A 72,089-nucleotide genomic window follows, 5' to 3' on the forward strand; every position below is an offset into this window, starting at 1 on the left:
GTGGAGGGTTCGGACTATCCAAACAAGTTAGTTTAGCGGCCAGTTGTTGACCGGCCACGGTTTCGGGACGTGCACGGTGTCTACAGGGACTCAAAACTTTTTCCTATTTGTTGCATAAATATTCTTGATGGGTCTCTAGCCGATCAGCCGACGGTGGCGCAGTTTGGGCTGTGTTCGGGAGCATCTGCATCAATGGCGCTGTTTGTGCGATAAATTCAAGCCATAATGGAGCACACAATGGATGTTGCATAAAAATGGTGCTGGCGTGTTGCAATAAACCAACAAGTAGCACAAAACCGATACAAAAATAGACTTGGTGAAGCTGTTTCATGTGCATGTAGCATTGCAGAAGTGTTTGTGTATTGTAAATACTGCGATTTTGGGCTGCAAATAGTAGGTTTTGGCTGTATGTTATCAGAATGTCAATGAAACCAATCGTTATTTGCTTGAAAAGCCATCACTTACATAGAATAAAAGCAAACAATTATGCTTTTGTTCAATATAATGAGGAGAAGTACAAGAATGGAATGTAAGTTCGTTTGACCATAGAAATCCGTTGATAGTTGAATGCTTAAGTAAAACTGGTTGGACAAGATTCTCATTCTACAGCATTCTCTTGAATGTATTGTTGTCTATGATTGATGAGTTTAGAAGGCTTTTGTCAAAAACTAACGACAACATTGAAGTTACGAAATAGGCCTGCTTCAAGATAAAACGTCCGATATTCCTGGGCGATTGGTTTCGTAACCGAGATAATTGCGAAATCCGTCAGACAGTCTCTTGACAGCGTTGATGTAGTCAAGTCAGAGATCAAGCTTGACGAGACTGTTGCGTAAACAGTTTCCATGTACCGTCCTTAGTCCTAAGAAGTATGCGTCCATCAACAGGCCTGTGTGTCATGAGTCGATCAGCGATATTAAATCGTCTTGTGGTAATCCTCTGTGCGACCTCAGAACACTAAGCGGTACAAGTGAAGGCACGTGGAGCATTTGTGCTACGGTTTGAAGCTTTAAAATTCGAAGCGATTCAGTCTGTTTGTGACAGGACATGTCATGTGACTTGATGGCAGGCTTTTTATTATTCTGTTCGCTTCTCAGAACATGTCCGAATGTAATTTACATGAAAAACCATTTTCAATGCCATCCGAATGGCAACAAGTCAGCAGATTCCCATTACCGTCACACAAATAGCCATGAAATCGTTTATTAATTTTCTGAAAAGCATACAATTCTGAGCTGAAAGACCGATCCGGTGACTTCCCATTCGCAACGGGTTCTGGTTGCCTTATTTACTACAAACTTTCCCACGACATGTCAACGGTCAAAGTTTGGGGCTGATTTATTGATTAAATTAGTGACCTGTTAACGCAATCAAACCTTCCCACGGTGCAAAGGAGGATATTCCATCGTTCAGCTCCCGATTCGTTTGGTTCCTTACCTTCGTTAATCTGGATTTATTTTTTCGTACGGGAGCGTATCGTTTTTCTGTGTCGCTTAGATTTACGGCCAAAGTTGGCCCAGGCCCAAGCCGAGGTGTTTCGAAAGTTCTCAAACCAGTTGGCATGCGGGTTTGTGTGGTCTGAGGTCCCGATACATTATTTTCCTGAGCGTTTGCAATCCAACCACCGTCTTGCTTCTGATCGCCGCCCAACACAACACTGAGAAACTCCAATGATGCGATTTGTATCGCTTCTCGGAACTGCTTGGGGTGGATAATGTGACCGATGGAATGCAAAGACAAGGCGTTCGTTAGGAAATGTCAGGAAGTTGTGATGATGGAGCTGATGACTGGCCGGGTAGAAGATGGAGGAGATAGGGAAATACACGACCAGACAACAAACCACGGAACGAATAATTGGATGTAATGATGACTGGTGTGTTTTTATGCGAGTTGGAAAGCATCGAGCGCGGTCAATTGAATAGGAACCGATGGGACAGTTTCGTAGCCCCATCAACTTTGATATTGGTTAATGGAAGGAAACTGAAAGCAAGCCACAGCGCACCAAATTGTTGTGGGAAACTTTGAGATTGTTGTTTATTCACACAATGCCGAAACGAAAGCCTTCAGTATCGAAAAGCAGAAGAAAGTTTTCCAGGAACACTGGAGAGGTCTGCCACGGAGCATTCAGACTATATACTCCTTGTTTGGATTTCTAGTTTAACATTCATTCGATTTCTTAACCATTTGTATTTGGACTCGACGTCATCTGTTGGCCAATCCGAGGAGAAAAATCCAACTTATACCAGCCAATGGATGAGATAAATCCTTCGAATTATAAGCAGTAGACGCAGTCAAACATAAACTCGAGCGATCTGGCACCAACCACTCGTTCCTGGACTCGCATGTTCTTCTTCTGCATGCTCGTGTAACGTCTCACAGCCTCCGTGCTATCTGGCGTCCCACAAGTACAGACACAAGCTATGAGGATAGCTGTTATTAATTTTCATTTGCAGTTTCATGTGTGTATGTTGTGTAGCGACGATGCGAAGTCTCTGGTCCCGAACTGCGCCCATGCAGAAAACAGAGGATGTACAACAGTTGCAACTTCGTGGGCATGGAGGCTTTCAGCAAATGAAAGTCTTCCCGTTCGAGTACGGCAACACCACGGTCTCGGTGGTCGTGTGGTGAGGCGGATATTTGCGAGACACTTGAAATAGCGGCGCTGGTTGCATCCTTTTTGATAGACGATGGCAACAGACCACAGAAAGGCAAGAAGGAGCTGCTGAGGGTGAGGTGGCTTAAATAGAAATTAATGGGATGGAACTACATGATGGTACAATTTATTGCATAACTTTAATTTAATTAGAGCTAGATTAGCTCTCGAGCAGCATTTCATGTATAAAGATGTCGGATACAGAAAAAAAGAGCGATATAAAATGCTATTTTAGTTGGGATACATATTTTGTGTTCATCTTTTACTGAGAAGATAATCATTCAAACATCCACGACGCAATCAATCGTTGTTGGATTTGCGTCAAATTACTCATTAAGTCAATCATCAACCATCTTGAAGTCAATAATACATTTTACCTTCGCAGAAGATTCACTGCTTCGTTTTGAACTCCCCTTGAACTCTTGACACGTTCCTCAATATCTCCTACAAATTATAACATTGCAGCGTTAATACTGATGCTCAAAATATTGCTCGTGATTCATGAGTTATGTTGACTTTTGCTGCATCGCACCGAGTTATGGCAGAGTCGTATCATACTTATATTCATTCTCTGCAACGCAATCACTGCAGGCACACGTAGATCATTGTGTACCGAGCGGTCAAAGGGCCCTGAGAAAATGAGGCTATGTGCATCACACGGTGCCTCGAATATTGTCTGAGTCTGAGCGTCCGTTGGATGTCCGAGGTCTCCCTGTCTGCATCGGTCCACGGATACATTTTGGGCGTCCGCTCTTCCTTGGCGGTGGTCTCCTCTTGCATCAGAGAGTAAACCTCCGGCGTGTTTGTAACCGAATGCCCTTTCTGCTCCACGGCAGCTCCTTTCTAGCGAATGCGGTTGAGACGGAGCACGAAAGACGATAAAACTTTATCCATTATGTACAACTTGCATGCGGCTGAGGATGAACGGTTCGGAAGCAGAACCAATGTTCACATCGGCCACCTATGCGAGATTCCTGCCACGGGTAAACAGAGGAAGCTGATTCGGGAAGGTTCAGTCGGCGGCAGAAATTCAAAACAAAAGCCCCGAGTGTGTGGGATAGCCGGGAAAAGTCCCGAGAAATAAAGAGCCACATGTTCGTGGTCCGTGGTCTCTATCCGCAGGGCATTTCGGCTAGCCTAAGTGCTTTCACCGCCAGAAGAAAGCTGCGTCCGAAGAAAGGATGTGGGATGCGTCCATGTAAGTGAGTGTGTGTGTGTGTGAAGGGACGGACTGAGCTAGCAAGTAAGAAGAGCGAAGGACCGGCGTGAGGGTCTCAGAATTTTCAATGAAAATAGTTTGTTTAGCACTTACTTGGTCGTTGCAAGAAAAGTATTTATTTATGGGATAATTATCATGGTGATGTTGGTCTTGATGAACGGAGCTTCATCTTTGGGCTGCAAAGGAGGAAGAAGAACTCCATGGAATCTTCCTTCAAATCCCGGCATTATGTGAGGGATATCGTATGACACGTTGTTTCTTGTGCCTAGAAGCTCTGATGTCCGTCCGATGCTCCAAAAGTGTTGTTAATTATGTGAAAATAGAAGAAAAAACGGTTTGATGGAGCGTATCAACTGGATTATGTCATCTGTCATTGTGTGAAATATTGTAAATGATCCTAGTTCATACGGTGTTGAAAGATTTAGCAAAACATATCAAACTTGGGATTATGTTTGACGGACAAATGATATCGAAATGGAATCCTTTCTTTCGTTTCTTACAGGAGCTTGAACCTTATGGACTTCGATTGGAAGAACTCAACTGCTGTGAGTGATGGTGATGCACAAGTGTTTTTAATTGCTTTTTGGTCGAGTGCCTGACAGTTTAATTGGCAAGTCACAGCTCATGCACCTTGTGCGACGTATCTGAAGTAAAATCGAGCATTTGTAATATATTTAAAATATACAAATTAAAGCTTAGAGACTGTTTTTATTTTTATAATTTCCCTGTGTCCCTTTTTCAACTGTTGACTATTAAAAAGTCTTCAAATGGTGGGCCAAACAACAGAAGGTTGCTCAAGAACATACATTACCGCTGTTATGCCGCGTGTATGGGGGACAATACTAACATTCCGGGTTTCGGCTACAACCTCGGCTTCAAGTGTACGTCGAAGGCAATTTGCTGCTCCTCCTCACATTCTCTCAATCATACTCCCACACAGCCACACAGAACTCGGCAAGTGTTGGCCTCTTTGAAAATTGGTACGCCATGCTGTGCCTTCCGGTACTGGGCCGGAATAATATCGCGCCCGAACAGGACGACGCCGCTGGTGGTATCATTTAAAATCTCCTATCGCGTTGACTTTGCCCAACATGCCGTCGGTCCCTCGGCATTCTTGAACCGGCGTTATGCTCCGTGGAGGTGTTGTACGATGTTGTGTGGTGCGGGCTTGTTGGTAGTTGTGTTGCAATGGCACTATCGCTCAGCGGGTTATCTTTCATCCAGCATGTTCTGTGTGGCAAAATGATTCTGTAACGTGTTTCACGAAGCGGGGGTGTTTAAAAACATGAAGAAATTCTGTTAAATGAGAAATATGTTCCACACTGATGTGCATATAATCACGTGATTGACACGCAAACAGAAGATCTGCTCAGGTGGCACAACAAGCTGGACGACCGATGGTCCAATGATACGTTTTGATGCAACAATAAGTTCACAATCGATGCACGAGTTTTGTGGGTCGAATATCCCAAAATGCAACCAATTTATCACAGGATGTGCTCCGGCGCTGCTGGCAACGGAAATAGCCAACAATTGGATGGATATTGTTTGAAGAGCTGTGCCGTTCGAGCTGCGTCATGAAAATGGGAGCCACCCAAACGTTCTAGGAATACACAATCAGACCGGTCTGTTTGCATGGAAATTTACGCGCAGCAATTAACTGACCTTCTGATCCGTCCCGAGAGAAGAGGAGCTATGGGTGGTGGATTGGAGTCCACGCTTAGCCAGAGAACCGGAAATTGAAACAAATGTACCAGCAACAGCAGCCAAACAGGAACATGGACAGCATCATGCTCGGCAAGTCTGACTGCCTGACTGACACGACATGGGCACAAACAAATATCGCTGCGGCATCATCAACCGGATGTAAAACATGGGACGCAGAGGCCATCGTCGGGTGGAAGGTGATACATCCTGCTCGAGTGACCTACCGACGGACCTCACTACAGCGGAACGAAGGTGATGAGTCTCTTTCCATGGTGATTCCAGCCTTCATTGCTGCTTCTCATCGTGTAAAATAATTGCGGTTCGGTCTGAGGTTACCTGATGACCTGATGGTGTTGCTGACGGGCTTTTGACTTAATTTTATATTGAACTTTTCATATGAAGTTTCAAAAGGGACCATATTACAATTATATTAAAAACTGAATTTTTGCCATTGAAAGTCTGAGCATCAAAAGAACCCCAGTTTTCGCTTTATCCCAACTCAAAAAGCACATTTTGAATAGTGGTCGCAGCATTATCTTTGAATTTATGGTACAATAAAGAACCCACAATTGTTCTTCATAGCTATCTCTTCCAAATGTAAACAAAAGACAGGCTTCCGAATGAATGATGATCAAAGGTAAAAACGAGCTTCTTTCGCCCATACAACACCTGAGAAGCTCTCACCGCCTGAGATTACTGTTTATTTGTAAAACACCTTTAACTCAGAATGGTGATGTAATTTAAACCCAAAACGAGACAAAAAGAGACCGCCACTGCAAACGATGGGGTTGTGTCTCCAGCCTCCCAAGAGTCCCTCATCTTCCGTGGGTGTTCATGCAAGAGGATTCGTTGAATAACAGCAGCGCTTTCACGGTTGAACGGCAAATGCTATTTCGTCCATGTATCCCATTAAACTTAACGTAATTACGGCGATAATTGATGTAACACAAAGTTTCGTCAATTGCTTCGAAGGAATGTGCCATACATTAGCACGTCATGTGTGTGTGTGTGTGTGTGTCGGAGCGAATAAATAAACTTTTACGTGACATGCGAGCAGTCGGGCTGTCGTGCGGAATAAGCAGCTCAGCATCGACCGAGAATGGATAAGACAAACGTTGGAAATTTGGAACAAGAGGACAAGAGATACAAGTGGGTGTGATCTGGGTTATTTAACGTTCTAGAGGTGTTGTTCAATGAGGAAAGGATGTTGACGAAATTTGTAGAACGAAAATCCTGGTGTTTCAACTAGGCGATGGTAAATTATTGGTCGAAGAAAGAACATATAAAGACCGAATTTAATTGATAATTAATATTCTTGCACTAGAAACGGTTCTGAAATGTATAAATATGCTTTTATTGTAAATGTTCTTCAAATACCATACCAACAGCTCCAAGTATCGGTTAGCTTTTGTACAAGGAAATCTTTGAACTCGTTTCCCTTTGAGCTTTGCAGATGAACTCTCTCCTTAAAGCTTCTCCTAGAGCGTGCTTCGTAGAGAAAATAGATACAATCCTTAGGTATTTTCGTGAGAGTATCCTTGAATCGAATTCTATTGTCTTCGGGAGAATCTTCTTAAATCAGCTGATCGGCTGTGGCTTGCTCGAGAATCGGGCACCCGTGACAATCGCTTGTCGACACACCGCAGTCAACCCACAAGAAATGGAGATTTTGTCGTCGCTCACGATGTGTCAGCAATAATTCATCGAGGAAAACACAAAGAACACGGCCACTGTCCACTGCAAGCGCCGAGTCAATGTCAAATGGACCACATTGACCTTAAATTCCGTAATAGGTTTAGGTCAGGTCAGACAATCTTGCTGTGAGTGTGACTAAGCCAAGCCGGGCGTTGGTTTTCTTGCAGGGATTGGGGCTGGTAGGCAAGGATCAGGTTTTATCTTGAGGATAAATAATTCATGATCCATGGGATGGATCGGTCAGAGGGATCCAGTTTCGTAAATGATTTATATCCAGAGCGTCTTGCCTTTAGGAACGGTTTTATCTCTTATTCCAACATATGAGATTCCATGGTCATTTAATGAATTGATCTATCTTGGGCGAATGATATTATTTCGTTTGGCTTTTTATTTTAAATCATAAGAAAATAAAGAAGTTGGTAGCTTAAAGGAAAATCACCGGGCTCATGTCTTGAAATATGTCTGTCAACAAGTAAACTATATCTTTAATAGAAGAATTATTTTTAAGATCTATCGACAAGTTTTTGTGTTTGACAATTTGAAGTCCCAGTGAAACACATGAATCAATTTTTCATTCATTTCCATTCTTTTCATACTTTCCATAATATTGCTTCAGAGAGGATTGCCTACGACATGATCGTGAGTTGGGTTACGGTTGCCAGATATTGGAAGGCAAATTGATTGAATTACGTTCGTCGGTATTGGAAAATTCGGTTCTGTTTTCATCACTTCAGTAGCCTTCTCAGAAATGTCTTCAGGGAGCTTTCATAGTTTAAGCTATCAATATTGTTTCTTCCATCGATTTGTGAGTAGTTTTAACCCGAAATATCGAGACTGGTCAAACTAAATATGTTGTAGGTTGTTTCATTCTTTGAATGGTATATGATTTATTGGAAAATTGTCGAGACGGTTAAAGTGATGCTGATTTTCACGCCATTCAACGCTAGAGATTCTCAAATCGTTCAATACCGCAAGAACTTTGGCGTCGAAGGAATGAACTGATATTTACGAAACTTTTCATCGAAGCCAAACCATCGGCAGCGGGCGTTTATCGCATCCAGCCTCATCCATCAAACAAGCCCGGGGCCAAAGGTTAAGCAAATGACTGACTTGTGACAGACCTGTGCCACAAAACCGCCGACGGTCGCAGATGCGAAGCGACACTGACACATGATGCGGATGATGGATTATTGCCTTTGCGATGAATTTGAGTGGTGTGGTCGACGGTTTCGTAGGTAGGAAAATAATTGGCCCAGCCGGAAGATGAGCCAGAACACGAAGGTAGATGGTAGACGATGATGACAGTTTAGCTCGATATGGAAAGTGATTGGTGACTCTGGTCAAGGAGTTAGGATTGCCACGATAAATAGTAATGAGTTACACGATTTCTGGACTGCTTGTTGTTAGAAAGGCCGTTTCTCGATTGAATGTATTTATTTGAATAACTTTCCATGAATATTTCATAATAAGAATTTGATTGAAATGGGAAATATCAAAAAACAAGGGCGAAAAATAGTATTTTATTTATATTTCTTGAAACCACAGCTCTACCTGACAAATCATGCCAATTCTTCCATCCAAGGCCTGCGACAACACGCCCAACACAACACTTTGCGCTTCAAACAAAGGAATGGCCTTTTGCATAAGCAAAGTTTACGAAATTGAATTTCTCACGCCAATTTCAGAGGACAGAAGCCACCAGCAATCAGATTCTTAATTGTGCCGAATCCAGATCGCACAGATTGCGGAAGAAAAACTCGGTCGAGCCATCCACCGGCCGATGTTGACTGCTCTGCAATGCTGATTCGTTTGTCTCGCTTCCTTTGTGACCCGCCAGTGCTAGCTTATCGAGATGCTGTACGAGAATGAGAAAAGTTAAGGAAAATTGAATTAATTTTAGACGATTTCCATCAAACTTTACGTTGTATCGGCAAAGACGGAACGGTGCAATGGGGAGAATTGAAGAGAAATTTGACAGTACGAGAAGTTACATAAGGAAATACACGTTTGACACTGAATTCCGCGAGAGTTGTTTGAGATTTGTTGAATTAGAACATCGGGAATGAAATGACATGTCACAAATGTGGGGAAGAATATTGCTTAAATGTTCCAAACAAAAGGATGAAGGTTGTGGGATGATAAATCTGAGGGCCCAAGTAATATCGTTCAACAATATGGATTGTTCGTATATCGCTCGTCATTGAATCTTACATATTTGTATCCTTTGACATGGGTTTAAGGATGGTTCAACTTAATTGGTTTGATTCTTCGCTGGTCTTTAGAAGAATAAAGGGAAGAACAAGACTTATGTCGTATCATTCCTGGGATACAATGTTTTGGGTTTTCTTTACACTTGGGTTGCTCATCACACAGGGTTTGAGTGCCTTGACACTATACTCATGTGTTGTAATATTGTGCTTGAAATCGACTTGAAAAGACCAGGCTAGGAATAGAAACAGAACATTACAAGAGAACTTGAGTCGGACTTTCGTTTGGATGTATTGAACTTGAACATTGGTCATAATGAAATGTTGTTTTGTTCCGATGGGTTAATCAATTATCATAAATGAGTTTCTTCATAAAAAGGATTATGCCGCACGTGATCATCGTTCGTTGTTAATGCCTACCTTTCAGAAGCCATCGTTCTGTACAGTGAGCTGCATACAGAATCAGCTTCATTCCTTCAGATAGAAGATATCGAACTATCTCTTGGACTGCTTGAAGGAAACAATCAGTAAGCCTCTAACTCTTCAAACTCATCTAATGCGTGGAAAACATCCAATGCGTTGATGAGATTGCAAATGTTCGGATCAAATTGTGATGAAATGCTTTAAAATGCAGAATAAAAATCGTTGAAAAGATGAGTTATACATAAACAAAGATCACTTCCAATCGCTGATTGATGAAAGCTAAATGGTTCTGATGAAAGCTCTGCATTTTTTTTTTTCAGGATAATATTCTTGGAACAGAAATGACACTTGTTGGCTGAATGCAGTTCGCAAACATATATTTTTCAAATTTATCACCATATTCATGATAAAAGTTCTTTTTCTTTTCAAAATGTAGCGAACCATGCGAGCTTTATGTTGTATGCCATAATCTTAACACCTCTCCACAACATAAACCAGAACCTGCGATTCCTTTGAATCAATACCCTGAACTTCGTTGCAATAAATCAAAACAAACTATCCCAGCTCCTTCTCTTCCTTCCATCATCCAACGCTGTAACAATGAAGAAAACGAGAAGTTCATCATTTTTGCACCATATCACGCAACCTTTCAGACGACGATGCTTCCAGCGTTAAGGTGTTCCTTGAGTTGATTTAGGGCAAGTATCGAAATAGAATACTGTAACGAACATTACTCATCGCGAGTCGGACAATCTTTAAGCACTAAACATGATTCATATCCGGGCGAACAATACCCATAAGAAGATTTATAAACAGCGCTTTTTCCACGGATAATTACTCCAAACATCAACTTGTTACAACACTCCAACTTGTGGACCAACGATGTCCTCCTGCTTTGCTCTCAAACAAACAGACCTCGGATACCATCAGAACTGTCCTGCTTGAATAAAACTCGGTTAGTATTGTTTTTCCACTCTTCACAACATAAACACATTCCAATGCTTTCCCTTCCGACCATTCGAGCTCAATTTCATGGCCGGCCTCTAGGGTGTTGTGCGTTGTATCCTCAAATTATCATATAAATTACATCCCACATGAAGTTCGTGCTTCGTAGTCAGTAGTCAAGTATGTGAACCCTTGCCAGTGTTTATGCTTCAGCAGCATCAAGAGCAATCACAAACGCCATCAAACATCGACAGCCTGTAGGAATAATGTTTCGAGTCGAGAATCAATATCGACCGTGCAAGATGAAATGTTCCAATCGAACGCTTCTCATTGAGTCATTTAAGGCAATCATCGTCGGTCTTTACAACATGCAATCCGACAATCGAACTGGAGGAGGCGAAAGGTATTTCTTTTGATTTGAAACCATAACCAGGATCATAAAAGCGATATGAGTACTTGGTTCTATTAATATTCATCGGTGCAACATCAAACTCCCGATAACCGACGGTCAATATGATGTGCCTTATGGAAGACAATATGAGCAATTAGTATGCTGGTTATAGCAGGAAAGAGGTCATGTACATCCAATAAGGTCAATGAAATGTAGAGCAATATAACATAGCAGTAAGAGTTTCATTACTGGTTATAATTTACTTCCGGAACTTTGGGTTCTTTTGCAAAGAACAGCCTTGTTTCTCCCAAACATAAAGGCTCACAAAATAGTTGAGAACAATCACCAACACCATAGATCGCTACAAAGGCTGGAAAACCTTCCATCGATTGCATATTGCACGTTCAATGGGAGCAGCTTTGGTTAATATCGCTTCAAGATCGATTCCAATAAGCATTTCATGATGTGGTGTCACCTTATTGCACAATAGAGTTCCATGCGTCGAACAGTCCTGCTGAAATAGGTCCGACGAGTTGGGGACGCCAATTTAATTGATCCATATGAAGCAGTTTCAGAGATATCTCTAGCCAAGGGAAGGTCCACCATAAAAAGCCTTGGTCTGTCTAGTCAGTGTCACAATATCGTTTTCCGTGCCAGAGGTGTTTGGAGCTGAACTTGTTTTGGAAGTAATTGAAAGTCACCTCGCTGAAATAGGAACACGCACATATGGCCAATCAAATATTGAAGTTCGTTTGATGCAGACGATGCCGTAGTCCGAAAGGCTTTGCATTACAATCAACCGGAACTCACTATATTCATTGTGACGGTTTCTCTATTGAAAAAAGGTGTTCGCAATGCAGTAGAACATAAAATATGGGATTGTATTAAGTAAAAATTGTGTATTATCGATCTCGTTCAAACAAGTAGCTGTTTGATGGTATAAGGAAGGAAAAGCCTGAAATGTGTCCAATCAATTCAAAGGGGTGATATACAGCGTAGATCCGCTACGTGATACAACTGTCAATTTACTCCCTGCAGGTCCAGGTCTTTAAGAATCTGATGCTTCGGATGTCTTCAAACATTTCATTTAAACCTCTTTTATTATTTTAGTTTTCCATCTGTTGGTTTCGATGTTTGGAAAGCTTTATCGTTGATATCATTGACATCACAGTGGAAAGTGAACTCCAATAGCAAAACTGCTTCAAAACTGAGGCCGGCTTACTTCTCTCTCATAAATGACAAAACGTTGTACAATCACCACATTTAACTTCTCGGCGGCGGTAAAGCAATCACTCCACCAAACGAAACGAAAAGCCAGGAAATAGTTATTTGGATTACATTTCGAGCCTCATTTCCAAACCAGCTCACTGCAGCGCTCGGGAAAGCGATTTCCCGGCACAAAGGACGCCGAAAAGGGAAACAAAAGTCGCTCAAGTGGTTTGATTCGCTTTGAAACTAACTTCAGTGTATTTGATTTGTTGTCGTAGTAGCTTTTGTCATGCTCGCGGAATCTCCTGTCCGAGCGTTTGTGCACCCTCAACATCCGCCACGACCAACGCTGCCAGGCATTTGACCACAGAAGTGACAAAAAAGATAAAACGGAAGTCTTCCTCGTGCGTTGGGGTTGCCTCTCCTAATGCTTCTGGAGTACAATCGGTTGCTGGTGACAGTTTTCCGCAAAGCAAAGCGCTCAAACGAAAAATATGCTTTTGAAGTGGCGATTCCCGGTTCTCTCTTTCGGTGGTCGTATTCGTCGAGTAGTTATTCTCACCTTTAACGACTGCTTTACAGAGGAGTTTCACCAGGAACTGTTACGAGATGCGAGTGTGATGTGGACCGTTTGCCATATCTTACCGGAATGGATTTTAATGTTCAAACAGGACACACTTGCTTTACACCATGCCGAAAAACAATGGAGAATCTGCTCGTTTTGAAGAGTGGCGGTTGGAAATATGTGAACACTTCAAGGGAAATGAGGATGTTTTTGTAAACCGTGAGAGTGTCTCTGTTTTCAGCATTTCAAAACTTCACAAACCAATACAAATCTGCTTGAATATGGCTACGATTCCTTCCAACCTTTAATCGGAAAATGTAAAATTCTGAATCTTAAGCACAAGCAGATGAACTGAACGAGCTTCTCCCGTCCAGTTGTCAAAGCTAGCTCGCCACTCCTGAAACATTATGGTGAATTGCACCATACTCCATTAGCTTTTCCGAATGCGTTTCCAGCTAATAGCTCGAGCTGAACATCATCATCATCAAAAATTGCTCGGAGGTCACTGCTCAGAAGGGAGCGAGACAGTGAGAGAGACAACATGAAGGTAGTTGTATCGCACCAGCAATGGACAAGGAATGTTCTGACGCCATTTTCGGTCCGTTGGAAGGGACAGACGGACGGAATTGATATTGGTATTCGGACAGAATTCCGGTTGAATTTCCTTTCGCAGCGAACGTGAGGGCGAAACTTTCCCTCAAAACGTCTTGCTCCAAGTGTACAGAAGGTTTGGAAACATTTTTGCCCAATCGTGTTTCTTTTCCTTCAGTTCCTCGCCTGGACCTTCGAATCGAGGAGGGAGACTCCGGGTCGTGTTTGCAGAACACAAGTTCGCCTTAATCTACGATCTTCGAATCGGCCATGTCGGAGAGAGGAGAGAGACTTGCAACGAAGAAATGCGGGCGAAATAGGAAATGGATAAAAGCGATACGCTAGAAAAAAGGAAACTTAAAAACCCCCAAAAAGGACGGATACAGATAATTTGGCGTAAGAAGTCTTCGCAAGGCAGAAAGGCCAAATGGCACCACCGCCATAGACAAGACGAACAAATTGCGGAAAAGCGGTTAATACGACAACGTGATGATTTGAAAGTCATTTTCGGATGCCATTCGTCGGCAGGTCGGATTGTCTGTGCTGGGGGACTCTGGGAGGCACACCAGGTAACAAATCACCATAAAAAGAATTGATGTGCTGACGAGCGATCTGAAATGGAACCGCAATCAAGCCTGAACTTCCGATACCGAAGCAATTTCCGTTTGGCTGCTCAAGGTGTTGTACGGGGGCTGTAAAACTCTCCATTTGCTTCGTGTGTTTTATGCAACAGAACTATGCAGGGATATGTTACATGTGGAAAGCCAACACTTTTATTTCATGTCCAGACAATAAAAGAGCTCTGTTGGAAGCATCCTTGAAGTGCGCTCTAATGTGGACTATCGTCTATCCTATTCGCTCAACTATATCTAGCGTTAAGGCTTAAGGACTCGCTGGGCTTGGTTACAATTATCCACCACGGAAGAGTGTCGCTTCTGCAGCTCTGGCGAGATTATTGCTTGTTGCTCCACGAATTTATTGAGTATGCAATGCGGGCTTTCGGCAACGAACGACAAGCGGTTGATATTTTCGGTGCTGTTAAAGTTGGATGAGGGCATTCTTGGTCCGGTTGTTTGGAGAGAAAATAGAGCACACCTGCAGTAATTAAGAAATGCAGCCTCGGAGAACAATTCAACGTAATAAGAAAAGGATTTTAGCACTCAAAGGTGATGCAATAGCTTAATGTATGCAGCTTTTTATCTATTTACTTGAAGTGTTTAATTAGTGTTTAGAGTTTTGTATGTGAACTTGCATTTAGAAACTTTAAGTTTAACCTGATTAACAAATCTCTTTGTCAACGCTCTAATTTCAAAATTTTTGCAATAAATGTTTGCATTTAATGCTCTTCAACTTTTAGCAATTACATCAAGCATTATTAATTATTTGTATTAACATTCATTGGAATCCATGACGAGGACGATCATTCCATTAGTCCCTTCTCGTTGGAAAGGACTTTCAGAAGCAATGTCTGCAGTATTTAAATTTGTAGCCATACGCATTACTGAAGTAAATGAGACTTAACGCATTAATTCATTTACCGCTTTAATGCTCTCCCGTCCATGCAGTTATTGAGCATTTCTCATCTAAATCCAGTTAGCGGTCGGTAATTTATTTATGGCGGTTTAATTAAGATTTGTTGATATCCCAGCTGGATCGAATTAACATAACGTGTGGGAACACATCGATTTACTAGCCTTCTTTTCAATGCTCTGTTGATCTTTTGTTCAATTATGTTTCTTACGTTTTACCCTTAAGTTGTTATAATATTAGTTGTATGCGGCATTATTGGAATAACTCCAAAGCTCTGCGTTTGCATACTATTTACTCGAAGGTTTGGTTTGTTCTGCTCACTCGATTAGATTCATCTTCCCACGCTGGCTGCATTGTGCGGCCGAAATTAAAAAACTTTCCTTGCCATCATTTATTCCGCCACGACACAATCATTTGCATTTTCGTTTCCAGTGACCGGGAATGCCGGGAAATTGATTCCGCCACGGTGCTGCTCCTGTGGGGGGATGAGGCTTCACCTTCATTAAGTAGCTTATCCTCCCCTGTTTGGCTCGTTTTGTTTTCCAGGTCACGGTGGATGGTCCGCTGCTACCTCAAGATCGAAGTAATTAAATCGTTTTTGTTGGAGTTTTGGAAGTTGGGACTCCTTGTTAGCCGCATACCATCGCAGGACGGAAGCTGTAATCGAAGAGAAATGTGAGTACCAAAGGATCTACCTGAGCAATTTGGTGGAGTAAGATATATTCCTGGGAGAGCTTTTTTATTCCAAAGGAATACTAAATTGCATACGAACCTGGAAGCACAAATTCAGTATCACCAGAAAAAGAGCCGACAATTTAGCACTCGATAAAGGACGACAAATTAAACCAACCGGAGCATGTGCTAATTTTTATGACCAAACTTTCACAGTCCCCAGAGCCCCAGAGCCCCGGAATGAGCGTTCAATATGGTTGGTGTTTTTCTGAGCGCAAATAGCCATCTAACCTGTGACAATTTTCACCACCTTGCTAATTGAGTGCCATGGAAAAGTGTGCTGATGAAACTGGCCTTCCGTGCTCCGTGCCATCAATCAAGAAAGGTGCGGCCGTACAATTCAATGGTCCAAAGCATTCGAGGTTATGATTATAGCAGTCCGAGTAAGAAATTAACGCTACAAATTGACAGGCTGCTTGTATCTTTTAGTGGATAATTTGCATGACAAACGTTAACGGCCAGAGACGCTCAAAACTGTGCTGGGCCTCCGGTAAATGATTAGTGCTTTGGTGCTTTCAGAAGTATAACCCCGGGTCCGGAGGCATAATTTATTGAACGCAACGAGCACGGACGACCAGCTGGTGCCTTGATCGTTAAATTTTATAAGCGATTATTACTGGCTCAAATTTATAATGATATCTTGTGATTTGAAGCAACGGTGAGAATGTTCAGCGATTGACGGAAGACTCAAATGTTGTGATCTATTCTCATCAATAACTGAGCTTGGAGAACCTTATGCCAATGATATTTTATAGATATATGGTGAAGTTCACGTTTAAAAATGATTCTTTTATGAATTTGATCAAAAATGATTGGAAAACGAAGCTACCAGAAGCAAATATTTTATCCGATTCAGACAGAAGTTTAACCGCAGTTTATCATGAGCTGTTTAACAGCTTTGAAAAAGATGTGGAATTAGATCATCTTTAAAAAATCCAGCAATTTGTTGAAAAAACACCTCAATTCGGGTGCACAATAACTCACCAAATTTTAAGCAAGAAACAGTGCAGTGATTCTTTCAGTGAGGAAATTAAAAATATAGCTGGAAGAGCTCCAACTCTTTTGAAATCAACGCTCTTTGTCTGAACAGCTTCACTCACTGCATGTACAGTGTATCAAATGGTGCATGACCCAAATAGACTCAGGAACAGAAATGAATTCATTCACCGTAACAACGCCATTGATCCGAGCATGTGAAAAAGAGTACTAATAGACAATCTATTCGAAGCTTTTCAACCCGAATGGAGATGAACTGTAGCAGAACATATAAAAGGCGCATTCAAGCCATAGTTGTGTTTCTGTTTTCATTTGAGCCTCGCCAACATCATCACAGGGCTTTGATTAATTTCACTCAACAGCCAGTCTGCTGCTTTAGGGCAATTTTCAGTCTTTTTTTGGGTGAATTTCGAGAAATGTTTAAGCAGCACGTAACTTTCGTTTAATAAATCGAAACATTTTATTGCGAAAAATGTTGGATTTTCAAACATTCTCTCCCTTTCTATCGGATCGCCATGTGATAAGGGGCTGTCGGAATTACATTGCAGCACACCCTTACTCGCTATGTGGTTGTTTTCGTACGGCTATTAACAGCACGTGCATGTGTCCTGATCGCTATCTATGGCTCACCTTGCACCGTCGTATGCGACACAGGACGTGTGTAGTTCCGGCATCCGAGGCGTGATTTTGTGAGCTGCATCCTGCGGGATTGCAACAGCAGCAGTAGGACACGAAGAAATGTTGTGGACGTGACCAACTTTAATATGAGTGTTGTGGAATAAACCACAGAGTAGTAAGCTTTAGCTTTAAGGTTTACTCGAACTAAGCTTAAACTATATCGCAAATTTCTATTTTATGGTAGAAAACTATTACATTTTCGGACTTATTGTTTGAATATTTGCTGGTTCCATCTCCCTTTATTTGATCTTTAGAGCGACAATTCAGCTAGTTGGTGATTCTAGTACGCATGGATAGAAAGACCAACCACTCAGACACCTCATAGTTACCCTCGAGTCGTAATTTTACGGACACTGATGTCATCCGATGATGATATCACAGCCCATCACACCGAGGGAGGCATTTGAGGACGGAGACTAGCATAATTATCATATAGATTGCATTTTTCTGATATGATGCCACTGATGCTTCTGAACATTTCTACTATTGATTTATTCTGGCTTCCTACAAACAACTGTCAGAGGCTTCGTAGCGCCATGAGTGAAATGTTACGATACGCTGGTTTTACTATTTCGCTTAATACTATCGTGTCTGTCGTTTAATCGCTGTGATTTATTTTAAAGATACTTGCTGAACGATCGGCCGTTGAGCCTGCTTTAAAAGTGCAACACAATAAGCCTTTGCCCGCGCTCCGTGTCACAGTTCTTTTAAGCCCCAGCCGCCTGTTCATTTGCATCCAATCGGTCAACATCGATGAAAACAAACGACAAAATTGAAGCGTAAATATCCATCAGTGTATGATAGCAAATAATGCGCTCATTAAATGGGCCCGGGCTGGGAACAATGGCAGCTGCATTTAATCATCAGGATTTACAATCAACCTCATGAATATTTTTCCACCGATTGACACGCCAGAGTTGAGCGCCGTTGAACGCGAACTCAGTCATTTGCGAAATTTAAGCTCCACGACCGATGAAAACATATGGTAATCAATGCAGTGCCGGACAGTGGCATGGGAGCGGGTGAAATGATAAAATATTCTGGTAACTTTTAAAGAGTGCTCGGACCATACGGCTTGTTTGGCTCTTGTGGTTGAAAACAGTCGCTTGTGATGCCGAAAAGAGCGTTACTTGTGTATTTTACTGGAACGCACTGACGATACCACAATCATTCGTGGCTCGATGGTGAAAAACAAGCTTGGAGATACCAGCATGCCGTCGTAATCCACTGTCAAAACAGCGATTGTGTCCCATCAGATTTGTCCTAAGCCATCCTTCAACCATTCGCACCTACAGCAATCTGACAGTCCCTTTCGGATGGCGTCCGTCGACAAGCTGACCAAACAGAGGCAACCAGCGGGATGAATACCCTTGTCAAATCATTTGAAAGTAAAACTGGGACACAAATCCGACGTGTCAACAAATGAGCCTATCACTCAAATCCACCAGGAACTCATGGAGCCCAGGGTTTCAGGAGGATTGATTTCAAAATTGCATATATGTTTTGAAAATATTCCATATGTTTTGGTCCATCTTCGCCTATCTTTTATAACATCTATACAAACAACACTAGCCGAATCTCCTACTCTAGCCGGCTATTGATGCATGAGATTCGTTTTTGTAAATAGCTTCCGGGATTGATTTTCAACCATTTCCGATCGTTAATTATCGGCTGGAAACGTGATTGATAGCCTGGCTGCTGTTTGTCACCATACACTCAGACCATTGAATGGATGTTCAACACCTCGGAAAAGGTGCACAATCGTGAGGACTTCCGATTGGTGGCAATATGCAATTTCGACTGTTCGTGCTCTGGAGCGACACGTTGGATCAGATGCGTCCGCCATTCACATGTGGGCAATCACGGATCTCACCTCGAAACAGTCACCAAGCAGAAACACATCGCTGGAAAACTCTGCACAGTACCTTCCGTTTGGATGTCCTCCATTGCACTTCCGGTTCAAATTCAATTTCATCCGTTAAAGGCCATAAATTATTTCAGGGCTCAGTTCTCCTCTGTGTGTTGTGGGCATTCGAATGGCATATGACTTCACCGAGGAAGCTGTCGATTGTTTTCTGCTAACAAGAGAATGTTGGGAGGAGACAAGGACTTCAAAACAAACACAAAATGACCAACAATATGGGCAAATCGATAAAAGCGATTCGATTTTGTATGAGAAGTGTCGTGGCGGATAAGATGTGGTATTGCGATGATTAATCTTTATAAAGGAGTTTGAAGCAAGGGAGGATGAGCAAAGGGTTTATATTTATTTTAAAGTTTTTCAAATCCTGAGTCAAAAAAAAAAGAAATGTGGTCTTAAATGTTAAAAGAGGTCTCTGGTTCGCAGCAATAGGGAATCGCCTTTGTGTGAATATTTAAAGCAGGCATACGTAAAACAATATTGCATCTATTGCACTTTTTCTCACAATCAAGTTTGACCACAGTTGAACCCAAGAAAGGGGAATAAAATGAAACAAAACTTTGCTCCACAACAATCAACCACAGGAATAAAAATTTCCACCGTTCGTCTCTTGGTGGCTGAAAGGTGGCTGAAAGCGAATAAAAAATGGCCAGGAGCGTTCGGCTGGGGCTGGCCTGATCATCCCCAGACGATGCTATATGCCATAGGGTTTCATGGTTCTGGCGTGCGTTGTAAAAGGAACGGTAGTGGAAAAGTTTTTCGTTTTGAACCTCTCTTATGCAAGTTTCTATATTTTGCTAGTTCTGCATTGTTTGATACGCTCTGCTGATCGTCAACCTTGTGCCTTCACTGGAATGCGTTGAATTGCGTTCTCTAGAGTATTGTGTTTGGCTACGTGAAAACTTCACCTGAGCTAACTGCTATTCTGTTTGCCTAAATATAAACCTATACTGGTTCAACTGTTGGCAAATTTGTCTGCAGGACAATTCAAGCTTTTTTACAAGAAAATGTTTACAAAACATAAAAAAATATTCGTTTATCTCCATGACTGAAATATTTCAACCAATATTAAAGTGTACCTCGAATTTTGAAGTAAATTTTCTTAATCCTTTCCATTGCTTTCCTCCCGCTAACGCTTTCAATGCAGCTATCGTAAAACATTTTGGTAGTCCGAGCAACTTTGCAAGTTAAAAACACCTTCCAAGGATCTCTGGAACGAAATTGAAAAGTTTGCCGAAATGTCGCATTGCATAAATGAATGCTAACAAGATGGTGCCGCGGTGCAGTGTCACTTTCGTATTTCTTGAGGGAAGCATGGAAAAGGTGCGACTTTCTGGTGTGATCGAATAAAATCAGCGTTTCTTCCTTTACACTCATTAATTTTTGAATACTTAATCATGCAACTGAACTTGTGTGAAATGTTTGGATTTTTCATACAAGTTAGGCCAAGTTTAACAAAGTTTAGTGAAATTACTAAAAATGATCCTTAATACATTTATATGTTGAATCCTTGAGAAACCTTTTCAAAGGCATGTTGCTGGATTTTTAAACCAGTTTTTCTCTTGCTTCGTCTCTCAACTAAACGCCACTACATCTACTCCACCTGATGAACTCTCCTGAAACACCTGCAAAATATGATTGAGTTGTAAAAAGCTCATCACCGATCACAGCGATGTGGAACGCTGACCAGGCGTGACTGTTGATGTGACTAACATGTAAAAATGGAGCCAATGAACGAAGAGTTTTCACGAGCCAAAGTAGAGGACATCGCTCACGTTTCGCCTGGTGAGAAATGATATCCTCGGAAGTAAAAATGTTGCTTCTGATGAAGATGGAGCGGTAAAGGACAGGTTTTATTTCCTCACCAACAGGAAAATGCCGAATGAAAAATGATATGAATGCTTAAATAGAGGAAATGAGAATATTTCGTCACGTTTCCATAATCAGTCGATTGGGACGGAACAGTCTACATTGAAGAGATGGCTCTCGAAGGGAATCGCGCTTTGTTTTCTTAGTGTTTGAATGTTTACAAAGCGAAGGGTGTGCTGTTTAGAATGAAAAGGACACTTCGAATATTCAAACACATTATACAATGGGCCTGCATGCATATGTGCATTATACAAGCATGGAACATTTTGAAGCAATCCACTTTTGTTTTATTCAAAAAGCTTGATTTAAAACTTTTCTTTAATTTCTTAGTAATTGTGGCAACAACAAGCAGATATAGGACGAATAGCAGTGGCTTCTGAAAAAGTCAAACGATATTTCAAAAACAGTTAATTTTGAACGGCATTTCATCATGGTAGATATTCGGTTTCAAATCCTGGAAGAGTTGATAGTGAGAATATTATTCATGACAGATTGATAAGAACCCTACACTTTTTGAAAGCTTGGTTTTGCACCTACATGCTTTCGCTCAGCAGAATGTAGTCGAAGAAGACGGCACTAATATACGTAGATGTTTGAACAAATCTCGAACAAAAACATTCCTTGCTAATGGCTTCGTTCCCTTAATACTTTAAGTTTTTAAAATAAAAGAAAAAAAGCTTATTATGATGGCTTTTTCTTACAAAAGAATCAACGGGGATGATTTAAATGTAAAGTAAAGGACAGTTTCTTGAGCTTGCTCTCAATTAAGAGTGTGAAATAGGCGTTTGAACCCTTTTTAAGCGTCCACTATAAACAAACAGCTTGGAAGAAAAGGTCAAGGCAAACAGTTTGACTTCATGATTAATTATGCATCTTGAAGGTGTTGAGCTTGCTACCAGTTGCGGATTAAGCCGTAATGCGTGATGATATTGTTGACACCAATTAGCTTGAGACATTTTTCACACGTCTCTTCACAAAGTATTGGGGCTTGTCAAACAATGTTGATAGGAAGGCAGTAACATGATGCTGAGGTTTTGCTTACATATGAATTGTATTAATACATGAAATGAACATTGATGGATGAATACGTTGAGTGATGGGTGCAGCGTTTCTTTGCCTTTCAAGTGAGCTACCAGGCGCCTCCATTATTGACTTGCATTTTTGTAATAAAGGGAATAATTTATTCATTTTTTCATTTGAACTCAATTAAACTAAATAAAACAAATATACATTTTTTATTCTACAGTTTGAAACAATTTTTTTCTCCAGCAAAGAACACTTTCCCCACATGACAGTTTCTGCTTGAAAATAACCCTCATGAAATAGGTGTAAAAACCTTCCCAGCTATGTCGTTGGCTTATGGTGTAAAGTAACCAGGATTGCTGGCTTAACTCCTAGTGCCCCTACATCCGGGTGGTGTTGAGTTTTCCGTGCATCGCCATGAAAGATGATGCGTCGAGGATAAATTTTCCATGTGACAGGTACATCAGAGCAGCTAACGTGGCGCTACGTGGTGTTACCGGTGGGACAAATACGCTATCAGTAGGATCAGCGTCTTACCTTGTGTGTGCTCTGCCAGCACATGAACAGCTGACACCAAATTTGTACACTCGGTGTACAGTCTTTTCGATGGACGACGATGATACGAAATACGAGGTGGAAGCTGTGAGAAGGAGCGCCTGTGTCGTTGGTAATGATGAAGTGCAAGGAAGGTGAAAGCTCTGGCTCGCTGTGATGCAAAAAGAAGCATCACTCGCATCAAAAGCTGCAATTTTCTGCGTCAAGTGCATCCCGTGTTGGACGCGTGCATAATGGATTAGATCACATCCTTCGACCATAATTTGTATGGGACACCGATCGTTGCCTGTTGGATGATTTGTTCATGTTCACGAGAACAATACTGAGTGGTTGTAATAATACGCTGTATAAAATTGGCTGGATCGTAACATAAAATCTGTTTCATTCAACAATGAAAAGTCGGTGAAGCAAAGAAAATCGAAAGCAAAGTAAGAACATCCATTTCAATCTGATTTAAAATCGTTTTATAAATAATGAAACCGTGTTGGCACACAATATTGTTTGACGAAATATGTGACAATATCCTCTTCGTGCTGCAAAGCAAAAGCAATTACGTAGCGGTAATGATACAATTTCCTTTTAAATAAAGCCATTATCCTGCTTTTTTGTGTGAGAGTCTGCTCGCTTGTACTGTGCGCTGCATACATATCCATATTTTTCATAATTTATTATCATTTTTATCCAGCGTCACATAATCCATACATGAAGATGGTAATGAAGCGCGCTCGCATGGCGAAAACGGAGGGAAAAATAATGATTTCAGCAACTTTATGCTTGGCGGATGGAGCGTTGTTTATAGCAGAATTTTAAAGCAAATGTTGAGTTCAACTCTGGTTTTGATTTTTGATAATTGAATGAAACAAATTTATTTATTTTTTATGCTATTATCAACGTTAAAGTTATCATATGTGAATCATTTTTCATTTTGCTTCTTAACCACTTTCACGAATTGAACTAATTTTTTACAGTTTTTGTGCTTCTCTCAGTTTTCGCTTAACAAGCTCCCACAACAGCTGGAGTTAACATATGGGATGGTTTCGTATGGTTATTGGGTGAAGGCTTTCTCCATTTCTCACGCATTTAATGGGCAAAGTTCTGTCGTTTATTTACTTGCCGACGGGCACAATCTTTACTGTGTAATATTTTATGGCTGTTTGACGCTTCGGTTCAAGTTTGAGATTCATTAGCTTACTTCACAATGAATTGTGTAAGTTGTGTTCCCTATTTGAATTTATAGGGAATTTATGCTTAAATTTCGCTTTATTTATGCTGTTGGGAAGAAACACAACAAAAATTGCCAAAATCGTCCTCAAAACTGTGTTACCGTTTTTTGTCAAGATGCCTTCGCTTCACAAAACATCAACCCATTGCCTTAAGAACACATCGCCAAATCAAGAAAGCCAGTAAAACGCAAGCTAATGCCGTAAAGCCTTTCGCCTTGTTATGCAAATCGGAAAGTCATGTTCGGCGTAGCAAAAGGGGTTAAGCAAAGCAAACAAAAAACCTCATTCACACTTCCTACTGTTGATTTTCGGCTCTAATCCAAAATCTCAAATCTGTGTAAAATCTTGTTCGGTACACGCGTGAAAGTGGAAAAGATTCTTTCAAGAAGCGCTTTGTCTACATTAATTGAACTTTGGCGGATTTCCTTTCGATAATCAATTGCCAATCACTTTGCATGCAAACGATTATGCTAATAAGGATTGTAGATAGAGAGGGAGAAAGAGAGAAAGAGCTTTGATTGCAAAATCTGGGATTATATTTGCTGTTTGATCGTTGGAGCTCATCTTGTTCGATTCAATAAAAAGGTTAATTAAAACTCACCAGAACAAAAGTATTTTTATCACATTCAGGACATTTGTTAAACTTTTGTAAATTATTTATTTTTATTCTTTATTAAACTTTTTTTTATCAAATTTTGATGAAGTTAGGGGAAGCCGTTAACCTTATAGCCGTTAAAATCAAGTGAGTTTTTCTCGTTTTATTTGTTTATGATATTTTTTAAGAATGTTTCACAAAGAAATATTAATTTATTCTAACAAGTTAATCGTTAGCTTAAGCCTTTATTGAATAATGCCTTGAGTAAAGAAAAAACTCTTTATCTTGTCATACCTCACAAGCATAGCGGTAGCTCAAACAGAAGCAAACATTGTGCTCTTATTTGGGCAGGATCGTTCTCAGCTCATGCTGCCGTGATGAGCGTGGATGCAGGTTTTTCTCACCCAAGGCTCTTCTCTCAGCGCATGGATGGTGTGAATCGTCCTCGTTTCAGCGACGTTGGCAGTTTTTAGTACAACACGATGCATATTCGTCGGTTGTACGGTTTTGTGCCGTGTGCTGCTGGCTTACTGACCGAAACAGACGGTTGGCATTACCCGGTTCGGAAGATGCCAACAGATGGGAAGTAGTGACAAAAAAAAGAAGCTGAATGCATCGTTTCGCTTCAAATCAGTGTCTTTAGATGGTGATCAATTTCTGTGATAAATGAATGTTAATAGTGCTGGTTAAATAGAGTCCTCATAGACAATTTCGTGTTAATTAAAGAGTGCTGTGTTATCCAATTTATATGCCAAGGACGTCTTCCACAGTAAAGCAAATCGATTAATTACCGGTAAAACAGTAGCAGATACAGTGTTGGTACATCTCTGTGGCAAAAGCGTGTAAAGAGGAACCGAAAAGCTCATTCACCCTTAAAAACATGGGAAATGAGGCCGACCTTCTCAACATTAAACACCAGAGCTGCAAGCAACAGCGTTGCTGGTTCAATTTGATTTGTTATCGAATGCGAAAGAAACATTGTCGGTAATTTGGTAGCAATTAGCTGCTGATGTACTTCGAAAATTGGTGTTGCTCTTCGCCCATCTAAATCACCTTTCATGGTAAGTACATACAAGAAAGCTTTATTTGCGTATTATTCTATTGGAGAAGACTTAAATTCATTTTTACTTGATATATTACAAGTTCACGTCACGAACTTCATCTCCCCACCATTAATCGTGATAATGGAACAAAATCAGAATTTTACATCTTGCAATCAAACTCACATTGCTGTGGGCACCTTTTCTCGTGTTGCGATGAAATACGTTTTGTTTATGTAGTGCTTCATCATTCCGGCTTAAAGTGCTTCCTCGAGATAAAACGTGATTTATGCTTCGGTAATCGGCTTAAACTCTTTGGCACTGAAGCCATCCCTTCCCAGCCATCCGTATCCTGTACGATGCACGGTCGATGCTTCTCTTCTTCATTTGTACATTACGCTTAATCCCTCTATTCGTTTAAGTTCACTTTTCACACCAATAACGTTTCCCGACATCGAGCGTACTTGTAATGCAGACCTCGACCATGCTCGAAACATTACTGCACAGACAGACACACCAAACGAAACATGATATAAACCAAACACGCCGTGCCAGCTTTCCGTGTTTTCTCACTCACATTCACTGCGGAGTAATGGGAAACCTCTCAAAAGGTATTGCCACTTGCTTGGTTGGTAGTGAAAATATTTTCCTTCCTTGTCTTCGCGTGTCTTCCTTAAGTACACCATGTCTGATGCTCCATGATCGGGATTTATACTCACATTTATTTTGGAGACGGAACAACTTTTGCCAGAAGATGACACTAGTGCTGTGGAATTTTTGGTTTATATTTTCTATTTTGATCCTGTTATCTACAGACGAACTTTAAATCACCGTCCGTGAAGGTGTCAGTTTAAAGGGGTTTCAGATGTTTTGTTGGGCTTTCCTTTTCGGCAGTAATCTCCTGACTGTTGTCAGATATCATAGGGAATGCGCGTATTTTGGGAGAGCTTTTCTAAGCCGAAAATATCTTTTTGGCATTTTTGATATGTTTTTGTATTTTTGAATGAATTTTTAAAATATATTCCAAAAGCGGATTCTTACTGTTAAAACATATTTAATTGTTCTTGAAAAATATAACGAAATTTTAACACTTTTTGAGTACTGTATAATGTCATGCTGAAGTTTGTGAATATTATTTATTTCATCAATAATGTCGTTGCGGATGGTTTGCTTACAAAGACGTTTCATCAGTTAAATTAAATCAATTAGATGTTGCAACTCATAGACAGGACCATCTTCCTCAAAACGATAAAGATAAAATTCACGCTAGGAACGATCTTCACTGATAACTTCACTGATTTTTGAAAGCTTTGTACCAGAGAACGCTTCCTGTCCCTTTTTATGTTTCTCAACAAGATCTTTACAAAAACGGGGTGCAAAAAAAGCAGTGATGTCGACAGTTTCAGCACTTTCGCTAAAGACCTATTTTAAATGAAAGATACAACTTATACACAAAGTATTTCTAAATTTGAATGTCCCATCTGTTTCTCTTTTCCTTTCGATATCCTGTGATCATTGAATTTCTTTCCGATGACGATGAGTGACGGAAAATCAACAACACTAATTTTGTTTGGAGTGATACCTCCGAACCGCAATCTAAACACGATACGATGCTACGCTACGTTTGACGGAAACACTGAACGCCTGTCGCTCAGTGCCTTACATCAAGGCATTCGATGTTGACGACCAAAACTGTCCTTTGTTTCGAACGAGCATGCCATTCAAAGAGTCGCAGAGCTTCACAGCGCTAAGAATAGACCTAATAAATACTTACATACATTCTCTTGTGTGTCAAGAAACAGATACTTTCCTCTGTAGGGTGTCTTGCCTGCTAAGGAAAAGACTCCCATCGATTCTTTCCTCGAGCGAAACTTAACCGTCGCACACGAAAATAACATTCAACTCCACCGCCGCAACATCACTTCCAACCAACAAAACAAGAAAAGGGTGGCGATGAATCGACGCTAAAACGCTCTCTCTCGATTGCCAATGTTTTAAGTTGCCTCACAAACAAAACAATAATATATGATGAAAACCTACGAGACAGTTTTCCGGCAAAAGAACGCTCTTCGAACGAAACGCGCCCGCTTCAGCCTAGCAGCTCATGTGGGTTTGCACACGGTTTGAGCGAATGTTTTGCCAAAACGAGCGAAGAAATAAATTGAATTCTTCCAGCCCGGCCCGCGTGTTTGTCGAGCGGAACGAAAGCTCGTCACTGGCAGAAAAAGAAGAAACAAACCGAGCAACGCATGGCAATGAAAATATTGGATACATGCTCCTTATGGGTACATGCTTTCCCGGTGCGAGACAACCGTCGCCCAGTGCTCAAAGCAAATGAAATTAAATTTAGGCATCTTGTTTTGCATTAATTGAATAACGAGCACATGAACAAAAGAGTTTTCCGTGAGGCTTTCTCGGGCTCCCCCAAAAGCAATTAAGGGTTTATAATTTATGCGGTGCGCTTTGTTCGCCACTTTAACGATGCACACGGGAAGGAAGAAGCAGATAAGAGGTTTCTTGTTTAATTATCAGTCTGCTGGAAGTTATAAATTTCACGGTAGAACAGTGTGCTGAAACAGTTCGTTTGCTTCTAATTTTAAATCTCGTTTATTTGAGGCATGGCGAAAAAAGCTTCCTTGCGTTATAATCCAGAAGATATTCAACGACTCATGTTTATGCTCCACGAGAAAGCCTCAAATATAGACTAGACCCCCCACGACTATATTTTCTAATCACTTTCCATTACATTTTACCAAAACAGCTCATAAACGACTGAGCACTGTAGTTCAATTAAGTTCCTCCAACAACTTCAACATCATCCTCCATCAGGCTTATCCTGCTAATCAAACTGCCAAATTACGCTCCGCGACAATTCAATAAAATCGATCCCTTCGACCCGAACGGATCGAAACCTCCGGAGGCATATAATATTGTTTCATCAGCGCGTTATGTGGTGCAAAGTGGGGTTTGTTGATGATGGTGCCGACAGACAGTCCCAACAGCACATCCAGAACACATCCGTAATACGGTAATTCCCAGGCATAAATGGAGAGCGTGAACACGGTAATGGGATTATTTTCTGCCGCTTCTTCAGCTCGTGTGGCGTGCATCAAAGTCCTTAGCCTCGGAGAAAAACATCACCGAGCCCTTTACCTTCCCTGGGATGATTCGTGTGGGAGAGAGAGAGAGAACAGTGCCTCATTTCGGGCTGAATGTTTGGATAATAATTCAATTTGTCTTACAATATTACCCCAGCCTACGCCGAAGCACCTGTGTCGCAGTTGATAAAAACTTATTTACTCACAAGAACTTCCATTTCAGCTTCGTTTTATGTTTCGGTACGCTGTTTTCATTGAAGCTCGGCCCGATCCAGCTAACTTTTGATCATCCGTAACTGTCTCACGTGATGCGAAGTAGTAAATTTATCAAACATCCACTAACACTGTATCGTTCGCTGTTCCGTCTCCGTTTTCTTCCACGCAGTTTGCAATCAATTTTCCCGTGGCGTGTTCGCCATGCTGGGAGCTGTCTCGCCCGATTCCTTCGACACGCTGCACTCGTACAGCAACACCTTCCAGATGCCGTTCGTGACGCCCTGGTTCCCGGAGAAGGTGCTCACCCCGTCGTCCGGCTTCCTCGACTTTGCCATCAGCATGCGGCCCGACTACTATCAGGCCATCATCGATACGGTGCGGTACTACGGCTGGGATCGGATCATCTACATGTACGACTCGCACGACGGTAAGTTGGCGTTGGCTTTTCTTTTCTTACGCGTTGCCCTGAGGCATCATGAAGTGCACACTATCGAGGCTTGTCTCGTCATCGGTGTCAAGAAGACGTGTCAATCTTGGGGGGTGAAGAGAGTTGGTGTTGTGCTCGGCATGGCATGTCTACACCAACCTCATAAAACAGCGTGTGCTTCGGGTTATGAAATACTCCGGAAGGGAATTTATTAGATTAACAATTTCACGCATACCGGAATATGGCCTATAGCTATGAGTTAATATCTGATGCAAGTCTAGTTTCTGAAGAACGCCTTTATGTTAAATTTTTATTGAAGAACGGTAGTGTTTACCTAAAAAATCGTTCAAAACAAGTAGTTTGAATGTTTAATCTTCAAATCCATCCATCATTTCGTATCTCATCTATGAATCCAACAAAGCCATCCAACAAAGCATGGCCAACAGTACTTCTCATCGAACTTCATTGTTTCATGAACTTGAGAGATCCAGTATTAGTCTACTATCACAAAAAAGACTTCGAAATCTAGTGTATAGAACTGAGTCATCTCTGGCTGGGAGGATACAGTATCTCCATCAAGCTAGAGATAGAAGATTCATGATTCGTCTGAAGCCGATACTAAGTGCGCTGGTTATATGAGCGAACAGCAATCAGCCACAACACACAATGCATTCTGAACTTTTTTTCTATTTATTGAACGGTTCAACCGTTGCTGGTGAACAGCAAGGATGCATTTAATTCTCACACGTGAAGGGTATAAGAAAAAATCTCCAACCGTAGTGCCTCACGTTTCATTTAAACCAGATGTGTTGATTCAGAACATTTTATTCTATCCCATGGATGTGGATATCAAACTGAGCCCAAGAAATTGTATATAATCCAAAATTAACAAGAACAAGGAAACCCCCATAGAAATTCAAACTTGTATTATTTCCTTGCCTTCCCAGTACGATGACTTAAGCTAGAAATATGATATGTTCCACCGAAGAAGGTACCGTCTGTTTGTTAATGATTAGACCAGGTAGACGCACCACAGCATATGGAAATAATATTTTCCTTCAATATCAACCTGTTCATCATGCATTGCGACTATGTATGATTCCAATGTGCCCCTACAAGCCGCCACAATCCACCGCACTGACATCCAATTTCATTCCTATCATATGCAGACTGTGTCAAAACACCGATCGAAAGACGAAGCCCAGGGTGGTTGGCTCATGGATTGCCCAGTCCAACCCAACCCAACCTCTCAATGAAGTTCAGTCGGCATTTCCTCATTTTGCAAGCCTTTCCCACCACTGCATCAGTGCAACAGAATGAAACAATCCGGAGGAACAACTTTCATCGGCCATAAATTCCTACCGAGTGAAGTTTTCTTGCCCTGAAACCACGATACCGACGATTGAGGCCTTAAAAAAACATGCTCTCAATAAATATTCGCTCTATGCTGAGGGAAACCAATCAAACTACCGAACTGTAGCTTTGGAAGTTAAAATAACTTTTACCGGACAACCAGCACGTCCTTGAGCTCGTTGTAGCTCTATTAATCGATAACCAACAAGTCCTTGGACACGTTGCACTTCTATTATAAGCACTCACCAGTTCTGAATAGTAAAACATTCCACTTACGAAATTCATTTGAACTAACTTTGATAATTTGTAAGGTAAATATTTTAGAACCTTTTCACTCATCATTATGTTTTTCAATTTGAATTTATTGCTGGGATCATGCTTTTTTTATTAATCTATAATGTTTTGCTAATACTTCTGCCTCTGAAATTTGAACCTATTCATTAAACGCATGCTCTTGATATAGGACGAAGAAGAACGATTCTTTATTCGTTTTTCGTCTTATTAAAAATCTTAATCTGGTATTGTAGACATGCCACCATATTAAACTATTTCCCAGAACTAGCTATCCAGAGAAACCCCATTCGAGAGCTTTGTGGACGGTAATACCAGCATCTTTTTGCGTGGATAATTCCCGCACACTAAGCAAACAGCGAGCGTACCATTATATTTTCGCTAGCAAATCGTTAAAAAGCGAATTCCCTTGAAAGCCACCAGACAAACGTAACGCGCAGTGTAAACATTCGAGCGCAGAGAGCGTAAGGGCTGGCCAATAACTGGGTACGTGTTCGGGAAGGAAAGTGGTTTGTGTGCTTGCTGGGTACATGATGGGTTATTATTCAATTGACTAGCGCCTGGATGGATGGATGATGATGATGATGCGGGAAAAGCCACTCAGGACTGTTGGCAAACCATCAGCATAAGAAATTGCTTTTCGGTTGGATGGCCAATTTAAAGATAATGTCAACAGATTGGTTACATCGGACAAATATCGTCTTTAAGTATCGTTCGTTAAGTAAGGTCTGTAGCTAATAACAGTTTTATTCGCTTATTTTCTGTTTAGTTCGACAACAAAAAAAGGACATCCACTTCATTGAAATATTTAATATAATAAATGAAATCAGTAATAAAAGAAATCCTAATTCTATAAAATAATCATTTCACTAGAAGTCTAATGCCAAAATCTGGAAGTAACTAGTATCACACAAAGGACATTTGCTTATCTACGCTCCCAACGCAAGAATATACACACATGTTCACTCCAACTGGTTTCGTATATCATTTCCTTGTTTTATGCACGACAGCACATCGTGATAAGGCATTGGTCCTGGCAAGCCCGCTCGGTCCTGGTCCAATGGGGTATATGGGTGCATTATGCAAGGATGTACCAATGCTATTCAGCTGCATTTGTGCAACACTCTCGGGCTCGGGAAAGGAACAACTTTTCACACCGGAAACACTATTCGCAAACCGAAACACACAAAGCGTCCGATGATCAGGAACCCACACAGAGACACAAGACGCACACTTACACACCTTGACACCTCGCTCACATTGCTCAGTGATCTGATGGTTGTCGTCGCCAGTTGTTCTGCTGCTTCTGCTGGTGCGGTGTTTTCTCTCGCCTGATGTAATTAGTATGAGAATGTCGACCAACCGAATAAATAAGCTCTTTCCCGCATTCATCCGTTATTTTCCCGACCATAATCCCACAATTCTTCTTCTCCCCACTCCATCCGAGGGTTCTCCCCGAAATACTAAGCCCTTGCTTTACTGTGTCGTGGAAGGAAATTTGCGAGCGAAAACTTTCCCCCCATCGTTTTTATCGTGCAGAGTTGGGGTGTGTTTTTTTTTTCCTCTTGGTCCTCCTTCTTCGCCTGATAGCACCGAGCTTACACAGTAGCACATCTACGCTGCATCATTGACACCTCATCCACTGCGTCGAGTGTGAGAACACTTTGTGCGGGATGGGGACTTTTCTCCTCCGACAGCTAGTGTCGAGGTGTTAAGCGAAGTACCAAAGCTGAAAAAGCCGGATTAGGACAACGCACAAACCACCGTCACAGGGACGTTTCGGAAGAGAGAGTGAGAGTTTCCCGAACTCCTGGGACACTGTCAGTGAGGCGATGTTCTCGGTTTCCGCATCGAAGCTGGGTTGTACCAAAGGGATCGAAGTACGCTGTAATAGGGAGATTTGTGATTCTAGCACAGAGGCATGGTGTTGGAGAGTCCCTGGAGTTGGAGGGGCTGGTAGGCTCGAATTTGTGATGTTATTCGATTTGAGGATGTTTCCAGGATTCGATAAGACTCCGAATCCCAGCTCCGAAACGAACTCATTGTTTTCGTATCTAGTCTTCCCGGAACACCTCAAGGATGAGCGGCGAGGATCCTTATGCTCGATGAATCTATGTCACCGCACACACACACACTCTGATACTTTGTATCGAGAATTCTTTCCAATATTCTTTTAAATCAATATCGCTTCAATCCGTAGGTGTGGTAACAATTTAATTTTTAACCATCGTTCTAGAAGCAAACGCATTATTCTTGACCCCAGAACCTGTCTTGATTTGACTTTTTGTGAAGTTGACAAGGCTTTGTTATTAATTGCAATTTATACCCTCTTTGTGATCTTTTCGAAACTATCCAGCCAGCGAATGCTTTAACGAAATACTTCCCAAATTGTTATCTCGGTTCGATGTTCTACTTAGCAAAGAATTTCTTAAATTAAATATCTTCAACCTGGACTCGTTACCGAAACTCATCAATCATTTCGACCTTCAAGCGACAATATCCAACTAGAACAAAGCGGAAAACTGTAACGATTCGAAGTAGAGGAAGCGAAAGCAAGAAACGAAGGACAGACAAAACATTGAAGAAATGGAAGAAAAACTCCACCGATCCACCGATTTCCAACTGGCTCAACTGGCAACAAACAAAAACACACCGCCCGATGCAAAATGTTCACGCTTAATTTTCGCCATCCTTCCGGGAAGTTTTCCACATCTAAAACGTCCTTTTGATGCTTCCCGATTCAATCAATTTCATCTTAATTACTTCGGAAAAAAGGGTTCAAACGGGCCGCCGCTTGGAGATACGGCGGCCATTACTGAAAGTATTTGTAAGGTATGCCTGTGATTGATATTTTCAAACGTGTGGCAGTGTTTTGCGTTCCTTTTTCTCTCGGCCACAAATCGCGATCGTCTAATTAATCGCCAAATAAACCTTCGTCACGTGCTTGGATCAGGTGACGGGTTTTCACACTTGATTCTGTGAAGGAATGTTTCAAAATTATATAAGTGCGTAAAACTATCCTTTTCAAATACGTATAATAATGTTAATTTTAATATTGTAGTTACTGAAAAATACGAAGTACATAAAGTCCATCACATCTAAATAATCTCCAACCGGAAAAACAGCCTTCACAGTGCTGGTGTCACATTAAAACCCACGTTCACCACAAGCCATAGACCGCAAACGCGACCACAAATTTACTTTTCTCAACATCATTCAACCACGAGTCTGCTTTTAAGCATGAACTTTTTTTCTACAAACAATCTATTCTGGAGGTTTGGCCTTCCATTTTTCCCTCTTCTATTTTGCTTGTTCCATTTTCTCATTTTCTATCTCCCTCGCGCTGTTAGTGTTTAGCTGAAAGACTCCCCCGGAAAAAGGTCACGCGCGTCCCTTTTGTGCCGTCGTGCTGAGCAACTTTTAATTCAATTTAATTTAATTTATTTCATTTTGTCATGCACGGATATTACGTATGAATGTTGGTGAAACTTCCACCCGGAACGCTACGTTCCGGAGTTCCGAAAGCAGTCATCGGTGCGCCTGGGCGGTGAATTTTCATTTCTTTGCTGTAAGCGAGCGAGCCAGTTGCTTTCGGCTCCAGAAGCTCTCGAATTCTTTATCAACCCTTTTGCTCTCATACTCCGTTTTCATATTCTTTAACGCGCCACACGATGTCCTTCGCTTCCGTGCACCAGCTTTTGCGGGTGAGTCTGATGCCACTTACGGAAGCATTCCTCGAGAAAATTGGGCTTCCACCAAAGGAGAAGTTGGACAGAATACGAGAAAATATTTCCAGCAGTAAGCGTAAACGGCTATATTTTCCCAGGGCTTTTCTTGGTCTATTTCTATGCTCCCTTGCCCATTTTGCGCTCACTCGACGCTTGAAACCCACGCTCGTACCTTCGAATTCAAGTATTGTTTTCCGCCTAGTGTTTCCACCCCTCCTTGGCCTGCCTCGTTCATCTTAATAGCGCTGGTGATAATGGCCAGAGCGAAAAACAACCATCCTCAAGAACGGTGATAGTAGTTTCGCACGGGGAAGTAAAACTGGAATTTCATTCGCTCTTGGGTAGAACCGCCGTGCTCCTTACACCACTTTCTAGCACAGGTTCACTAAGCCCTTCTGGGATCCCTTTTCTTCCCAAGAGTCACCCGTCAGGAGCTCCATTTTTTCCCGAAACATCCAACGAGACCGGGAAGCAGCCGAGATGCAGTCGAGACTCAACGCAAAGGGGACTTGCTTTTTTGCTGGCTCGAAAACTCGGTCTATCAGATTCCGTCGGGTTGTATCCACCTATTCGGTTTTACCGGTTTATCCTTTTACGGTCTCGGCGGAGGTCGACGGAAGAAAACACACTGCCTAAGGCTTTAATTCAATACAATTTATTCTCTGTACGTATGCCAATTTTCATTTGTCACCCTTGAGCTATAAGCCCGATGTGTCGGAGTAAAGCCCATTTGTCCCACATTCAGTCGCACCGTACCGAACCGAGCCTTGGAGCCGCATGATTGGAAGGATACGCATCGTAATGGGCCTCATGAAGCCACCCTGGAGAGGACACTTTTACCTTTACACTTGTCAATTAACATCGCCTTGCGTCCCTGCTTCCCGCCACTCTGTCCGCCTTGGGACGCTTCAATGGGCTTGAGGTGTGAGGCCTTGTCCCTCCCGAAGCTCCTGAAGTTCTTCTTTCTGTTGTATGGATGGTCGGGACACAAAAAGGCCGTATGTGTATTTTATTGTGCTCTTCTAACAATTATCTCTTTCTGTTTCGATACCTTTCATTCTCTCAGGTCTGCTGCGGCTGCAACAGATCTACCAGGGACTGCGGCCAGGCAACGAAACCTTTCACGTCGAGACGGTCAAGCGGATAGCGAACGTGAGCGATGCGATAGAGTTCCTGCGCACCATCGAGGAGCTGAACCGGTGGTCCCGGAAGCACATCGTCCTCGACTGTAGTACCGAGCTGGCCAAGGACATCGTGGTCAGTCACGTCCGGGACATCACGCTCGGCAAGCGGACCTACCACTATCTGTTGAGTGGGTTGGTAAGTGCTTCGTTCTTCTTTCCTGCTGCTGAGGTAGTTCTGGCCTCTCTCTCCCTCTCCCGCTCTACCATGTTCTGACAGGGTGACACATCCAGTGAGTAGGAAACATTTACATACAAATCGAACTCTGAGTTTGCCACCGATTGCGTAGGTCGATGCGGGACACTTTATCCAGTGCCTTTGTCTCCGGTTTCCAGCTCGCCTCAGTTACTGATTTCGTAGAGTATTAATAATAGAAAGCTGTGATTAGTTTTCTCGTCTTTCCTTTTCCCATGCTTCCTTGGTCTGATGGTGCACTGTCCGGACGCTCAATTTCATTTCGAAGGGGTTGTTGTTCGTTGGAAGCAAGTCGATGGGAAAATAACTTCCCACGGGTTCTAACTGCAGGGAGAAGTGCAACATACTCGGTGGTTGGTCGGTGATTGCTCTGTTGCTCGGGTGTGATCATACATTCAAAGAAATCCCCAACAACCCCAAGATTCTCATGGCGGATAATCAAGGATGGAAGGAACTTACACGGCTCCTTTTTCTAGCATTGAACATAACACGGGGGCAACACAGTGGGCAGTAAAACTAGCATTACTGATTTTATGCCTTCCCACTTATCCAACCTTTATCACCCGTACGGCTTAATCCGGCGAGCTGTGGATTACTCAAGGGCACCGAACACCCTACACACCAACACAGCTCTCTTGATAGCACTTTGATACGTCGCATTCTCGTACGAATGCATCCCCTGAAAGCCATCAAAATCAAATTTAATGCCCTTTTCACGCCCGATGCGGGAGCATTGATGAGAGCTTTTCAGCAGTTTCCCCTTTAATGCGTCGTTGCTGGCTGCTAGTTTCATTGCCAGTTCCCCGGTGTTGTAAACCCATCAAGAGGCAAGCGAGTAAGATATTCCCTTTAGTAGCACTATCGAGCGGTAGGATTGCAGCGGGAGGCTGTTGGAGGTTGCTCTAGCCGGCTGTTTAACATTGCATGAAATTACCTCCTATTTCGAGGGCAGAGTACGTAAGCTGAGCGCTCGGTTCACCGTGATAGCGTGCGTTCTTAGGACAAGAAACAGTTATTGTCATTTTGGTCCTGGTAAAGCTGGGCGTGCTTACTGACAGTCAGAAATAATTGCCCGTTGTATCAGGGAAAAGGTGCATCGGTGTCTCTACGTTACATCCACGAAGTCACTCTCAGCAAGAGCGATGAGTACGCCAATCACAATAGTGACGGGAGGTTATTGCCTCAACCAGTGATTAAGTAGCAACCAACAGTAGCTCTACGAATAGAATGTATTTTTTTGTCCCTGGATAATTATGGGGAATGCTTGAAGCTTTATTTGATGCGATTTATCTTCCAATGTTGCGACTAGTTTGAATGAAAGTTCATATGAGAAACTGATGCCAGTCTGAGCTAAGGTTTAACTCTCGGGTGATTATCGTTGACAAGATGTAACAAGGATCATGGCCACATCCCTTGAACCCTATCTTAAAGGTGAGACATCGTCTCCATTTAGAGTATTTCCACCACAACATTAACCAATTTATGGGAGATCCCAACGAGATTACCTTCATGGCGTGATTCTGTCCACTAATTTGAGCTTGAGTGCCGATTGTTCTTAAAATAAACCTAACTGTCCTTTCGTAATAAGCCCAAGTTCGTTGCTGTCGAATCCTTTTCACCACTTTACAAGTTCTCAAATCTGAGCATTTTGTCCTCCGAAAGTGTCTTACGGAATCCGTTTCACCAGGATATTATATAAACATAAACTTTAAATGCGTTTTGCAAACATCGACACAGAAGGTGTGTTCCCTAAACGTAAGCAAACTCTAGACACGACCGGCACGAAACCAGGGATTCAAGGGTCAGGTTGACTCCGGTGGTTTATTTGAAGGTAGTCTTCAATTAAAAGGCTTCATATTACACAACCACATGTACAGTTTGTGTGTGTGGCGTTGATATTGGTGTTGGGCTTAGAATCGACCCCCGGATGGACCTAGGATAAGACACTTCCCATTATACCGCTCGTTAAATGGTTCAATCATCTGGAAGCGTTCGGTGAAAGGGACAGGATCACCTTCATCCGGCCATAGCCAGAGAACGGAACCACATTGCCCTACTTCTGCTCATTAAAGTTAACGTAATATATTTGCCTTTGTAAGACCCTGTTTGCTCGTCTGCTGCTGAGCGAGAGTATGCTGTTGTGTACGTGCTCAACCACGAGAGTCTTGTACAGTCAGCTCACATACCTGCTCGTCGCTGCAAGACCAGTTCGCTGTTGTCTGCTTCATATTTAATATTTCAATTAGAGCGCATCATAATTTAGGCGAAGGGTCGTTTGCACTTGAGCCACCTCAGAGTGTGCATGAATTATTCGGGACCGGGAACATTATTTATTGTTTCTCGGAATTCAGTCCTCGGGAACCTCTTGCGATGAGCAGGAGCATCCGTTTGCAGAAAAAGGGCTAGCCGAAAGAATTAACAACATTTGCAGCAATTCTTCTCCATCGCTGATTATGAATGAAACGAACGAAAAGGATTAGTTTCATACCGAATGCTGAGCGTGACGTTCATTTGTCAGTAGCAGTGGGCCATGCCCAGGTCCCGAAAAATGCCTGTTCCAGGAATCATAATAAGCAAAATACAGCTCAAAGCATGCCTGAGCATTACGCCCGTCCAGCGTATGTCAACATTTCGCCTTCGTACGGTGCTGGCGTGAGTGTGGAAACCGTCCCGACCTGTTCCTTACGTGTTGTGAAAAAGAATATGAGCATGTACACGGTGTGAGCTTGCTTGCTGTGGTGGCATGATGTGGCGGTGACCGGGAACATGGTTTACTCCAGCAACAAGAGAGCATCTAACCATGAGCAACGAGGTTGAAACCGATGCTTCATTCATTAACCACCTCAAGGTTGTGTTGGTACGAAAATCTCTCGACGGCAGCTGATGAGTATCGGAATTCCTGATGTTTTTTTCGGGAACAACTGCCATCCTTTCACTCTCTACACAATGAAGCGCATACAATTAGTCACAAAATGAATTAGAACACACGATGAAGTTGACTAGTCGCAATCATAGTGGGATGGCAAAAGCTTCAGGTTAACTTCCAAATTTTTACCTTTTATGTATTCTTGTGGCTGATCCAGTTGGTCATTGTTTGAGTAGAAGAATGACCTTACATATCATAGTCTCGTGTTTGGCTAGATCACAAAATAAAGCAATGAAAACTAACCGCAAGTCAAACGCTAAATAAATCATGTGCTCATCTGTTACTGGACACTACAGACCAACAGCAAAAGCCTTATATCAGAATCCCCTTTCCCAAGATACCACGAAATGAATACAACTAAACTCTCATCTCAAATAAGCATACGATTTTCTATCCCCCGCAAATGTTCTGGCTTTGAATACTGCCTCTGAAATTATGTCCATATATACGGGTCTTGCATCGCGCCACATAAACGGTCAAACTGAACCTGTGCACAAATGCAAGACGAACCCCACTCCAGTAGCAGCTGAAACAAATTGAATTTTATTCAACTGAAATTTTCTATTTGCATTCCATTGCGAACGGAGAGGATTGTTGTGGTCCTTGACCAAAGGGAAGCACGCTTGAGCTCTAGCAATTTGCAACAAACTGCACAAGGGCTCAACTACAGTACAACAAATATCTGATTTCAGGCTGACGCTTTCCCCAGCTATCCGTCAGCCTCATGGTGTCTCTTTCAAGCAACGGGGTATGGTCGCTATCAAGATTCATTCCCACACAAACACAAGCTCGCAGTATGCGTGTTGCAATCAGTTTACTGATAGTGGTAGCGGTAAGCCATTGTTAGCTTGATGGTCTGCAATCACGTCAACATCCCGAAGGAAAGGGCCCTCATCCTCATCATCACCGTCATCATCATCATCATCATCATCATGAACATCACAGTCATCAGCATCGATAAATTATGTTCGTTTACCTTGCACTCGAAGGAGCTTTCCGAATTGGTTACCACACCCTGTCGCGTTACGACGCCAGAAACACAGCCGAAAGTGGTTTACCGCAACAAGATTCCCAAACAAGCCTAGTTTCGTTTCCTTCCTTGAACCACCCTTTCGCTTCCGGGAAAGGTGAAGGTAACATATGGCGAGGCAAAATGTTGCTTCTGCTGCTGGTATCCGTTGCTCAACAAGCGATCAATGTCGACCGAACCCTCCCCGAAGCCGTGTTTCACTCAATCATTCCGAGCGATGCAAGGAACCGTTGGGGCATCTCCAGATTTCCTCCCAAAACAGAAACGTAGAAGAAAAAACCATAAGGAAAAGCTAAGGTCACGTTACAATAAACAATCTGGGGTTACTCGGAGCCTGGAACTAAAACCAAGACTGTTTTCATCAAAACTGTAGCCTTGTGTCGACCATTTAATGTCGTATGTTGCTAAACAGTTGAGTTCGGTTCCAAGGAAATAACGTTCGAAGCTGTAACATTCGGAAATTCTTCCATCGTAACGAGACGCCCGTTCCACCATTATCGGAATGTTGCTAATTGCTTCTTGTGCGCCTCACTGGCAAACCACAGTCGATGTGGCCGAACGACACAACAACACGCTGCAAGAGCTCGTTGGTGCCGGTTTTGTTCATGTATTTGTCCTACTGATCGTTTTCACACAACAACAGCCCCTCTGTGCAGGATGCTGCGTACGGCTAGACGATCGCTGAACCGAACGAAATTCTCTTAGTCGCTTGAAATAACATTCACGGTCGGGTTGTTTAAACCATGCTGCAGCCAACCCACTTAGCTTCGTAATGACACAAGCATTTCGTACGGTGCAGCATGTGGTGCAGTTTCAGCTGCGCTCATTGGATTCAGTAAGAGAAAAAGGGACTCTCATTCATTCACTTCGATGTGACTCAAAACCACAAACAAGGGATTCCGCTGGTGTGCTTCCATTGCTCAACACCTAACTGCATACCGAAGCGTTAATGGCCGACCTTTGGTTAATGTTTTAAGATAATTGAATGCATCACACAACAAAGGATATAATATGACGGGGAGAAAACCACATGAAAGGGAAGTTTCCAAAGCAAAAACGAATAATATTCCAGGCAGTTAATTCAACCAAATTACCCTTTGACATTCACGATTCGATGGAGACGCCTGGTTGTTCATGCGGTACGACAGTGTTCAAGACCATCAAATATTATTTGGACTTATTATTGCTTATCACATTTTTTTTTAACTTTTCAATCGCTTTTTATTCACTCCCAACATATTTCCCAAGCAAAAATTGGAAAAAAACTGATAGTACAAACTGCCATTTTCCCATGTAGAACATACTCATACAGCCGATGCTCTGCATGTAACACGATACGCCTGGGCTTCGTTGGCATTACCGAAACGGCCATTACTAACGACCTTCGACCGACCCATCTCGTTGATCATGTACCGTTTATCTTGCATGGCTATTCCATCTATCACTTACCATCTTATCTAACATCGCCTTTTATCGCAACCTCGGTCAGGAGCTTTCCATCCCCGAAATGCTTCTCATCCCCAAAATCAAATGAGATGCTTTGCAGAGTGTTGTGGATGCTCGTCTCGTTGCAAGAACACGAGATTGATCGGAACTAACTTTGAACGATTCCTGATAAAGCATTCTGTCTCATTCTCTCGCTCCCATATGTGTATCTCTCTTCAATCGTTGGGATTTATTCGATCGGTGTTTCGTATTTCACCCGGTAGCTAGCAGCAAGTTATGCCCGAACACAAACGCACACACACGATTTCCCCTTTTTGCACCAGATTGTTCATATTATTGTAAGCCCAACCGGAACCGAAATCAAAATGCGAATCAAGTGCGTGCAGGCCAAACATGAACTTCCAGCGACTTCTCCCGATGGGCGCACACACCAATTCAATAGAACCGACTCGGTGAAACTCGGTACAAACCTGCCCCCAGTCAATTTATATGATTTAACATAAATTGACTGCTCTTCCGCATTCATTCCGTCAACGGGAGTCTCTCGCCCTGGTCGTCGATACTGCTGCTACTGACGGTTGATGGCTGGCCGGAGGTTCGGCTGCCGGGTTGAGCAAGTCACAGGCCCGAGCATTGCTTTATCTGTTATCTTTACACTCATGCACATGTAGATGCTGATGGCTACTTGCACAAGCACGGTATCGATGCTCCTGTAGCCTTGTTGCTAGCCAGTACCAATTTTTGTGCGCTGTCTTGCTTCTGGAAAAGACGGTTGAATAGGTTGTATGTTTAGCAAGTTCATGTCCGAGACTTCTTTCCGGTTCCGTGTTTTGTTCTTCACTATTCCAAACTTTTATGGAATATATTAGAGCTCTCAGGCATCAAACAATGGATCTGGCATAAAGTCTTTCTTACTTAACATCATTTGAATCACACTTCTTGAAAGATATTCCCATTCTGTAAAAGTTGAAACATAAAATCATTCCTAGTTCGTTTAAACTTGAACTGCACAGAAGCCATCTTTCTTATCACAGTACCCACATTCCTTCATAGAGCCATGGCGTGTTTTCCGACCATTATCTGTGGACCCATCACTCGCCTTATCTGCCAAGTCCTCTTACTTCCATTTCCCTCTCTCGTTCACTTTCTTACTCGCTCCTTCCATCTTCTCTCGTTGCAGGTGATGGATGATCGCTGGGAGAGCGAAGTTATCGAGTACGGGGCAATCAATATCACCGGCTTCCGAATCGTCGATACGAGCAAAAAGTACGTCAAGGAGTTTCTTGATGGATGGAAGCGATTAGATCCGACCACATCGCAGGGCGCCGGCAAGGAACTGATCTCGGCCCAGGCTGCCCTCATGTACGACGCCGTGTTCGTGCTGGTGGAAGCGTTCTCCAAGATTATGCGCAAAAAGCCGGACCAGTTCCGGGCGTACACGATGCGCAATCGAGGCCAACCGTTCAACCTGCCCACCAACGGAACGCGAACGCTGGACTGCAACACATCCAAGGGCTGGGTGACTCCGTGGGAGCATGGCGATAAAATTTCACGCTACCTGCGCAAGGTAAGCGATGCAGTTGTTTCCTTTCTGCTGACCGAATGAAGAGACAGACAGATTTTATTCACCTATTTTTCAGACAGCTTAGAAAACACCTTCTAACGTTCTTATTAAATTTTGTAAATTCAACATAACTTTGTCCAACTGTGCCACAGTGACTGAGTCTTGTTGTGACTCTTTTTGTAGCATAGTTTGGCTCACCTTGGTGTGTTCCCTAGCCAAAACGAGCTAGGATTTATGAGCCCATGATACATTATTATGGCGACCGGTCCTTATTTATACCATCACTTGCGCTGCGTTTGTTGCGTACCAATGCTTCCTTCTCCTGGTGTCGGCTAATATCGCCGTCTTATATTCGCTCTCTGCCATAAAATCCGCTGATTCTCTCTTTTTGCTTATCGTTCTTGCAAATGGCACAACTTTTACACCTTCTCCCGTCTATTGGCATCATCGCCGGCTACTACCGACACCACAATTGCACGGTTGGCATCCGGCCACGGACGACCACGACACACTACATCTGACTGCTTTACGGTCGGGTACATCGCCAACGCTCCGGGGCCCGACCCATTTTACGACCACATTTGCACCGGGAACAGGTGGAAATATCGGGCCTTACCGGTGATATCAGATTCAACGAAGACGGCAAACGCCAGAACTACACGCTGCACGTGGTCGAGATGACGGTCAACAGTGCGATGGTGAAGGTGGCCGAGTGGTCGGACGAAGGTGGACTGGCGCCGGTCGTCGCCAAGTACACCCGGCTCAAGACGGACATGCATTACGAGCGGAACAAGACCTACATCGTGACGACCATCATCGAGGAGCCGTACATCATGCTGCGACAGCCCGAGCCGGGCGAGACGCTCGAGACGAACGAACGGTTCGAGGGCTACTGCAAGGATCTGGCCGAGCTGGTGGCGAAAAAACTCGGCATCAACTGTACGTATACAGAGTTCGTTTGCTTATCTCACTCGCTTTCTTTTGCTTTCTCGTCCCTTCCTGGGGTCTCTGGTACGTTCTAGCGAAAAGGCACCTGGACCGACATAATTTTCGAGTTGAACAGCCTTGGGCGTATGTCCCGAACATAGGGAAAGTAAACGTTGAGATCATGTTTTTCTATTGGCTTGACCATGTTTGCAAATCAATTTTACCAACTCAGGTCTACCATCCTACACTGCACCTATCGGTATCGGTACCTGGGAAGATTTTTTGAAGGAACAAGCTTCTGGATATTATAAATTCTCAGAGAAGACTCTTATTGAATCTCGCTATGATGCCATCGCTACTGAATTTCTACATTTGTTGATAATAGAAATCAGTTTTTAATCCTTGAATTTTGCCTTCAACACTGGCATAAACTTATTTACGTCAATAAACAAACATTCAAAGTTATAAACGCATGACTAGTCAGGTAGCTTATTTACTTTTAATAGTGAGTCTTTACCGCCACATCAAACCATGAAACGCACACAATTCAAAACAAACAGGCTTCAACGAATGGCAGAACACACTTCACATAATATGTGCTCCTTAATGAAGAACTCAATGGGAATAAATGCTGCTCCAAAGCAGAAACCCCACACTACGGCTCCCTGTGTTTAAAAGTCCCTTAGTTCTAGGCAGCAATTCAACGTGGCACTGGGTAGCAAAGCCTCATCATGTAACCAGCTCATTCAAGGCCACTCAGGCTTTTGAAAAGACTTGTCTATTAAAGCCACCCTTTTCACTCGGTGGCAGCAGTTATCATGGATTATTATAATCATGTTTTTTGCTTGTGACCGGAAGCCATGCATTAGGGTGAACAAACACGGAACAGTCCGTAGAGGATGAAATGGTCATGGGTTGTGGTTTATGGTTTTATGTTATAATTACTCATTAACCACTTGCCTGTCGGCTTGATTAGCTTATAATTTGTTCAGTATTCAAACGGAAGAACCGGCGTGCAAATCCCATCCAGATCGCCTTCCAGTACGCAGGAGTAATTATTCAACTACTGGTGAAATCAAGTCACAGGAGGCCTTTCGAGGTAACAGTGCCAAGGAAAAAGAATAAGATTGGAAACAATACGAAAATACCAATTTCAAGTTCTTTATTTCATTTGATGTCCTTCAATAATCTTTTCTTCTTCGATGAATGTTAGTCTCCAACCCTCCCATACTGAATTTTTAAACATGTACCACTCAAAAACAGGGATACATTATCATTAGGTAATCAAAGCATAATCAAACGATTTAAAGGCCCCTTTGGGATGCAGAACCCTTCCAAAAACGACCTTTGTCCGAACGCTCGGTTATAGTTTTTCCCATGTCTTATAGCTGACCACAATTACACACACCATTGCATGAAGCCCTTTTTCCATTCTCTCATCACGAAAGACAACCCTGGTGGTCGAAAAAAAAGGCATGGAAGAAAAGCCCACTTACGGTGTCTTCCCACGAAAGTTTATATTTGAAAACTTTCAAATTAGCCCTCAAGATACGGACGCAATCCTCATTTGAAGTCCAAAAGGGTGGACGATCTTTCACAACGCTCTTCGTCGTCTTCCGCCCATGTCTCACACTTTTTGCAAGAGTTTTTGTTTTGTCAGTGTCCTACGCCGGAAACTGCTTTTACGCTTACCGACCGCTCATCCAAATTAGAAGCCACCGATGAAGCCCTAGTTCTGATGCAAAAAGGTGGCAGCACCAAGAACTTCAAATTGAATCCTTTTTCATTCATTCCTCTCTCTCTCCTCTTCTCTCTCTCTTCAACGCCTCACGCAACAGACGAGCTGCGGATAGTGAAGGATGGTCAGTACGGTTCGGAAAACCCCGACGTCAAGGGTGGCTGGGACGGGATGGTGGGTGAGCTGGTGCGGAAGGAGGCCGACTTTGCCATCGCTCCCATGACCATCACGTCCGAGCGGGAGCGCGTCATCGATTTTACCAAACCGTTCATGTCACTCGGCATCTCCATCATGATCAAACGGCCGGTCAAGCAGAAGCCGAGCGTGTTTAGCTTCCTCAATCCACTGTCCAAAGAGATCTGGGTAAGTAGCGGCCGGCTCTGTTTACTAATGAAAGCTACCACCCAGTACTGTGACCCGGCGGCAACGCGGAACACGATCAACCTCGTGGCGATGTATGTTGTCGCTCGGTGTCTCGATGTGTTCACGAGGCACGTTCGGTGGTCCGGTCCGGTGCAACTCAGTCTAGTTGCTAGTGTCTAAACGCGTTATCTAATACTAATGCTGCTTCTGTTTGTGCTTCACGTGCCTTTCCGATGCGTCCAGGTCTGCGTTCTGTTCAGTTACGTCGGTGTCAGCATCGTCCTGTACATAGTGTCACGCTTTTCGCCCTTCGAATGGCGACTAGTTAATTATAACGGTAATTAATTTCTCTGTCCAAAGGAACGGACACCATTTTGCCCCTTTTCGGAAGTGTGCCACCCTGTGGGGATGCAGTGAATTTTCCCCGTACAGCCACTCCAGCAACTCCGACAGCCCAGCAAGGTGGAGAGCGTTATCCGATGCCGCGCACACGGCACGTTCGCCATTCCACACGGCATTCGGATGAGTTATGAACACTTCCGGTGGAAAACACTGCATCTCCCGTATGAGCGCACACAAAAGACGTAACTTATCTCATATGTTTTCCTCTTTTGTTTCCATTTTGTCCTTCGTCCTATATGTGAAACTCTTTTTGAGTACCGAGATTTAAATTATTTTTATGTTAGTTACACATTACATTAGCTTAAGCTCAAGCAAAGCTTTTGCAATTCATGCTTTTAGCAGCAAAAAAGCTTTCTCAAGAGCTTTTCAAACGAAATATTTTAAGAAGATCTAGCATGTTGAATTCGTCCTTTATGAATTCCAACAATTATTTATAAATCTTAATTCTTTCTGCATAATTATCTTGATTGCTTAAATTTTCTATTTCTCTCTTGTTTGCAGATCTTTAAAATAAATTTGCTTCAAAGCGACTGGAGCTACCTCAGAGAGCTACCGTAAATCCAGGAGGCACTCGAGGCTTTTTCATATAAATCGATTTTTCTACACTCTCGATTCTTTAAAATGTAAGTATGTGTGGTAGCAACGAGCGAATAAAATTTATATTATTTTTAAAATTTGTGTAACACTTCCTTTTCTCTTGCATTTACAGATGGTTCAGAGGCCCATTCAAACGTTGAGATAATTTTTTACCTACGGTTTTCTCATTTCACGTCAAAGGGCCAACCAAAGTTCCATGTAGTTGTGCAGCTGCATATAGTTTTTCCATATAATCACTTGATTTACAATTTCAATGTTAAATAAAATTTGAAGGCAAAATATGCCAACCGATTACTTTTAAAGTTAACAAATTCGTTCATCCTTGCATGAAAACAAAATCCGAGATAAGCCAAAAGCGATGAAAAATGGAAACCAATCAGTACGCGTCCCCGAAAGGAACGAAAGAAAACACCCAAACACGGTAATCAATCTGTAAACAGTTTGGAGCTCTTTTTACCATCGTTCGTTGATTATGTTTTTCATTAACGGTTGTGGTTTCGGTTCAGTTTTTCCTTTTTCGGTGCTATATTCGGTGTGCAGTGTTGTATGCGTTCACTCACCTTTCCATGCTTGAATCGTAGTCATGGTTTGGCATTGGAGTATTTATTATTTTTCACCCACCGTTGTTACGGTAAACTGTTGCCCACGAAACTGGTCAGGTGTGAAAAGAGCGTTGTTGATGCAGTTTCCATTCCATTGCGTTTTTTGGAAGGGTTGAAGGCAACGAAAAGGGTGTTGTTAAAGCTGCCCTTTTTAATTACAAACAGATCGCATGGGCCTGCAAACGAACTTGCTTTGTTTCGATGACTGGCAACTTTTTCTCTTTCAACTCAATATAAACTGAAAAGCGCATTATAAAATATACGTTTTGTTTGTTTCTTATGAAAATAATCTTAAATCAACATGAGTTAAAAAAAAGCCTAGCTCAAACGAAGTGCTTTCTCTGACAGATCTTACAAGATAGCTTTAACTTATTAATTGCTTCTCACGAACTGATTTTCTAATAACTCTCAGCCAGGTTCGGCGGAAGCAAACAAACCCCCCCCCCCCCCCCTGTCATTGTTTCTTCACAAACATTGTCATTTTGGTGTAATGGTGTAGTTTCCCGGTAGCGCTAGGTGCCTCACTCACCGAGATTTCCTGCGACAAATTCAATCAAATCCGCTAGATACAACAGCAGCAAACGATAACAAAATCAGGTCGTGGATGACAGAAAAGTTCCGAGAAACACTCGCAGACGAATCCGAGGACTCCGTTTGTTCCGGCTGGTACGTTGACGCTCACTCGTGTAGTGTAAATAATTACTCAACGCTCCTTCCCGGTGGCAGAGCGTGCGCGCTTGACAAAGTGCTTCTTATTGCAAAGTTTCTGTTGTGGTTAATGGTCGGTACAGTTCGTTGGTTTCTTGGGTTTCGTTCGTTTAACGCGCGTTCGTTCGTTTCCCGTTTGCGAACATGAAATAAACCGACCAACTTAATTGTTTTTGCTTCTACCGGCACCTCGAGCGTTAGGATTTGGATTGCCAGACCCACAGACTCAGGGCTGCGACAGGCAGAAGGCGAAGAAAGCTGCTTGATTCCTTCGCAAAATGAAAGACCATTTTTCATCTGTTCCATTTGCCAGCTGTGTAGGGTTTTCTTGAGGTCGCTTTCATTCGATCGTTCATTCCTGACCCAGCATCGGTTTAGGTGATGCAGATAGCTATGTTTTTCGTTCGTTTTCCCTCTTCCATTTCCCCATTTAAAATGTACATGCTGCATGTATAACAAATATCCATGGTTTGTGGTTGAAGCAGGTTTTCGATTTCCAATGGTGTTTGATCGTTGGAGTCTCAACCCGAGGGGAATACAAATGGAGCAAGCCGAAAGCTGTAGCAAGCAACCGAAGAAGGAGACACCCGATCAGCAAGAGGTGCCACTAGTTATGAACAATTGCAACCGTGATCCGGGGCTGGAATACGAAGTTTCACACCACAAACCACATCGTTTGAACAGCAAAAAGTGTGGAAAGTGATTTATGATCCACAAATGGAATTCAAAACGCAAATAGAGTTCAACGAGACTGGTCGGCTGCAGGAGCAGGAAAGTGCTGGTTGGTGTGTGCCGGGGAAGCTGCCACAGCATTGATTGACTCGATGATTGGATGATTTGTGACTGTGGGATAAACAATGTCCTGGGTTTTTTTCGGAGGCAAAAAGCGTGGGGAAGCTTTAATGATGATTATTTTGTGTAGCTTTATGTTGTATATTTAAATAATGATGTGGTACAAATATAATTGAAGTTTGAATTAAAGTAGTAACTGACGTAAAGAACTGGATCAACGCTAATCTTATCCTTGAATTAATCCTCTTCTCGCTCTCTCTCCTTCTCCCTTATAAAATCTCCCTAAATCCACCGGACCGCTTCCGAACTTAAACTATTGTGAGACATTATTAAATTCTCTTCGTCTAAAACCTTCAAACACGCACACATCAAATGTTTACCCTCGTCCATAATCAGTCAACAACAACGCGTCGAACTTCACCGACCGATCGAGCTAATAATTAGCTAAAGCGCACCACCACCACCACCATCGCCGCGATACGCTAAATAAATCACATTATTCCCATCGCCCTAACAAGCAAACAATGATGGCGCAATGAAGGAATTTCCATTTCCCCGTACGGACCGCAGGGCCACCCGGCACGCTCTTCTCGAGCGTTCAGCGGCCGTTTGTGAAAATAAACACGCTAAACAGTCGGAGCTCTGGAGGCAGATCTGATGGCCATCTTCACCCCTACCCAGTTTTCGGCGAACCACACCACCAGCTTGGTGTGGAATCTCGAACTCGAAGTAATTTACCTTGGGTGGTTGTTTTCCCTTGTTTTTTCATCGCTTTTTTTGTGCGTCTTCTTTACCTACTGTAACGCTGTTTATCATCACCGGACGGCAGTGACCGTTCGGGCAGTTTATTTCCCACCAGGCATTATTATACTCGTTTTTGCGTGTTTTTTTTGTTGCTGCCATCCAGATGGTTGCTTGCCATCAACCAAATGGCCAATGCCGAACCCATAGTGTGGGTTATTTTTAGATGTTTCGCTCTCACACGATCACGTACGATCGTTTGGTTTGCTAAGGTTCGTATGGAGGAAGAAAGGATGAAGAAGGAAAGGTGTTCTGCGTTCAAGTGTGGTTCTTTGCCGCTGCATATGAAATGCCTAAACATCAGAATCAGATGGCAAATCTGACGTGATTTTTCTTAAAGGTTTTAATATTTTTTACATGAATTTTTATACATTTTCATCATGTGAAATTTTCAATCATTAAAAGCTTGAGTGCTAGAAAAATATTTAAATAATCTGAATACATCTCTCTTGAAAAAAAATTTGGGCGAAGAAAAATATGTATCATTGTTGATATAAAATTCAATTAAATTAATTTCTCCAAACAGGCTGCAAAACCACTTTCAGCGAGATCTTCGTTGAACGCACGCATTAATTTGTCCGCCTTGAACAACCATCCTTATTCACTGTGAGCACCTTTAGCGAGCGCCACGATCATGACCGTAGTGGCAAGAAAACGCTCCGTGCCGCGATCGTTCACCGTTCGTAGTAGTGAGTTTTCACGTACCGAAGAAAGACGCACGATCGGTGTGCCGGTCGCAACAAGACACGCGTGTACGTCAGGCTAGGTGCGATCGCGTGTTTTGTGCGTGCGTGTGTGTGCTTGTTAAAATTAAATTTTCATCCACGCCAACCAAGAAATTCCAGTCCCTCGTACAGGTCACAACATACACACGCGTTCCGAAATCGCGCTTTAAGACAAACGCGTCCAACCAGTCCAGGGTGGCAAGTGAATGGGAACAAATAGCTGTTGATTCGACGATCGACTGTTGACAGAGTATCCTAATTGGAAAACCTGATTCCAACCGCCCACACAGCCCAAAACAACACAACACGGAAACAGCGAGCCAAACGGAAACACACTGTGCACAATTTCCGGTTAAATATAAAGCTCTCGCGCGCGTACGATCGATCGGTACGAAATTTGCTGTGTCAATGGCATCGAGGCAGAATGTGGCATAAAATTAAGGTACACATCCGGTGACAGCATTACGCACTCACGCCAACGCACAGCTTCCCACCCACCGCCACACCACAATGGTTATTTTCCGGTCAGTTTATTTGTGTGCGAAACAATTGTAGGCTGTAGGCCCGTGCCTGCCTATAGCCCTGTTGGAGGTGGTGACACAAATCCGGCGAAACAGTGTACGGTGTGTTTTTGTGCCTTTTTTTCTGCTGTCTTCACCCGGACACTCCCCCCCCCCCCAACAACCACTGGGGATGAGTGTAAAACAATTAAATTTTCATGCTGGTGAGATGGCGGTGGCTGCTGTGATGTGAAAATCGGCTCCGGATTCGGCGTGTGGTTTGATGGCAGCAGTGGAAAACAACGGTGTGAAAATGGTTGCACACTTTGGCAGAAATTAAAACGAGAAAATCCAAACCGAAACTGAGTGTGTGTGTGTGTATGTGTGTGGTGCGAAAAGGCGCGGCGAATAAAATCACCAAACACCAAACAAAGTCAGCAAAAGCCAGGGGCGCCCCTGCAGTGTTGGGGAAAACAGTTGCTCTAGCGCGAGGAAAATCAACATTCGTAGCGCATATAAACACGCAACAGCAGCAGCAGGAAAATGAAAACGAATTTCCTCTCGCTACGCCTCGATTCACCGTGACGCTCGTGGCAGTGGTTGGCAAGTGGTGGGGTGCGAACTTTTCCGGAAAAGATTCCGACGCTCATGTATTGTCACCGTTAAAGGGCATGTGTGTGTGCTTGTGCGTGCCTTTGTTTACCGGGTAGAGGTTAATGCATTTAATGCTTCATTAAACAACAACTGATTGCTCTGTGCGTTCTGTTGCAAAGCCACAAACCTGTTTATTGGAACGAATAGAGGGCGCCCATCGTCCAAACCGTGTTCCTGGCCGCCGGAAATCAAACCAACCAAACCACCGAAAGGGTGTACCACCTGACAATTACCTCAAACAGCGTGCCAATTGTTCCACGTTTGAGTGTGTGTTTGTGGGAGGATTAGTTCATCATGACCACCAGAGGTATTAGACGGAAAAAATCGTACTTGGCGGAGATCAAGGTGGCCGTCATCGGTGCACCATGCGTTGGGAAGAGTGGTAAGTGTTTGCTGAATGGCTGTGGACTTCGTTGAGAAAGTATTTCAAAACTAAAAATGTCTCTAGACCGATTATTAGCATTTAAAGGTCTTATATCTTGAGAGATGGATCAAAGATGATTAATAGCAGGTGAGCGATTCACATCAATCCCATTGCTAATCCGATCAGCACAAGCATCGCATGCCATCCCAAGCCAAGTACGTAAGCAACGTCGGTAAACGACCGACGGTATGTAGACGTCACGAGCACGAATCGTTTACAGCTGTCCAAGAAATTAGTCTATCGTTCAGCTGTCACCTCGCATACGGATCCCGTCAATTACTGTCTGCCCTGCGAACGGGCGCTCCTTAACCGACAGACTTTACATTTCTCTCGTTGCTTTCTAACTGGCCAGCAGCATCAAGCCGCCATCCGGGTGCGGCCCATTTACGTATCTCGCCCATTTTGTAACACCTTTTCTGGCGGAGGTTTATTTCTTCAGGCCCCGGCTTAATCAACCAGAATGTTGTATACAAGATGAAGCAAGAAAACACGAGGCAGACACTTGAAGGCAAAAATAAACCACCTGCATGGTTCGGTATGGTATGGTCTGTAACTTCTTGACCTAGGCTTTCAATCATCACCTTCTGGACAGATATGAACGTTCAACAACCGAAGTCAAGGGAAAACCGTTCGCTGCGTCTCCTTAAACCCTGTCCGTTCGTTCACGGTCATTGGTGCTCTCGTTTACACGCATATCGGTGGAACTTAAAATATCTTCTCACACCTAAACGATCCATCTGCGAGGCTGCAATGATGAGCACTCGAAGCAGCAGAAATTGATGTTATCTGAATCAGTTAGTATAATTTTAAATGTACATGACTTAAGAAAGCGACTGTTTGATAGTCTCGAAATGCAGATAGCAAACATCGAAGTTAATTGAAAATATGGCTTAAAGATCATTAAGAAAATCAATATACCTCCACCAACAAGCGGCATTTTTGCTTCCATCTGAGACAAATTAACGACAAAACCCGACAAAAATCATCTGTTTATTGGATGCCTCCGATGTGTTGATGCGTTAATTTGGCACGATTTCTGTCCCCAGCACCCTGCAGAGTTACACACGTTCGGGCACATCATTTGATGATCATGTCACTCGAGCCGGGCGCCATCATATTCATCTCATTTTCTCAACCATTTCTTTCCACCCGAAAAGGCGAACTCCTCCGATCCCCCGATGAAATTCATCGTCTCGTTTGTCCAATGAAAGTGTCGTAAATTTATGTCTCCACAAATGCGACACTATTACCGCACGCTATAAAACGACCATTAACCCGTCTCGGCGGAGGGTTGTGGGTTGATTGGCTGTTTAGGGGCTATAGGTTTTCGGCGATGGGCTGAGGTAAGGTTAGACCGGTTCATGGCAATGTCTGTCACCATTTACGTTGGGTTGGTTTTGGAAGAAAGTCAAGCTAAACACGATGACTAGTGGCGCGCAACAACAAACAACGTGTAAGCGCGTGCAATGACGAATAGGATCGACAGCTGCATCTGATGTGGTGCGTGATTAATTTAACGCTTCCTTCGGTATGATGAAGTCTGGCACCTGCTACGAGCCAATTCTTAGGTCATTTCGGTACATTAATTTGATGGTACTTTATGGCTTTGGATTTGCCTCACCGGTTCGAACACGATGCGTTTGTATGGTTAAGTGAGGATGGAAATGAGCATGAATTATCTGAGAAGTGTTAAGGATTGGAGTCATTATAGATTCATAGAAACTTCTGTCAAAATTTTGCAATAGGTAGCTCAAATAAAAAGAAAGTTCATTACTCTAACAGATCATCATCAAGCATGATCAAATCGTTAACCGTCAGAACCAAAGCTCGAAGGTAAATAAGGCTAGTTAAATCATATCTTGTTCAACAATCCTCTTCAGGGCTCGTCTGAGTAAATTGATCATTCTCGTATAATAGTACTCTCTCTCTCTTTCATTTTGATCCCCTTGCAGAAAGATTGCACAGCAAACATTCCACGAAAAAAAAACTCTCGCAAAAAACGGATCCATCAATTGTCCGTTCGCAGTGTGCCACCACGTTCGTCAGTTCTCGCTTCTTCAAAAATGCAGAAATGTTCCTTTCGATTTATACTTTATTTGCGTAGCAGAGCAAAGATCCACAATCCGACCGAACCGATTGGCTTGGCCGGGGAATATCCTATCCTCGCTCCGTAGCTCGGTTCAAGCTAAATTCACCGTGCGCTTCAATACCGTTCCCATCATTATCATTTTCGCTAGTGGCTGTGTTACCGGTAATTGGCTCATTGAATTATGCGAATCGGCATGGACGGCGTGCACAAAAATTTCCCGACAGGTTATTTCGTTTCGGCTGAGAGTTTGTTTGCTTCTTGAGTTCGTCTTTCGCTAAAGAGGAATAAGCAATGTACGGATCAGACCTCTGCTTCTTGCTGCAAACATGGCAAGAATTCTGATTTTTCTGTGTGCCTTTCATCTAACGCAACTAATGATGCAAATAGGCAGAGTAGAAATAAATATTTTATTATGCGCAGAAGAACATCGCAGCGTAGTTTAATTAAGAATTGGTCAATGTTTTTGCAGCGTTATTTCGAGAAATTCTTACATGATCTTCAGTTGATCTGTACGAGAGAATTTGAATGAATAATTTTTACTTATTTCGTTTTCATTTTCTTTTCTTTTTCATAGCCTTAACTGTGCGATTCCTCACCAAACGCTACATTGGAGAATACGACCATCAGGCAGGTAATTATAAATGACGATTTTCAACAAAAAAAAACCTAACAAGTTTACAAAACTCTTACCAAGCCTTACCTGTTTTGTTTCGTTCAATCCTTACTTCAAATGCCCACACGTCAGAGAATCGACACAAATACGAAATCATGGTGGACGGTGAGGCGGTGCTGTGTGAAATTTGGGATACATGTCCAAAGGTAAGCTCCGAATCGGCGCCTGTCCTTTGTAACGGGTTCGAAAATCAATCCCAACAGGCATATCCTTCCAATACTCAGCAGAACTTTCATGCCAAACTTATCCAAGTAGTCCGGTAGCTGACAATGACAGAGAAAATGAGCATCCTAGTCGGTCTCATCATAGTTTCCATAGCGCTCGATAACTTTGTCTGCCAATCTGTCAATCTCGTGCTCAAGTTTACTGTCTTTGTTTGAGCACTCACACACACACAAAACCATCTCTGGAGATTCTATGGAGAATGGCACGAAGATGGACAGCGAGCGAGAAACTGCCACTCGACGGCTAGGGTCATCAAGCGTACCATCGAATGAACAATTAGTGCAAGGATTGATGGGCACCATAATTACCCTCTCGAGCACACTCTACCAAGCACTAGCCGGTGGTGATGATGGTGGATCGGCGGAGGTGTTGCTGCAATCGTTACTTCCAATCCGAGAGCGGCTAGACCGAGTGGTCCAACAAATCGAGTCTCAAGAATCGAAAGTTCATTGTTCTTCCACCAAATCGAATCGTCGTACGTCAGCCCGATCCGCAACGATGCCAACTTCAAGGAACGAACCGGCCAACGTTAGCAACGAGGTCTTTGCACCACCGTGCTCGTCCACCGAACAGGAAACGAGACTGAATGCTGATGCGAGCTCGAAAAGCGTAACAAATCTTGCAGCAACCGGTGATCCATCGTTCGTACCACCACCGGGCTGGCGTGAAATCACCAATCTCGATAGTTACATGGCGGAAACGATTGCTGACGGTGAAGAGTACACGGAATGCATGGATACAACACCAGCCAACACATCCCACGGACTTTCGAATCGAACACAAACATTAGAGCAGACTGTAGAGCAACCTGACTTTGGTAGATCTTTCGATCCAACACTAGCTCAAAGCAGTCCAATGGCTCACGGAATCACCAGAAGCAAGCACATCGGTCACACGTTTTCGCTTCCGAATCCAAGGCGCACGGTGGACCAATTATTGAAGGCTCCCAATCTAGCGGGAACGTTTGCGATTCGTGAGACAAGCAATTATGCGATGGCGGATGGAAGTTTTCAGCGCAGCACGAAAACCATTGCTGGACCGGATGCATCCGTGCTGGCCAAGTGCTCACAGCCGATGTTGTTACAGGATCCGATGGGTGTGGCTTTTCTTACGCGTTCGAACGTGCTACCCAGTGCGCCACCAGAGCAAGACCTGGACAGCCAAATTGCTTCCAGCTCTCCCAAGATTGAAAATTAAGATGATGCTCGAATGAAAATAAAATCCTTTGTTGCGTGTTAAACAATAATCTTTTCCTGACGTCTTTTTGTTCCAGATTGAAGAAAATGCTGAAGCAATCTCCCTAACAGCCGGGTCCGAGACAGTTCAGTGGGCGGATGGGTTGCTGCTCGTTTACTCCATTACCGATCGCGACTCGTTTAACTTTATACGAAAGGCGAAGGAAGAGCTGGCCGGTGATATGCCCGTCGCACTGGTTGGCAACAAAGTTGACATGGTGCACCTTCGGCAGGTCAGCACGGACGAGGGTGAAATTTTGGCGAAAGACTTTGAGTGCAAGTTCTTCGAAATTTCGGCCGCCGAACATGTGTACCAGGTGGCGGAAGCATTCCTTGAGCTGTGCCGTGAGGTGCTCACGGGAAAGCGAAAATCGAAGCAGAGCTTCATCGACAAAATAGATCGCATGCTGAGCGGTTCTCGGACGTATAATCGAGGGAAGAGCGATAGCATTTCGCCCAAGGAGTGACGTACAATCGGGTTGTGATAGGAGAGGATGAGGAAACATAACGAACACTTGAATGTTTGATGGGTGTTGTTATGACTCGGCTAACAAAAAGGTTGCTTTCAGGCAGATTGAAAAAGAAGCTCTATAACAAAATGCGTCAAGTATTTAAGCATTCTTGTACAATGTTTTAATACAACATCAAACTGGTCGAAAGTAATAAACTTAACATAAGGTGAAATAAAAACCACTCTCAATTCATTTAAGTATTATTTTCCTTTTCTAATATCCACCCTACAACACTATTGAACACAGTAGGCGTTGACTTGTGGAGAGAAACGCGTTCCGAAAAAAATCTAAACTCGATGGAGACGCCTGGTAGCTTGTGACGAGTTCGATTGAGCCGCCAGGTGCTTTACGGCAACCGACAGCTCCGACTCCGGTAGAAAAAGTCTTTCCGGTCGAATTGCTTCGAAAAGATTTGGCAAGACAGCAAGCGCCGTAGCCAACACACCCGAAACGAATAAAATAAAGAGCTATCAAAAGGAAACCACGATTTATCAATCGAATGGACACATACTCGACCTGCCGAAGTGGAAACGCGTCACGCATTGACCTGAAAATATATTTTCAATATGCTTCCCCCGTGCCCCGCAAAAATCGCCAGCGAGCGCGTGCTTTAAAGTGATATTCACGTAGCCTATTACGGAGTTTGCACACAGACAATAAAATGCAATTGAAGCGTTAAAAAACCGGCTCCCACTCACCCCACCTTACGGCAACGAGAGTGTGCGGTTATTGGTGGTGGTTTGGTGGAAATAAAAATAATCACAATAAACACAGACACACACACCGTTTGCAGTACGCTCATCAATACGATGAAGTGTGCCCGGGACCGGTTTGACGGCCGAAGCAATTTTGGCGCTTGCCAAATGGGATTCTAGGATTGAAATTTTCCACTTCTAATGGAGTGAAAATATTGAATAATTTATGGACTGCGACTCACAACAAAATAAATTGCGTGTCGTATCAGATTGAAATGGCCGGGGCTGCAGCAAAAACCCCACAACCACGACACGGTCCCCGTTTTGGCAAAAGACAGTCGGAAAGGCAAAACACAGCCTTGGAAATTGATAGCTTTGCTGATCGTGTGCTACGGTGGCTTTTTGCGGCAGTGTGGGTATGGTTTTAACGTTATATTATGCATAACCAGAATGTGAAAATTATACCACAGCAATAATAAAATAAACTCGATCCTCCGAATCCGGTACAAGTATCAGGTAGGTTTCAACGGGGATGTGTGTGCTAGTGGCTATGTGTCTGTCATGTTGAAATTGGTTGCATCTTAAATATTTTATTTCACCTTTTTATGCTATGCTATTCCGCATAAGTTGTACCAGATTTTCAGTTTACCTCAGTTTGAGCATACGGCAAATAATTTTTATTCACTGCAAAATACGCCCCGAAAATCAGAACTATAGTTACACAAAAAATTGATGCAAAAAATATTTAAAAAATCGTTAAATATAACGTTCACTAGGTATTTTTAAATTAAACTTTAAATAAAATTAAATAAATTTAAAAAAAATGTAAAAACGTTATATAAGTAACGGCGCGTTATATTAGTGAAATTCATTTGCCGCAAATAAAATTGCTTGTACAGAACTGAAGCATAGTTCTAATTTGATTTTTGTTTCAATAAAATAAAACTTTTATCCCTTAATTGCATTAGCTGTCTTCGGAAGGAAAAATTTCACAAAAAACATCTCGAAACGCATGTGTCCACATTAACTGATTTCCACACGTCCCGTCTCAGTGCATCAATCCCACTGCCAATGCAAGCACTTGGCTGCAAAAGGAAAGCCTTGCAGCAATATTTTCCAAAGGCATTTTTATATTGTTCGTATGAAATTTAATAAAAATATGTATCCTAGCTTCATTTTGGGTTCGCCCCACCTAGCGCTCTGTCCGAAACGGTTCGAACGAAGGTCCTCGTTGTCCGTGTTCCGTCCACCCTACTATTGTACTACTATATCCAATAAATACGCATGGCAGAGCACCTAGAAATGCGGGAAAAACAAAACAAAAACCAAGCACCCAACCCTATCCGTTGGCCAGTTCCGAAAACTGTTGTTACTCATCCGGCTACAGGACGGCGTCCATCCGGGCACGGGTTCCGTTTGCCATCCATCGTTACCGCACTTTTTTTGTTTTTGGCCACTCGTGGTCGCTTTTGTTGTGCAAGGGCGTTTTATTCACACTTTGCTGGCCGTGATGTGTTCGCATCTATCAGCATATGCACGTTTTACTGTTTTGTACGGGGTGGGAGAGGGGGGGGGGGGGGGGTTTCGTGTTTTTTTGTTCCGTTCAGCCCAGGTTGATGCAGATGTCATTCCGCGGCCATCATATCCTGTCAATGACAACATAAAACATTTCGCTGATTTTGATGGTGGTGGCCCGTTTGGTGGACGGAACGGCATACAACGCCCATACCAAAGTGGGAGACAGTTTGGACAGTTTCCCTCTTCGGTCGACAGTTCGCCATTTTTATCCCCTTTTTGCTGCTCAACCTATAGCTGGGAATTGTTTGTCTGCGTTGTCTCCGCCGCCGGAAAGCCGCCGTAAATAAATTATGAAATCAACGCATGTTCAGGAACACAGTTGCAATAACAAGAGAAAGAAAGAAAAACCTGACTCAACCGCTCTGGTGCATTTAAGTCGCCTAGCTTTCCACTATGAAGCTTCGTTCGTACGTGGTCATTATCGTGTGTTCTCTTTTGGGAAAGCGAGTTTTTGCGATGGCAACGTTGTGCTTCGGGAAACGGGTGATCATGATACGAGTTTTTTAGCTGAGCATTGCAAGAGATAACGCATAATTTTTATTCCATTCCAGTATTGAAATGAACATCAAACATGTATGTGCCGTGAAAATAGATGTCTTCAATGAATAATTCTACAAACCGGGAGTTAGCATGACCCGGACGGTGTGGATGGTTGTGTTTTTGGGGCGAGAGTGTTTTGTAAGGATGGGCGCTGCACTGAGTCCGATCCGATCGGAAAGAATGATTCCAACTGGATCCGAGATAGTTTTTGAATCCAAAATTGTTATGATTCCACGCTCGTTTTAATTCTGAATTTTTTTTTATTGTGGGATCATTGTAGATTCCGGATTCGTTTTTGATTCGGAAATCGTTTTGCTTCCGTACTCGTTGTGATCTATACTCGTTTTGATTTCGGACTTGTAAGTTCGTAAGATTCAGGCTCAGTTTGATTCAAGATTCGTTTTGTTTTGGACCCTTGTATTTCCTGGACTTGTTTTGATTCCGATTCGTTACTGGAGCGCAGAATTGTGACCCAGACACGAGTCCAGCATTGAAGACAGTTCCGACAGTCAATGACCGGATCTCCCCATCCCTAGTGTCTTGTCTTGTTTTGCCCCTTTTACTGCGTGTTATTATATTTGCATACATTCATTGTTATTGCAGTCACTTGCGCGAGGAATGTGCATAAATCAGTAGCTTCGATGTTTGAAATTTTTATTCAAAAGTTGGAATGTTTGTTAGAAAAAAAGCAACTATTCCACATTTAATTTTCAATTTCATAAAACATTCACACACTTTATAATCAAGCCTATTCATCATCCCTCAAAAGGTAAATTCCATAACGAGCAACTATTCCAATAGCACTGACTATACCCATCAAGCGCTAGTGTTGGTGATGGTATCAAGGAATCCACCAACCAAATAGCTTCCCAAAATACCCACACCGGCGGTTCACGTTCATAACCGAACCACAAATATGCACACACACACACACACACACACACCCAAACACATCGAATTTTCCCGAATTTTATCGAATAAATGGTGTACGGAATTGTTATTATCAATTAAATGCACATTTCTAATTGAATTTAGATAGTTTTGCTCGTTGCAGTGTGAAATTTCGCCCGTCCCGTGTTTTTTTTTTCTCCACCCAATCGCTCCTGCCGTCCTACCGCTCTGCTACGGGTAGTGCAGGAGGAATCGTTTTTCCTGGATTTGTTTGTGCGTGTGTGTGTGTACGCTTTACCAGGGTGTCAACCTTGGTTGCGGTTTTCGAACGGCAATTGAACCGATATTCGGCAAATGCGTATCGATTATTGCACAGCAATGGGCAAGTGGAAGTTCCCGGTGGCGGCCAATTCACCCGGTGCGTATCGATGATTGTTAGACAAATTAGAATAAATGAAAATGCAAACAGACAAATGACTATTATTGGTGTGACATGCTACATGAAGCAGGGTGGATAAAAACTTTGCACTCGCAAATTGCATTACGGGTTTCGCAAGGCCGATCGAAAAAATACACAGGCGGGAAAGCGATGCATGCCAGCCCCCTGTGTCAACCAATTTGTGTAGGTGTAGAAAGTATAAATAATTGATGCTTTTCTAATTGCCCGGTTCAGGATAGCTTCCAGCACAACTGGGGTAATGAGCTGCTTTTTGTTGGCTGATTTTTTGTATCGTCTTGTTTTGTTCGTGAACCATAATTACGCCGGCGCCGGGATGTTTGCGTCTGTATTTTTATATCATTTATTTGATCTGGAAAGAATGGGTGTGTGTGTGTGAGGGAGGGAGGGCGAGAGAAAACATACAGTTTGAAATTAATTATGTGTGGTGCGTGAACAATTAGCACCGTGTCGTCCCTCGCGAGTTATCGGTACGGTTGGTCAACAGCGCAAAAAAAACACCGGACCGGTTGTACTAACAGCCACACGCTTTCGTGGGATCGTAATTGGACTCGATCGGCTCAATCAATGCAATACGATGCAATCCGTATAATAGGGAATCGATCAAAACCCGATGCAAAATTAGCTCGTTGCATCAGCTTTCCATTTATTGCCTGGAGGAGGTTGTTTTTTTTTAAACTCGCAGCCACGCAATTTTTCCTATTTTTACTCTCCCTATCTCCTCCATTCTCCCGGGGACTGGTCGTTCACGTTTTTTGTTTGGAGCAGTAAACCATCAACACATCAAAAATCGTTTCGAGCTAATGGAAATCCGACCGGTAAGTTCATGAGGCACGCGCTTTTTAGTGGTGGTGTAAAATCAACCCACCGGCCACGGGTTGACCGGCGGGCACAGTTGTGGTTAACCGAGGTACCGTCACTACCCCGACACCTGGCACCTAGCATTGGAAATGGTTCTGATTTATGACGATTTTTTACTGTCGATAGCGAATGGCGTACAGGGCAAAGGAGGTGGACGTCTGTTGCGTCCTCAGGCAGCTAAGCTGTAAAATAATTCTAAAACCTTGAACACCTGCGTAAAAGCTGTTACATTCTCTGTCTCGCTGCCTTTCTGAAGGTGTTTTTTACAATCAGTTTGTGGTCGATGTAGCTTTTAAGCTTATGAGAAAGGAGCGAGTGTTGAAGATGGAATGCTTATATTCAACCTGAAATAACTTAACCACAGCATCAAGAAACACGCTCCTAATCTTAAAGAAAAACTCTCCCCCATCCCTGGAGCGTTCGGTCGGAAAAATTAGCTAATGGATTGATCAGTTAGCATGTGCGGTAATTTATTAAGCATCAAGCTAGTTCGAACCCGGTCACGCTTATCGCCACACGGAACGATTATTTCGTACAGTTTTGTGGCACGAGCAGTAGGTTAAGCTCCAAGCAGCAGCAGACCAGAAACATCACTATCCCGATACCGCCAACGCGGAAAGATCCGAATCGTTCGATAGCGGACGTTTAGCGACCCGGCCTCGTTCGTCTGTCCGATCATCCGAGAAAGAGTGTGTTCTCGCCCCACTGCACGATTGATGAAGGTTATAAACGCAGAATTTATTGGGATTCGGGATATCGAAATCATTAGGGATGTGATCCTACCAGTACCATCTGGGCTGTTAACCGTGTCCGCAGGCTTTCCAACTCGCACGTGGTTCGGGCGAACGATGGGAAAGAAAGTGCCGGAAAATGCTGCTTCCGGTCGGCATGATCCCCAACCGTATGGATAATGCCCCGGCCAATCGAAATGGAGGTTCGAAATTGAGTTGATGCTGGGCTTAACCAGACAGCACCGAAATTGCCCACGATACGGTGAATGTAGATAAAGGCGGAAATTGGTCCAAATTGGGGGGGTGGACTTTCCCGGGTAGAACAGCGAACCATTAGCAGGTAATGTTTTCATGTTTGGTAACTTTTCGTATGTCTCATTTTATGGCGCATCGATGTCGTTACGATCAACCTGTGTTGGAATGTCTTTGCGTGGGGTTTTGTATTTTTTTTCGTTGTGTCGATCAACACCGGCCTATTAGGTTTGATTGTTATCAGTTTGGAAGTTGGCGCTTAATCGAACCTTTGTGGGCGTATGGAATGGGTATTGGTTCGGTGAACTGGATTAGGAAGTTGATAAAACTTCAACGCTGGACATTGGACGACAATGAGGAGAATAACTTTCCATGTACTGTTATTATCTCTAAGGATGAGATAATTGAAAAAGACGAAAATTTGAGCTTAAGAACTAGGTCCTTGAAGATATAAGCGATGCAATGAGGTTTTCATTTTCTTAAAATCATCTCATAGAATGAACACCTTTACAGCAAAGGTAGTAGTTAGATCAATTCATTGTCCTTTAAATGTAGTTTTATGAAACTTTCGGACAATAGAAGCCTGTTCCCTACGTATTAGGTGCAAATAAAATAGCTATTATCCTCTGCGATATTATATCAGAAAAACATGCTACTTTTACTGCAATCTTGCCAACGCATCCATCATCTTCGGACCAACTTTGAAAACAGCTCTCGAGCAGAACCACCTCTTCGACAAGCCTCCAGAGCATTTGAGGGAAATATTAAAAACAAGCAGCAAATAAGAACGTTTCGTTCGAGACTCATTATTTTCTTCTCCGTGCGCTCTGGACCTCAGTTCCCTGTCAGCAATCCGAACATCCGACCGGTGTGGAGCTTTTTAATGATGAATACTTGAATGTGTGTTCGCGAAATAAATAACAAGCAAAAGCAATTATTTTCTAATTTTGCACCTAATGATAATGATCCTTGTCCAACATCCCGTCTCACCCACTTGCGGACGATAGACACGTGCGTGCTTGCCAAAAAGTATATTTCTTGCGAGAAAAGTTGAAGCGGAAAGCCCACCAGAAGCTCAATGATACTAATTTTGCTGTCGGGAAGATTGTGTTTTTGCCTTTCCCCCGTTTGAGCTGAATATCGTTTAAGGTGAGAAAAAATAGAAAAAAAGCCAGTGAGAAACAGAAGCTTATACCTCAATGCTAGCGAGTAATGGCGAAATGACAGCCGCTAGATTGTCCGTAACGAGTGTCTTTAGGTGTTTGTGTCGCCGTCATTTTCCACCAGATCCTGCTCCTATCGCGGCTGTCTCGGCTACTGACAAAAGCGATGTTTATCTACTGAAACTTTTTACTTTTAAGAGTGTTTTAGCGAGCGGTTGGTCTGTATGCGGTGTGGTGGTGATGCTCAGGAAGCGAACGGACTCACCTGAATCGCGAGTATTTACTGTTCAATATAGAGCTCGTGGAGTGGTTCATATTTGGAAATGGTTTCACTTTTTTTTTCTTATCTTGGCTCTCAATGTGTTGGTGTGGTTTTAACTTAGGTTTGCTTCCAAACAGACACAAGGTAGGGCCACCGCTACGGTGAAAGAAAAGTTCGGTGCTACAAGGAAAAAGTTTTCCGACTGTGATGAGCGAACAGGTAAGAGCAGATGGTTTAATGGTTTACGCTGAAAAGCACTTAGTGCGAATAAAAGTTTGCGAGAATTATTTGCCAGGTGATGAAACATGTTCAATCTTAACAATAATTGTGAAATTTCTAACTGTGCTGGCAGGGTTAGTCTATGTGGAGTTTGTTAATTCAATTCTTCAAGCTGTTATTGTCCTTAAATTGGGCTTTGATATCCGACTGATAATATTGAGCGGATACGGTTGTTTAGGGCTGGACGGTGTGTAAAGCAAGGTAGGAGTGTCTAACATGCTGTCGGAAACGTTTGAGTCTCATCAGGGACTGCCTCGCTCAGGAAGGTATCATATGAAGCGCGGGCATCGATTTTAGGGGCACGATTTTCTCCCGGTCTCTCCAAGTCCTTGTCATCTGCGGCAATGTGCGAGGTTTACACGAGACTGCAATGCGTGCCAGATAGGATTTGATTGTAGATCAATGCGATGAAATACCTGCTTTCCGGAGGCTCTGACCATATTAACGCACTACTCGGAAGCAGAATATTGGTTGACGGCAATCTTGTTCTTGATGTAGTAGAGGAGTATTGCTACCTCGCAACGATCGTTACTTCGGACAACAATGTAAGCAACGATATACAAAAGCGTATTATTCAGGGGCACGTGCCTACTACGAGCTCCACAAACTCTTGAGAGAACCAGATGACTCCTAGGACGGAGAACCAGGACCAGGAAAACCAGATGACTCCTAGGACGCATGAAATCTGGTTCTGGTCTAAGAAAGGAGAAGATCCGACTCAAGCACAGTTGTCCGAAGGCAGTCAAATCAAGTCCAACATCAAAATCAAGGAAGTCAGAAATGCCACACGAAGATCTCCTTAAAGGTCTTTAAGTCTGAGTGGCCTAGGTAATGATTTTGTACACATTTGACGTTAATAAAAAAAGGAAGAAAAATAAATTCGTCAAATAGTTTCGATCGTTCTTTTCAATTTCAAGCAGTACAATACTCTAACTACACCTTTCACGTATAAAACAACATACATAATACATCTTTATGATGTGGTCTTTCGCCCCGAGTGCGCTCAAACCACCATCAACGTGGTATGGGTTTTGCAAGGTAAATTAACGACCCATTCACTCAAAACTACATACTCCGAGTGGTCCGAGCGACTATTCTTCTCCTGTTTGGCACTAAAATAGCAACAGCATCCTGACACCTTCATCACTCGCCATTTGCACAAATTCCGTTTTATTTTCCCGTCTATTTGCTCACCTGCCCAAAAGATCATGGCTCTATTCCGTACGTGATTCAGCTGCCGTGCTGGCGTGGTGTGATTGATCCACCGACAACGTCCGCTGCGCCAGTAGCCGGCACGGGTTTTTGTTCCAATTGCACGGGGAAAATGGCATCGGGGTGTGCTGGTGGGTTCGGTCGCGCTCACGATGGCCCTGGTGAATAAATATGAAATAAGCGGCTTGTGCATATATTTACACACCGTTTCACCCGGGCAAACCGTCGGCATCACATTTCAGCATACTGGTTTGCCATTTTGAAGGCGAGCGAACACAGTTATGCGACAAAAGCAAACGGCGGGAGCGGGGTGGAGGAAATGGCGGATGAAGTCAAGGGAAGACGCGTTGCACATGGCGAATTTTGGGGGCAAACTTGATGAAATGAGCTCACTCACCTGTTTTATTTATTTACGTAGTATTTTTTAAATAAAGGCGAAATAGTTTCACTCTCATATGCAGGCCGTTGGAAAAAAATGCATCCGACCCTATGCAACTGCAATCGACCCCACTCACGCTACTCTGCACACAATCGTGAGCCCCCCTCTCCCCTGCGAGCATTTCTCGGGAAAAACGGTGGAGGCACTTTTTCCGAAAGGAATTGCTCACAAAAATTCCTCATGCGAACAGAAAAGCCCGAACCGTCGGCAGATTAGGTCGGATAGGGTAGGTGAGAGAGAACGTGGTGAGCGAGGTCTGCGGCCAGGAGTCTGGGGAGATGGACCACGTTCGAGATTCATACTGCACCAAATGCATATCGAAACCACGCACCAGAGACCACCATTAATGGGTGGTGGAACTGGCGCAGAAACTGTGCAGCGCACCCCCCGGTTTGCCCTCGGCGGGAGAAATAATGTGGTGCCCCGGTGTGAGAGCATCGGAAAGCATCCGTGCTCTTTGCGCGTTCCTTTTAACGGAGAATATTTGAATTTCCGTAGCAATTTTCAAATTTCCAACATCAAAAGGATTCCCTTTTTACGCCTCGTTAAATTCTGCTTCTGCTTGCCTGCACGTTTGCACGGGCGGACAGTTGGGCGCGCGAAAATTGTGGCCTGTTAAGAGATTAGGGCTTTTCCTGGCAGCGAAAACGCAAAGATTTGTAACGTTACCTTACAGGTTTAATGGGTTTCGAAGCAGTTTTCGGTAAAACAGTGGCAAGAGTAAATAAGCAATGATTGTAAAATAAATTTCAGGGAAAGAATAACTCAACTGGGGAAACTCTTCAACCAATTTAACATAAATATGATAGCTTATGTCGGTGTTTTTCAGACAAGTTTAAGCCTTATGCATTATTAACTGCTTTAAGAACTCCAAATAATCTTTTTTAAAAGCCCACAGTTTTGCTTCTCATATCCACCTTTTGAATAAAGTTACCATTAATCGTGTGTTATTCACCTTTTTCTACAAGTTTTTCTGGTTTCCACTGGTACCAGCTTGCACTTCTCAACCTCCTTACGGGATACAGACATCATACGTCCGTGTCAGCGAAATTCGATCCTGATGTGGCCAACTGGGAGCTCATATTTCACAGCTACCAGACTGAATTTCACCAAGCTCCATTATCCTTGCCCGAAGCTGCAGCTTTTTTCCGGTTTCAGAGCTAACCAATGCTAACCGTGCCCTTATCGGAGTAAAGCTTTAGCTCGCTCCACAAGGAAGAAAGATATGGTACACGTGAGACACCGGTTCCTGTTCAGACAACGAGTTCGCACCATCATCATCATCATCATCATCATCGGTGGCGGTATAATCTCCATCAGATCGTCAAGTCAGCGAGAAGCGTTTGCAGAAAATCACACACGCCCGGCGCAAATCTCCAAGGAATCTAAGCTTCCGTGCCGTGTGGAGTCATTTGGTGTGCTGCTAATTATTCGGCCAGCTCCCGTAGCGTATCTCTGGCAGTGGTCCGGCCATCCGGTTATCATGTGCGATACGGCCACACGGTACTTGCACAAACTAACGTTTTATTCGATTCTGGGCCGTTGCTCACGGCGTCCACGCTGGTGTACAAGAAGCATTATTCTGAAGTGCATTGAAACAACTCCCCCGGCAGAGTCCATTTGCGGGCCGGGCGGTGTGGCAGGTTGGGTTGGGTGCATCATGATCTATCGTTTGTCCGAGATTTGGTAATTTGATCTACAATACCTCGGCCTGGGCTCGTGCAATCTGGTCGCGGACATGGCCCAGACTAGGCTTGACCGATGCATCAGCCGTTCCCACGGGCGAGGTTTCGTAAAACTTTGTGGTCATCGAACCCATTTTCATGAATCGAACAAATGCAGTATTCGCCGGTTGACTGCGCCGGTGAGCAGCTGGCACGGGAGACTGTAGGAAATAGCAGCAATGGCTTTCGGGGTGGACGCTAATCCAACGTACCCAGGCAGCGTAGTAACATGTGCCGCACGACAACTCGCGTTCCCGTGTAGTCGTACTATGGGACAGGTCTACACGCTCAAACACCAGGCCAGAAGCAGAAGGACAAACGTACCGGACCGTTGGTACCGAGGCTCGCGTGTTTTCCCATGTTGTGCGGAAACGAAAACAAATTCCGGCACCTTCTGCTTTGACAGTTGATGACGCAGGAACATCGGTGCCGTGAGTGTCGTCGCTTGCAGCTTTGTGTAGCGATTGTTGCAATGTCAGCTACTGAGGACGATTATGCGAGGACGCTCATTGCCTTGCATATTTGTTGATCCGAGCCGGAGTGTTTGTGCCTTCTGAGTTTTGTTTTGTGAGTACAATCTGCTAAGCGACCGCTGATTCTTTTGTTATCGTTAATGAGACAGCAATTTATTTTCTTGGAACTGAAATTCGGAAAATATTGATATTATAGAGAAAAGGACGTATTTATTAATAGTGAGCTAAGTCGTTGTCTTGAACTGAGTAAAACATAAAAACTCAAGGAAATCTACATATATTCTTATAGTTTCTATGGAAGCACACTGGGAGCTCAAGCAACACATTAAGCTCACTTTAAACTTACCTTCAAATACAAACTACCCTGTTCACGGCCAAACCCAGAGAACATCAATCACACAAGGGACTAATAAATGTTCTTTATCTCTGCTTGTGCTTGTGTACCCGAACTAGTACGGAAAGAGAATTGGAAGCCAGATTTAGTTTACAGGTAAAGTTTTTGTGCACCAGCTTCACTTTTTCCCAACCTAGCCGTTTGAACGTTTTGCTGGCTAGTTTGCTCTTCTTCGGTGCTTTTCGTTCAATCGGTCTCTTGAGATTAAAAAACTGCATTAGATTTTTCCCAAGCACAAAAAGAGGTTGTTTCTCCTGCTGGTGTTTTGCACCGAAGCCAGAACTTGATGGCGATTTGTGTATTCCGTAAACGATAGCTAGTTTCAACAGCTTCCAGTAATCCAGCATAGTTACCGCCGCGTCAGGATGAACACACACACACACACAAACACACCAAACAGGGAAAAAAGGAAGCAAAACTGCATTGCCAAATCTGCACTTAGCTGCACTTGAGAGCCGGCAGTTGTGTGAGTGAGTGTCTGTTTCGAGCATCGAGCTTAAAATGTTTGCCACTTTTTAACACGTGCAACACGTAACTGAGGAGCTGTAAAGAGTGAATTTATTGCCCAGTGGTACCTTTTTATCGAATTGCAGCTGATGGCTCTTAGATTTAATGGTTTAACGGATGGCCAGCGCTGTAACTGGTATTTATGTGAGTGTGTGAATAATATAAGAACTCTTCAACCCGGCAAACGGTTCACGTGTTTGTTGAAATGATTTAAAATATTTCATGGACCGTTTTGTTCAGCTTTTTCATACAGAAGCTCAATACAATGGTACAAAACAGAGCTCGAAAAGAGCAAAATTACTTCAAATTCGTTTAATGGCTTGTGTGAAAGTTGAATTACCTTTTATTTATGTGTCGCCGAAATAGATTGATGAGGTTACTCGTTCGGTGTGGTTGCTCGTGAAGGAAAACTTTACTGCAAACAAACATTTGTAACACCGTTGTTACAGCACAACAGATTTCCTTCTTGGCTAACCGTACCAGCGCCATGTTATCAAGCCGTTTGTTATTGTTCTTAGTTTTGTTTTGTTGGTGTTGGCAAATCGTTTGAATATTCAAAACGGGGTAAAAAGAAATTGGAAAAGTTTTCTGCACTCACAAGTATTGCAACTGCTATGCCTTGTTGTATTCCTTGTTTAATGGGCTAGAGTTGAAGGAAGAACGTTTTGAGTGGAGTGAGGGGAATCGGAACTCGCGAGATTCCAAGATCATTTATCTAGAAAGATTCGAATAAGGTATTTTAAGGATTCAAGTCCTATTTGAATCCAACAAAGATTCGATCAGGGTTCGATTCGCATTCAATTCAGCTTCCATTAGGACTCGATTAGGATTCAAAATAGTTTTGATTGAGATTTTTCAAGGATTATTAAAATACCGGCCACCCTGCTTCTCAACCCCCAACCCTCACCCTTCCCATTATCCCTCATTTACAAATGGGTAAATAGTGTCATCAATGTCATAATACTGGAGGGATGAAAATTTGGGTTTCGAGATTCGAATCCCTATTAAGATTGCGATCCCCCACAAGGGTTCATTTCTTCCATCACTTATTTAATACTGAATAAAAACTAAATAATGTTTCAATATTATCTTTCAAGCTAAACAGAGTCACAATCAAAGCCATATTCTTTGATTAAGACTAGATCCTACACTTAAATTAATCCACATTCTAGAATCTAACACACTTTCATTCGGAAATAATTTTACAATCACTCCCAACCCATAAACATCTCCATACACATGTTTATGATCGATTGTCCCCGTTGTATAAAGCCCAGATTTATCGATGAGCATTCCTCCGTTCTTATCGCTTCCGATACGGAACTGTTCGCATTCACCGAACCACGGTTGGAATGTTAAATTGGCTTTTATAGTCCATCTACAGGGCCGTTGTTTTAATAAAAGCGTATTTTCGGCAGTCGGGTAGTAGGGAACCGCTAAGCTCACCATTTTGACCAAGCGCAAGGGAGCATTACATTTTCCAGGGCGACTAGAAAGTCGCGTGCCAATGAGCAATTGCAATACGTTCGGGCCATAAATCGCACCGTGCCACCCTGTTCGGGACACGGGTGGAACGGCGCACTTGCTGATATTTTACGTGCATCGAACAATTGGTCCAGGCACTAAAAATCATCCCCTGCCTTGAAACCGGGCTGGTCATTTGGATCTATGAGGGGAGGGTCCAGCGTTCGGTGCACTGCTGGCGTAATGCAATAAACGAAGATCAATTGTTCGACGGTAACAAACACGAAAATGCTATCGAATCGGTTACAATTGGCCGGTGGGTGTTGTTATTTTCCCCCGGCTTAGATATATTGAGCACGGGGCGTGGGTAATAAATATGTAGAACGTGTCTGTATGCACACGGTGCGGGAACACTGTTTGCGAAGCTGGCAAAATGAGGTGCCATTTTGCTGGTGCTTTTGTGTTTGTATGAGGAAATGAGTAATGTTGGCGAATAATTTAAAATAAAACGAAAGCTGTCAGGCATATTTTAAGAAGTGAAACAAAAGGCAAACAGTTTATTCGACAGGGCCTCAAATGTTTTCCAATTTATAGTAAGAAAATGCAATAAATCCTAGATCACATTTCAAAGTGATTGCAGTACAGATTTCAGGCCTGAAGGTTGACGACTTAATCGTGACAATTATTGATGATGTCAGTTCAAGAAAAAATGCTTCCTCCGCCATTTTGCTTCCATTTCTGACAGGTTCAAAAAACGAGTACAACAACATTTCTTTCCCACACTGACTTCTCGGCAACAGATTCACATGCTCATCGAACCAAAAACATCTACCAAACAATATGTGCATGCAAACTTTTCACTCTCCATTGGAAAACCTTTTCAACCACACTCAGCATCAAACCCCATTAGCCAGCCACACGCCAGAGTCACGCCAGATGGGATGACGGTTTATGTGACACCAGAACCAGTCCACGAA

At 43.0% G+C, this 72,089-nt stretch overlaps 2 protein-coding genes across 3 annotated transcripts; both read left to right on the forward strand.

Moving 5' to 3' along the window:
* Nucleotides 1-25,194: 25,194 nt before the first annotated feature.
* On the forward strand, nucleotides 25,195-47,783 carry LOC118509036 (glutamate receptor 1-like). 2 transcript variants are annotated; one of them, XR_004905835.1, is made up of 8 exons: nucleotides 25,195-25,788; nucleotides 29,251-29,508; nucleotides 35,947-36,200; nucleotides 42,840-43,226; nucleotides 43,820-44,162; nucleotides 45,989-46,251; nucleotides 47,155-47,276; nucleotides 47,363-47,783. XR_004905835.1 is itself a non-coding variant. In XM_036049076.1 (8 exons), the coding sequence occupies exons 2-8, from the start codon at nucleotides 29,283-29,285 to the stop codon at nucleotides 47,160-47,162; spliced, it is 1,575 nt and encodes a 524-aa protein (XP_035904969.1). In that variant the 5' UTR covers nucleotides 25,196-25,788; nucleotides 29,251-29,282; the 3' UTR covers nucleotides 47,163-47,265. The 2 variants fall into 2 exon arrangements, 1 of the variants encoding a protein (XP_035904969.1); XM_036049076.1 differs by lacking the exon at nucleotides 47,363-47,783 and adding an exon at nucleotides 46,495-46,588 and having other exon boundaries at nucleotides 25,196-25,788; nucleotides 47,155-47,265.
* A 3,040-nt stretch (nucleotides 47,784-50,823) lies between these two features.
* On the forward strand, nucleotides 50,824-58,844 carry LOC118514281 (ras-like protein family member 11B). The gene is made up of 4 exons (XM_036061023.1): nucleotides 50,824-52,414; nucleotides 55,120-55,176; nucleotides 55,291-55,364; nucleotides 56,717-58,844. The coding sequence occupies exons 1-4, from the start codon at nucleotides 52,327-52,329 to the stop codon at nucleotides 57,143-57,145; spliced, it is 648 nt and encodes a 215-aa protein (XP_035916916.1). The 5' UTR covers nucleotides 50,824-52,326; the 3' UTR covers nucleotides 57,146-58,844.
* The last annotated feature ends 13,245 nt before the right edge of the window (nucleotides 58,845-72,089 follow it).

The sequence above is a fragment of the Anopheles stephensi genome, chromosome 3, assembly GCF_013141755.1.
Source record: "Anopheles stephensi strain Indian chromosome 3, UCI_ANSTEP_V1.0, whole genome shotgun sequence".
NCBI classification, from domain to species: Eukaryota; Metazoa; Arthropoda; class Insecta; order Diptera; family Culicidae; genus Anopheles; species Anopheles stephensi.

What these genes read in the sequence shown, in the direction of transcription:
- LOC118509036 (XM_036049076.1), top strand. Translation starts at nt 29,283, where the DNA reads ATGCTGGGAGCTGTCTCGCCCGATTCCTTCGACACGCTGCACTCGTAC. An exon ending in CATGTACGACTCGCACGACG is followed by an intron (nt 29,509 to 35,946) that starts GTAAGTTGGCGT and finishes TCATTCTCTCAG; the next exon opens with GTCTGCTGCGGCTGCAACAG. An exon ending in GAAAAAACTCGGCATCAACT is followed by an intron (nt 44,163 to 45,988) that starts GTACGTATACAG and finishes CTCACGCAACAG; the next exon opens with ACGAGCTGCGGATAGTGAAG.
- LOC118514281 (XM_036061023.1), top strand. Translation starts at nt 52,327, where the DNA reads ATGACCACCAGAGGTATTAGACGGAAAAAATCGTACTTGGCGGAGATC. An exon ending in ACCATGCGTTGGGAAGAGTG is followed by an intron (nt 52,415 to 55,119) that starts GTAAGTGTTTGC and finishes TCTTTTTCATAG; the next exon opens with CCTTAACTGTGCGATTCCTC. An exon ending in TTTGGGATACATGTCCAAAG is followed by an intron (nt 55,365 to 56,716) that starts GTAAGCTCCGAA and finishes TTTTTGTTCCAG; the next exon opens with ATTGAAGAAAATGCTGAAGC.